Source organism: Ranitomeya variabilis, chromosome 6 (assembly GCF_051348905.1).
Source record: "Ranitomeya variabilis isolate aRanVar5 chromosome 6, aRanVar5.hap1, whole genome shotgun sequence".
Classification (NCBI taxonomy): domain Eukaryota; kingdom Metazoa; phylum Chordata; class Amphibia; order Anura; family Dendrobatidae; genus Ranitomeya; species Ranitomeya variabilis.
This window is the reverse complement of record NC_135237.1, coordinates 159,107,127-159,178,629: the sequence shown is the minus strand read 5'-3', so window position 1 is coordinate 159,178,629 and position 71,503 is coordinate 159,107,127. Positions and strand designations below refer to the sequence as shown.

The 71,503-nt window shown below is 46.1% G+C and overlaps 3 protein-coding genes across 6 annotated transcripts; 1 reads left to right on the top strand and 2 right to left on the bottom strand.

Moving 5' to 3' along the window:
- Positions 1-13,787: 13,787 nt before the first annotated feature.
- C6H7orf25 (chromosome 6 C7orf25 homolog) lies at positions 13,788-22,286 on the bottom strand. 4 transcript variants are annotated; one of them, XM_077269173.1, is made up of 2 exons: positions 22,091-22,286; positions 13,788-15,231 (listed from the first exon to the last, which is right to left on the bottom strand). In XM_077269173.1, exon 2 carries the CDS (start codon positions 15,213-15,215, stop codon positions 13,944-13,946), a length of 1,272 nt encoding a protein of 423 aa, XP_077125288.1. In that variant the 5' UTR covers positions 15,216-15,231; positions 22,091-22,286; the 3' UTR covers positions 13,788-13,943. The 4 variants fall into 4 exon arrangements, with proteins under 4 accessions (XP_077125288.1, XP_077125290.1, XP_077125289.1 ...); XM_077269175.1 differs by having other exon boundaries at positions 22,079-22,256; XM_077269174.1 differs by having other exon boundaries at positions 21,710-22,096.
- A 25,664-nt stretch (positions 22,287-47,950) lies between these two features.
- PSMA2 (proteasome 20S subunit alpha 2) lies at positions 47,951-66,283 on the bottom strand. Its single transcript, XM_077269171.1, has 8 exons — positions 66,120-66,283; positions 60,288-60,364; positions 59,037-59,169; positions 58,825-58,947; positions 55,571-55,652; positions 50,538-50,611; positions 48,333-48,390; positions 47,951-48,249 (listed from the first exon to the last, which is right to left on the bottom strand). Exons 1-8 carry the CDS (start codon positions 66,158-66,160, stop codon positions 48,133-48,135), a joined length of 705 nt encoding a protein of 234 aa, XP_077125286.1. The 5' UTR covers positions 66,161-66,283; the 3' UTR covers positions 47,951-48,132.
- On the top strand, positions 66,240-69,815 carry MRPL32 (mitochondrial ribosomal protein L32). Its single transcript, XM_077269172.1, has 3 exons — positions 66,240-66,628; positions 66,950-67,119; positions 69,384-69,815. Exons 1-3 carry the CDS (start codon positions 66,517-66,519, stop codon positions 69,633-69,635), a joined length of 534 nt encoding a protein of 177 aa, XP_077125287.1. The 5' UTR covers positions 66,240-66,516; the 3' UTR covers positions 69,636-69,815.
- Positions 69,816-71,503: the final 1,688 nt, after the last annotated feature.

Genomic DNA, 71,503 nt, shown 5'->3' with positions numbered 1-71,503 from the left:
CATCCCTGGGATGGCTAATAAACTAACAAAAATCCAATCTGATTCCTTTCACCAAGAGAATCTTGAATTCGCAAGACCAGATGTCCCGGCTGGCGAATAAGAAATATATCCGGATTTGGTACAAGATGATAACTTGGCGATGTCAGCACTAGGTTCTATGACTTCCTGCATCCCAGTGGTAGCTTGGGCTCAGGGCCACACAAGAAGTTTGCAGTCCCACATTCTATCTTGCTGGGACTATGCTCTGGGATTCTTAGGAAAAACTACTTACCAGGCCAAGTAAGAACCTTCTTCATCTGATGGATCAACCTGAAAAACCTGAGCAGAGGAGTAGCCTGGGATCAGAATCCCCGATCAACAGTCACTACAGACCCTAGTGGAAGGGGATGGGGAGCCACAATCTCCCATGCCATATTCCAGGGAATATGGTCCCAATACATCAGTCTTCGCTCTTCTAACTTCAGGGAGTTGAAGGCAGTAGAGGAAGCGTTGAAAGCTGTGGTGGACTTAATAAATATACTCAGTTAACATGACCACAGTTGCTCAATTACGACGCCAAGGAAGCACAAGACACGAAAGCCTAAAAGCGATTTCAGGAAGGATTTTTGCTTGCGATGAACACATGCTCTCTCCGTTTTAATGGGTCTACCAAAGTCCGACTTCCTCAGCAGAAAGATGATACACCATATTTCAAGTGTTAACTAGAGATGAGCTAATTTGATCAGGGCAGGGCTTATTCAGCAAGCTATAAAGCTTACCAAATAAGCTGCAGAGGGAATCCGGCTTCCTGGATTGCTCCTGCTGATCAGCTGTTTGGCTCCGCAGCTGCATGTGTCGCGGCTGTGTGACAGTCACGACACATGCATGGAGAGCCTGTTTGTTGGGCTCTCCATGCATGTGTCGTGACTGTCAAACAGCTTCGCTCATCTCTAGCGTTAACAAAGAATTGGGGTTTCCCGAAAGTAGACGGTTTGCTACTCGTCAGAACCCAAAAGCAGACAATTACCTGTAGACCGACCTGAACAACACTTGGCTAGCAGTGGGTGCCTTCTCTCACAGCTGGGATTTCAAATTGGCATACACCTTCCCTCTGATTTCTTTCCCACCAAAAACATTGCAGAAAATCAAGAGTGACAAGACAAAAACAATTCTAGTAGAACCTCACTAGCCAAGAAGCTAGTTCAACGCCCCGAACAATCTAAAAATAGATGGTCCTCTGGTTCTTCCAGCAACCTTCTCCACTAAGGGCCAATTTATCACTCAGAGCCTCAAGCCTTACAGCTTGCAGCCTGGCTTCTGAGTTGATTATCCTAAAGGCTAGAGGTTTCTCAGATAATGTGATAAATACGCTTCAAGAAGCAGGAAGCCAGTAACCCATTCCATCTATAACAAGATACGGAAAACCTTCGTATCCTGGTGTGGCTCTAACCCACTCAATCTTTTACAACTGAACATGGCTCAGATCCCCAATTTTTAACAGAGCAGACTAGAGACTGGTCTAATGACTAGCACTTTGAAAGTCCAAGTTGCAGCCCTCAGCTCATACTTCGATCTCTTTTCTAGTGGCCATCACGATAACAAGAGAATTATTTTTCGCTTGATCGATCCTTTTTACCCAAGGTAACTTCTGAGTTCAATAGGTCCCAAATAATCATATTGTCTTCCTTTTGTCAAGACCCATCCAATAGTAAAGAAAGGGAATTCCATACACCGGACGTACGAAGAACTGCCCTTCACTATCTTCAAAGATCAAGGTCCTGGAGGAAGGACCAAAATCTCTTCCAACAACACTTAGGACACAATAAGGGGAAAAGGGCTTTGAAGGGCACGATTGAAAATTGGATTAAGAAAGCAAAATGTGGAGCTTATGAAAACCAAAAGTTGGTACCTTCAGAGAAGTTGACAGCACATTCCATCGGAGCTCTATCAGTCTCATGGGTGGTGAGGGTAAGAGCCTCCATCAAGCAGATCTGGAGCTGCCTGCTGGTCCTTGGTCCATACCTTTTCAAAACATTACAGACTAATACAGATTTGGCCTTTGGGAGTAAAGTTCTCCAGGCCATTGTCCCTCCCCAAGAATGATTCTTTGGCATTCCTCCTGTGGTTCTGTTGTGGAGGGTGACTAGAGAAAAAAGAATTACACTTACCGGTAATTAGATTTCTAGGAACCCTCCACGACAGAACATGTATTCCCACCCTAATATTTTGTTGCACCATTTGTTGATGTAAATATTAAAGCATTCATAACGGTGTGGGCCTTTATAAAAGCACTGGAGAGAGGAAGTAGGGGAGACTATTTGACCTCTTTGTTTCCTGTCCCTATTAAGGCGGGGAGTATCCTCCTGTGGTGCTGTGGTGGAGGGTTCCTAGAAATCGAAATACTGGTAAGTAGTGTTGAGCATTCCGATATTGCAAGTATCAGGTATCGGCCGATATTCTCGGTATCGGAATTCCGATACCGAGTTCCCATACTTTCAGTATATCGGATACCGGAATCGGAAGTTCCCATAATTCAAAGAGCCAGAATTCAGCCAATGAGGAATCATTAGAAGTGTTGGCACATCCTGTTCTGCATGTTAGGCATGTAACTACTGGCATGGCTGTGATTGGCTGCTTAAATGATGTCATGATGCACTATACAAGTCGCCGCCGCCATTTTGGGCTCACTCTGCTGTGAATTCAGTTAGGGACAGGACGCTGTGTTCTGACTGAGAGCCAGTTTTGAGATAGTGATTTGCTTCATTGTGCTTTACCCAGGCTAATTTAGCAACCGCTGTGTGAGAACCTTGTTTTTGCCTTGCAGCACTGTTCACAGCTGTCTGCAAGGTGTCTGTGTGAGTGCAGCTCACCCTGTAGTCTTGTCTGCAGCCACCGCTGGTTGTAGTCAGCTCAGGGTGCGTCACTGCCTCATACCGTTTCATTGTCCTTTTTCAATTAATGCAGCCTGTTGCACATTTTTTCAAATTTATCCTATTAATGGCTTTCCATCCGTATCCAGCTAGATTGTGGAAAAACACTATATAGGATTACATAGAGGAGCTTATTTTGGCCTTTCAGCGCTGTTCACGGCTGTCTGCACGGTCTCTGTGTGAGTGCAGCTCACTCTGTAGTCTGTTCTGCTGCCACAGCCGGTTGTAGTCAGCTCAGGGTGCGTCACTACCTCATACCGTTCCATTGTCCTTTTTCAATTAGTGCAGCCTGCTGCACATTTTTTTAAATTTATCCTATTAGTGGCTTTCCATCCGTATCCAGCTAGCTTGTGGAAAAACACTCTATAGGATTACATAGAGGAGCTTTTTTTGGCCTTGCAGCGCCGTACACGGCTGTCTGCACGGTCTCTGTGTGAGTGCAGCTCACTCTGTAGTCTGTTCTGCGAAACAAACAAAAAGTTTATAAAGTTCACCAAACACTCCACTTTACAGTTGTGTAGGCCACATTAGCTCATATTAAAGTCTAGTCCACACTTGATAAAATTAGTGTTTCTTATACCTGTTAGCAGCTGTTCAGAAATAAGCACACTAAGCCCTTAGTACTTTTCTGCCTATCTTTATCAGTCTACCAAGATGAAGAAGGCAAGGAGTAAGGCACGTGGGCATGGAGGTGGAGCAGGGAGAGGACGTGGTGATTCTGTGCCTGCTGTGGGCACTGGTGACTCATCATCCCCTAGTTTTAGCAGGGAACAGTCCTTCATGCGCAGCTTTGTTGGAGCTCGTCGTACCCCGCTGCTGCGGGACGAACAAATTGAAGCCGTTGTCAGATGGATGGCAGCTAACGCATCGACTTCAATTAGTGCCACATCCTCTCAGGCACAGAGCACTGAAGAGCACCCATCTGTCTCTTCACCACCTGCCAAATTGCCCAGGCAGTCAGAGCCCAATACAGGAGCCATCTCTACTTCTGTTCTCTGAATCTCTTGGCTTGGAAAGAGGGGGCCAGCAAAGCAGCATTCGAGAAATGGAAGAAACAGTATGCAGTGATGCCCAACAGCTTTGTCTCTCTGAATCTGAAGAGGAGGGTGAGCCAGTGCCTCCGGTCAGCACACCTCAGTACGCATCTGATGATGAGACTCAGGTGCCACTTTCTGGTGCGCACTGTGCTGCAGAGACTACCCAGGAGAAGCAGTTGGTGGAAGAGGGTAGTGTAGATGAGGTCCTTGACCCATCATGGCGTGAGGTAAAGGAAGGTGGTGGGAGCAGCTGAGGAAGAGATTCCTCAAACGGCCCAAAGAGGGAGAGGGAGGGGGAAGAATGCGTTTCCTGTAGCCTCCACTTCGGCACCCATTAGGAGCATGCCTCTTCCAAAAGCCAACGGGCGCTCCCAAGACTTGCAGTGCCTGGTCCTTTTTTGACACAGTTGCAGATGACATTTGCTTAGTCAAATGCAAGGTGTGTTATCAGAAAGTCAAAAGAGGGAAAAGTGTCAGCAACCTCAATACCACAAATATGTGGAAACATGTGCGGACCAAGCATGCGGTGGAGTTACAAAAACACACTGAAGACCTAGGCCAACCTACAGCGGCACCTACCACCCCTTCAGCTCGTCTTGTAGCCTCTTCCTCCAGCTCACACACAGCTGGTTCGGCTTCCTCACAGGATCGCCATGGAAGAACCTCTGGCACTGTTGTCCAGAGACCCAGTGTAATTCCACCCACATCACCACGTTCCTAGTCATCCTCACACTCCCAGCCCAGTCTACAGCCATCATTAGTACAGGCATGGGAGAAAAGGTGGCCATTCTCGGCAAACCACCCCCGAGCACAGGCTCTGAATGCTGGCATTTCAAAACTACTGTCCCTTGAAATTCTGTCATTCAGGCTGGTGGAGACTGATGGCATTGGCAGTCCCACAATATAACATGCCCAGCCGCTTTTATTTCAGCAGGCAAGCCGTCCCTGCCCTGCAAAAGCATGTATAGGGAAACATTAAACATGCGCTACTAAACGCCATCAGTAGCAAGGTCCACCTCACCACCGATGCGTGGACGAGTCACCATGGACAGGGACGATACTTTTCTCTCACTGCCCATTGGGTAAATGTTGTGGAGCAGGGTACAGATCGTGAGAGTGGCGCTGTACGTGTTCTGCCAACTCCAAGGATTGCAGGAATCCAGTCTGTACACATTGACTCCTCCTCATACTCAAGTTCCTTTGAATCAGCGCTGCAGGAGCCATCACAGTCCACCTCCACATGGACCCGTGAACGCTTACCTGTTACGACCGATATGAGCACAGCTGTGGCCAAACATCAACAGGCCATATTGAAATTAATTTCTTTGGGGAATCGAAGCCACAAAGCGCAGCTCTGGAATGCCATCAAGCAGGAGAGCAAGGTGTGGTTTGTGCCAGCGAATCTCCAGCCAGGCATGGTAGTGTGTGACAATGGCCAAAATCTGGTGGCAGCTCTGGCCCTAGGCAACCTCACTCACATCCCATGTCTGGCACATGTGCTCAACTTGGTCGTGCAGAGTTTTTTGAGGGACTATCCGGATCTTGATGCACTGCTGCACAAGGTCCGCCTAGAGTGTGCTCACTTGCGGCGTTCCAGCATGGTAAGATCGTGCATTGCAGCTCTGCAGCGCCGATTCCGCCTTCCGGAACTTCGCATCATATGTGACCTACCCACCAGGTGGAATTCTACATTACATATGTTGGAGCGGTTGTGTGAGCACCAGCCAGCAGTAATGGAGTACCAGCTGCATCAGGCGCAAAGAGGTCACACTGTGCGCCGTTCAGACTTCACAACCACTGAGTGGGCCACTATGAAGGACATCTGCCAGGTTTTGCGTGCCTTCGATGATTCCACGCGGATGGCGAGTGCAGATGATGCACTAGTCAGCATGACTATCCCCCTCATCTGCCTGCTTGAAAGAACACTGCAAGCGCTAAGGGATGAGGTTGTGGAAGAGGTGGAGGATGAGGAGTCACAAACGCCATCTGCTCCTGGACAGTCTGCGCAACGTGGTTCCTCACAAAGGCCTAGGCAGGGGACACTTTGTGAGGAGGAAGAAATCTGTCCAGAGGAGGGAGTTACACAAATCTCCAGTAGTCAGTATGTAGAACAAGGGTGGGGTGATGCAGAACAGGCAGAGATCACACCTCAAGCAGGGGACAGCGTTTCTTGGCCAGTTGGCAGTCTGAAGCACATGGTTGATTTCATGCTGCAGTGCTTGAGAAATGACCGCCACATCGCCCACATTCTGAACACGGCTGATTATTGGGTGTACACCCTCCTAGATCCTCGCTACCGGGACAACTGTCAAAGCCTCATAACACCGTTAAACCGGGAGCGTAAAGTGCGGGAGTACCAAGACACACTGGTGCAGTCCATCCTCTTCTCCAGTCCAATCGAGAGCAGTGCTGCTAGTGCATTACAAAGCAGCTCAGTGCGTCAAGGCAGTGGAGGAAGCTCTGCACAAAGGAGCAGAAGCAGTGCCTCAGCACAATGCAAGACCAATATGACCCAACAGTGGCAAAGTTTTGTGTGCCTGCCACAAATGTCTACACCATCACAGACGGCTCCAGTCAGCAGGAGGCAATGTTTCCGTCAGATGGTGACAGACTACATGTCTTGCCCTCTTACTGTACTCCCAGACGGCTCTTCCCCCTTCAAGTTTTGGGTCTCTAAGCTGGAAAGATGGCCAGAGCTTAGCCAGTATGCACTGGAGGTGCTGGCTTGCCCTGCTGCCAGTGTATTATCAGAACGCGTCTTTAGTGCCGCAGGTGGTGTACTAACAGACCGTCACATGCGACTATCCTCCGATAATGTTTACCGGCTTACTTTTCTGAAAATAAACAAGGCCTGGATCTCCCAGGAATTTGCCACTCCTCTTCCAGTTTAAATAATTGGTTGGCAACAGTATCCAGGTCTCCTGTTGTGTTCATGTTTCTACCACCTGAACTGCAATCCCTGGGCTCCAACACCACCAGTTGCTGCTTAGAAGTGCCGTCTGCACAGTCAACACAGTGTTATAGGGTTTCAGTAACGGCAGCTAATCCTCTGTGTATTCGGCAATTTCTCCTGCTCCCTCCACACTCACACTACTACAGAAATTAAAGGGAACTTGCCCCCCCCCCCAAGCGTTTGTAACTAAAAGAGCCACCTTGTGCAGCACTAATGCTGCATTTGGACAAGGTGGATCTTTTAATTTTTCTCCTTGCACACACTGAACTTAACAGTTTTAAAATGTGTCCCCTCATACCGTTAAACCGTCCCGGAGGCGGGACTTTCTTAATGAGACGCAGCACAGCCATCATTCATACCCCCTTGGTGCCGGGCGCCGCCTCAGCGATGTTTGAATCTGTCCCGGAGCCTGCGCTGTTATGTTACCCCTTAGCTATGCGCGGTTAGCGTTGCCAGTCTTCTGACATCATTTGGTGTCAGGCTGGCTGCGCCTGTGCTGCTGCCCTGCCCAAGATCCCACCCTGCAGTGTCTTCGGATTTATTCACACTGCGGGGCTGGGATTCCTGGGCATGCGCAGTGCAGTTCTTGGCCTCCCACTCATCTCCTTCCGCCTTCTTCAGACTGTGCCGCGTCACGGCCATGACATGCGATTAGGGATCAGCTGACGCCGAACAGTCTGAAGAAGGCGGAAAGAGATGAGTGAGACTAAGATATGCACTGCGCATGCCCAGGAATCCCAGCCCCGCAGTGTCTTCAGATTTATTCACACTGCGGTGCTGGGATTCCGGGGCATTTGCAGTGCATATCTTGGCCTCTCACTCATCTCTTTCCGCCTTCTTCAGACTGTGCCGTGTCACGGCCATGGCATGCAATTAGGGATCAGCTGACTCTGCAGTCTGAAGAAGGCGGAAGGAGATAAGTGAGAGGTGAAGATATGCACTGCGCATGCCCCGGAACCCCAGCCCCGCAGTGTGAATAAATCTGAAGACACTGCGGGGCGGGATCTCGGGCAGGATGGCCGCACAGGTGCAGCCATCCTGACAACAAATGATGTTTGAAGACAGGCAGCGCTAACCGCGCATGGCCAAGGAATAACATAACAGCGCAGGCTCCGGGACAGATTCAAACAATGCTGAGGAGGCGGCGCACGGCGCCAAGGGGGTATGAATGACGGTTGTGCTGCGTCTCATTAAGAAGGAAAGTCCCGCCTTCGGGACGGTTTAACGGTATGAGGGGACACATTTTATACGTGTTAACTTTAGCATGTGCAAGGAGCATAATTAAAAGAGCCACCTTTTCCTTGTGCAGCATTAGTGATGCACAAGGTGGCTCTTTTAGTTGCAAACGCCTGGGGGGGGTTAAAGGTTCCCTTTCAACTTGCTCCAATTAGGCCTCAGCCTACACTCTGTTTCTCATGTAATCCCTGGGCTCCAACACTGCCAGTTGCTGCTGTAGAAGTGTCTTTGGCACGGGTACTCCCTCCTGCCCAGCCCGGTTTCAGCACGCCAGCTGTTTCCAGGTAGTGTCAAGGTCACTTTGCCTCCAATATGTTGTCCTGTCGTGTTACGGTTGGGTTAGCCGACTCTATGGTGCCTGCAGTTTAGGTGCTTTCTATGTGGGCTGCGGGAACTAGCAATGAAGGCTGGTTCTGTAGTGCCAATAGGACCAGCTCCCCCTGTAGGACTGTGGGTTTTCGGTAACTACGGCCAGCTCGCTGCCTAGCAATTTGTTTTTTTTTCCTGTGGACCTTCTGCTGCCTGAGTTCCAGCACCATTACCTGGTTCGTAGAAAGACAAGCTTGAATAGGTCCCCCTAGTTCCAGTACCGTCAGCTGGTCCTGGGCAGAGCCTTTGGCTTAGGTGCCTCCTTCTTGGTATCCGAGTTTCACCAACGTCTGGTGGTCCTTGGTAGTGCTTTCTGGCACGGGTACCTCCTGCTTAGTAACCGGGTTCCAGTACCGTCAGCTGGTCCTCGGTAGTTCCATTGGCTCTTGTACCTTCGGCTAGCCATCCGGGATTCAGTACCATCAGCTGGTTCTCGGCAGTGTCTTTTGCTCTTGTACCTTCTGCTCCCCATCCTGGTTCCAGTACCGTCAGCTGGTTCCGGGCAGAGCTTTTGGCTTAGGTGCCTCCTTCTGGGTATCCGAGTTCTACCAACGTCTGGTGGTCCTTGGTAGTGCTTTCTGGCACGGGTACCTCCTGCTTAGTAACCGGGTTCCAGTACCGTCAGCTGGTCCTCGGTAGTTCCATTGGCTCTTGTACCTTCGGGTAGCCATCCAGGTTCCAGTACCGTCAGCTGGTTCTCAGCAGTTCCTCAGCCTTCTTGTACCTTCTGCTACATTTCCAAGTTCAAGACCCTAAAGACGACGACCCTGAAGACCACCCCGTAGATGACGACTCTGGAGACCACCCCGAAGACGACGACGATCCCGGAGACGACAACCCTGAAGACCGAGAAGCAGAAGAACAAGAAGCTGCAGAACAAAAAGCAGAAGAACATTAAGCATAAGACTAAAAAATCAGAGCAAAAGATATTATAAAAATTATAAGCAGCAGAAGACTAAGAAGTATGGGGGTGAGTCCGTTCCTCCTCGTGTTGCCCCTGGAAAAAACCTGCTGCTGCAGGCCAAACTGAACGCGGACAAATCCTGTTGTAAATCTTTTGGGACAGGCAGAACGGAAGGTGCAATCTTCAAACTTTTATAGATAACTACAGGAAGGCCTGTCGCAAACAAGAATATGATGAAGAAGAATATGAAGAAGATGAAGTAGAATATGAAGAATAATAGTTGAATAAAAAGAATATGAAGAATGTAAAAAAAAATTATAGGAAGAAGGTGAAGAAGATGAATAAGTTGAAGAAGTTGATGAAAAAGATGCTGCTGAGGATGATGAAGAAGAAAGTGTGGGAGAAGTAAAAAAGAAAGTGAAGAGCATGGAAGTAGTGAAACAAATCTGACAAAATATAAAAAAATCTTAACAGTCAATATCTTTGTAACTCCAAACGTCTTAAAAAAAATTAATTCCTGCTATTCCATTTGATTGGCCTAAACCTCTGTGCCTTTAATGTCTCCTCCACCTCCCCCAATACATCCTACATTATTCTTAGTTGTTTTCCTTCATGTAGAATTAACCTACAAGGAAAGAAAGGGTTTATTTTAATTCCAATATTTTTGTCCCATTGACTTGCCTTGGTATCGGGTATCGGCAATATCCGATATTTTTTAAATCAAATATCCAGAAGTATCGGATTGGAAGGTATCGCTCGACACTACTGGTAAGTTTAATTCTATTTTTTAGTCCCTAGAAGTGAAGCTGATTGGAATAAAATTTTACTGGCTAATATATGTACACAATATAAATATGTTCTGACGGTCAACATAACCCAGTTTAAGTTTGGCCTCTTGTCAGAGAGAGTAATTCAACTCAGTGTTTCCTGAATACATCATGAATGATAGAGCCTTTATTTTAAGGCCGTCATCTTTATGAAAACACTGCCACACAGTGGTCACATACTGCATTGCCACACAAGACAAGAAAGTAGAAAAAAAAAAGTCTTAACTTTCTTGACGGACTTCAGTTATTTCCAAAATCCACATCCTTACATTCACTGGTGTCCAGAGTGCTGAAATACAATGGTTGTGTGATAAAGTCCTCAAGCCTGCTTGTGATGTGAAAAAAATCTATAATTTGTGGAATTAGCCCCATAACTTGGTGCAATATTAGTCTAGTACAGGGATGTCCAACTTGAATTACCTGGGGTCCAGATAAAAGCAGCTCGATTGGGTGTATGGTCTTCCAAAACATTGTGCAGTCACATCCCAGAAGTAAAACCTAAAGCAGTTATAATTTTGGGCTTGTTTTTCCAGAAGATGTGAGATTTATTTGTACAATATATACAGCAGTGTGGCGCTGCACTCTGTATTCACATTAAATAACTTCATTTCACTTTTGTAGCTTAAGCTCATGTCTATATTTTACACACACACACTGCAGCTATAACACATGGACTCAATTTAGAAAAAACAGCAATGGGTAATTCTTAGGCTACGTTCACATTAGCGTTAAGCTAATTTGCGTCGGGTTTGCGTCGGCGACGCAGCGGCGACGCATGCGTCATGCGCCCCTATACTTAACATGGGGGACGCATGCGTTTTTTTGTGTTGCGTTGTGCGACACTTGCGTCTTTTTTGCCGCAAGCGTCGGACCAAGAAAACGCAGCAAGTTGCATTTTTCTTGCGTCCGATTTTCGGCAAAAACCGACGCATGCGTCGCAAAACGCAGCGTTTTTGCGTGCGTTTTGCCGCGTTTTTGCGTGCGTTGTGCGTTGCGTCGCCGACGCAGCGGCGCACAACGCTAGTGTGAACTTAGCCTTAGTAACTATACAGAATGCAGCGTATGTGCCACCTGCTGGCTATGTATTAAAATACACACAGGAGTCTAAAACCACACTGCATGTCACACTATAAAATAAACATAGCAAGGCTATGAGCAAAAGTGGCATTTTTTGCAGCGCGTCTTCTTGGAAAGAAGCTGTGTTTTACAGTAGCACCAATAGCTATGAGATTTCAGAAAGATCATGCCCACTCCGCTTTTTTTCCAACTGAATGAGAACTACAACATTTTTTAAAGTCTGCAGCCTTAATTCTTTCAGCCTTTTATGTAGCATTTTTTCACCCATCACAAATCTACAGCTTTATCGTGCCTTGTGAAGTTACCTTTTCACGAAGATTAATCATAAGCATTTTAGAGGAAATCTTAGTCTGATAAAAATTTGATTGAAGCAATAGGACCTTAGGTTAAACACACTTTGACATGGAAAATATTTTTACATATCATAGTACTTAAAGTGGTTGTCCACCAACTTAACATGGGTGGTCCATCCTTGGGATAGGTCATCAATGTCTGATAGGTGGGGGTGCAACATCCTGCACCCCCCGCTGATCAACCGTCATGTGTCAGCAGTGGCCAGAAGTGCTCACTCAAGGAGCTGCTCCATCTACTGATAGCGGCCACGACCAGGTACTGCTATCCTCCCCCTATTGATTTAAATTGAGCTACCCCATCGATTAGACATTGATGATCTATCTTAAAGATATGTAATCAATGTTATAGTGGATAACCTCTTTAATTTGAAGTTTCACACTCATCTTCAGTCTTTTTCAGACACTCCTTAGTTTACAAGCAGCTTAGTTTGTCCCATTCAGTAATACGTACCGGTACTTGATGCGAGGTATGAGTGTCCAGCTGTCTTCACCAGCCCTCATGCATCAGTACAGCTTCATTTCTGTTTTGCCATCACCTTCTACATCCCATGAAGGATCCCCTGATGCTGAGGAGTGTGTCATTTCCCACCTAGCCAGTATGTAATGCAGCAGTCTCCGATTTTCTATCCACAAAGCATGGGAGCTGTCCCCCCCGACTTGTACCACCTCCTGCACTTCTCTGCCAGCATTTCAAATTTGGCAGATTTGCAGCAGAAACACTTTTGCTGTTGAAAACTTTGAGGTGTAAGGGTAGGGCAGGGTGGTAGTGGTGGCTGAGGACTTCTGCTCCATCACACCCTGGCACCCCCTCACATACACCCCACGACTCCCAGTCAACATACCTGCTGCTCCTTTAGTAAGTGTACCTGTGTCTCCAGGTCCAACTACTTCAGAGTCTCCTCTCTTCAGTCGGTTTCACACAAACAGATACACAGTACATTGCAACTTTCAACTGAACAACTTTACTGACTTCAGGACACAGCACATCCATTTCTGTTACAGCATTAATACCATGTTCTAAGCGGTACAGGTCTTCCTCTTTCCCTGCACTATTCTTCCTGTCACACAGCACGTACCCGGGTCATACCGTACCGCACGGTTTCTCAGAGTCTTCCCTGTTCAGCTCTATCACGGTCAGGCGTCCTGTAATGTTTTGCCCGAGACACAAGACCTTGCGATGTCGCCCTCCTGCTTCTTCATCGCTCCCCGGCATCGGCGCTCCTGCGCAGGGCATGCTTCTCTGCCCTGTTGAGGGCAAAGTAAAGTACTGCAGTGCACAGGCGCTGAGAAAGGTCAGAGAGGACAAGCGCCATCACTTTTCAGCTTGTGCTCTATATATTAGAGCCTGTGTCAGCAGTCTTCCCTGATTATCAGAGAGCAACACAATAATGCACTGAAAATAGGTGATGGGAACAGCTCCTCTTCATCTTCCTGGAGGTGGCACGAAAACAACACAAACCCATACAAATCAATTTTTTTTGTTTAGGTTCCTGATGAAAAGTCAGCAATTTTTATACTGTGCGTCAATGTTTTAGTTTTCGATATCTCTGCATGCAGAAAAGGAATGGAATCCTACACCATTACCTTCCAGAGTAAGAAAATCTGTTCTGCTCCAGTGATGCCCATCTAATTACCCAGCCCATTACAGCAACAGTACTGCAATGAGAGCTCGGTTTTGATGGGCACTTGATAACACATCCTTTATTTTACTCACTTAAATTACATCATTAATTCCACAGCGCTTTACAGACATTATCAGCACTGTTCCCATTGGAGCTCAAACACTAATTTACCTATAAGTAGGTCTTTGGAGTATGGGAGGAAACCCACGCAGACACATGGAGAACATACCTAATCCTTGCAAATATCGTCCTTGCTTGGATTTGAACCCAGGACCCCAATGTTGCATTGCTGCAGTGCTAACCACTGAGCCACAGTGCTGCCCACTTGGGAATAATTCAGTGAAAGTTGGTTGAAAGCAGTGATCTTGAAAATCAGAAAAAAAGTAGTGAAATTTCTCACACAGTGTATAAACAAGCGCCCTTTGATTGTAAACAAGAACATTGACAAAACACAGCACTTCCCTTTAAGAAATGTAAACTACTCAGAGGCCAAGTGTGGCTAAAGTGAATAGCTTCAAGTCTTTATTGAACATGTTTCTGCATATTACATGCTTAGGAAGCTACATTATGGGATGCATTAAACAGAACATTAGGAATTTCCTCTGATGAAAAAGAAAAGGGGCTAATGAGATCCTGACATACAACTTTGCCTGAGGTCAGTGGAGGTCAGAAGCCACGTGATTCTTTGGTATAGGAGTGGCAGAAGACTCTTTGCTCTCAGTAAGTGCACGAGGTTGGTGAATGAACACACTAAATTTAACACCCTGGTTATTGGCTGCTCTTACAAAGCCACTATTAGCAGTCATTGTGATCGCACGTAAAGTGTCCCCAGTCCCAAATATGGAGACTGAACGGCTGTTAACTTTGGAGCTAGCAGCAAGTTTTAAGGCACGCTGAGAAGGTTGATCAGGGACTATGTTAATTCTCTGTATGAGTGATGCAGCTCGTTCTCTCTCATGTACTCCACCTAAAGTCTCCAATATGGACTGGAAGTCTTTCACAGCACATTCACAGGCAAAAAGCTCCTTGCCCTCCAGGAAGGGGTCCAGCAAAGGTAACACTTTTTCTTGTCTTTCCTGAGCTGCCTGCTCTGTCAATACCTTCTCTTTAAAGATAAAATGACAGCCCCCGTGGCTAAGAGCAGATACGTAGGTAATTAATGTTGTGATGTCTAAGTTCACCCGGTTGCAGACTTCAACCTTAATCTCTCTAGGGAAAGCCACACTGGCAACTATATTTGCTCTATCTACCTTGCCAATATGCAGAAGCTCAGAGTCATCATCATCCTCCCCATCTGATTCACTACAGCTTAGATCATTTTCTTCTTGCGCAATCCCGAGAGCGACAGCGACAATATCTCCACGTACAGATATTCCCATCTCTTTTAGCTTCTCAGCCATAGGTTTGGAGACACTGTTATAAAAGGCAAATATGATATGAGGACTGCTATATTGCACAGGTTGCTGGCAGCTCGCTTGTAGGTAATCCTCTGCCTGTTCAATGATGCTTTTATCGCCATATTGGCCACATCCAATCCATATATTATGAAGAGCCTCTGCCTTTCTCCCTATGGCTTTAACCCATGTGTGCCCACCGTTGGCAACCACATCAACAACTAGTGTTTGCTTCTCTCCAAACTGGTCACTGTAGCTGAAAACATGGAGAACACTGACCACATCTTCTAGACTCTCGGCTGACTCGATAATGGCTTGTAGATGAGTGAGATTAGTGCTCTTTAAGTGAGACTCCTTAATGGCTACTTTCCCAGTCTCCACTTTTTGCAAGAACCTCAGTTCAGCCCTTAGCTTGCTGCATAGTTTTGCTCCACCTTCTACACCTCCAGCGCGAGATTTAGAGAGGACTTCCGCTCTTGTTATTAGTTCTTTGGCAACTGCAATACGATCGCAGAGCATTGAATCCACGGACATGTTGGCAGCATTATTCCTTAAAAGAATAAAAAGAACAGATGTTAAAAAAAAAAATAATAATAATTACAAAACATAACACGAAAAACACAAAATATAAAGCCCAAAATGCTGTGCATGGAGACATTTCAGTATTTGCTATAGATTTTATAGTATCAGACTCTTTGTGTTTTTTACTGTCTTTTAATCAATGCTCATGAATGCGCCAAAATCAAAGCCAGAAGGTCGTCTCAGTGCTGGTGTTGCTTGGTCGATAGGGAAGATAAAAAGCTGTATACAACTCAACTTTGTCCCCTGCTCACTTTGATCACAGAAAAAGCAAGGGACAATGATGTGAGCTGTCTTAAGCACCCGGCACCTGAGGACAGCGCAAACTACGCCAGATTTTCTCAGGTGCCGGTACGTGGGATACTGATGCAGCACACGGTTGCCATACTTATGAAATACATGGAAATTGATATCTAAGGTACTGGTTTTCCCAGTACCGGAAATATCAGGACGTGTGAAAGGGCCCTAAAACTGTAAGCATTGATTGAAGGCAACTCCCGTATGTGACAGCCAGGCCATACTCCCCAGATCAACAAGATTACATCAGTTGTGATGAAGGAAGTAGCACCTGTTTATTTTTACATACCGTAATTAAAAAGCACGGTGGCTCCGTGGTTAGTACTGTTTACAGCACTGGCGTCTTGGTTTCAAATCCCCCCAAAGACAACATCTGCAAGGATTTTGTATGTTCTCCCCATGTTTGCGCGATTTTCCTCCGGGTTCACCGGTTTTCTCCCACACTGCAAAGACTGATAGGGGATGTAGATTGTGAGCCCCAATGGGGAGTGTTGATGATGTCTGTAAAGTGCGATGGAATTAATGGTGCTATGTAAGCAGAGCATGATAAGAACCAGACCCCTCAGTTGTAGGAATTTTATATGGAATTTCGTGACAATGCAGAAGTATTGTTTTTTTTAAAAGTGCAGACACAATGGCAGGATATATCCTATGGTGTGCAGGCTACGGCTTTGGCAATGACAGCTGAACCTATGTGCACCTTTTCTATAGCACATTATCTGCTAATCCAGACTTAGCTTATAAAATATGTGAATATAGTACGACATACATGCAAGTTTTTGAAAGAAAAGCAGATAGTATGGTGATGATTGTGCTAGTGACATTTGAGACAGTTAGGCTTCTTTCAGACTTCCGTCGGTACGCGGCCGTCGCCAAGCGTCGGCACGACGTACCGACGGATGTTGAAGTTTTTTAGCACAACGTGGGCAGCGGACGCAGTGTTTCAACGCGTCCGCTGCCCATTGTGAAGTCCCAGGGAGATGGGCGTGGAGTTCCGGCCGCGCCTGCGCAGTTTAAAATGCAGGACCCGACGTACGAAAAAACGTTCCCTTGAACGTTTTTTCGATACGACGGCCCGCCAAATACCGACGCATCCAGTGTACGATGTATGGAAAGTGTGTCCATACGTCACGATGCGTCGGTAATACAAGTCTATGTGCAAAAAACGCATCCTTCGGGCAACTTTGCAGGATGAATTTTTTGGTTTTTTTGTGTTTTACACAGAACGACGCATTGCGACGTCTTGTAAAAGATGAAAGTGTGAAAGTAGCCTAAGAGGAGATGTCTACACCTGGATGATGGCATCATGTCCTGTCTTATAATTGCAACTGTATTATAGAAGGCTTTTCCATGGTCATAAAAATTTGTTCAGTGAGAGACTACAAAATATCAAAAGGCAATCAGTATCTGTTACATGCACAGGCGCTAGCAGCAGGTAATCATTTATCTGCAGAGATGATGTCCTGTAGACCCACATAAGGGTACCGTCTCACATTGGCACTTTGGTCGCTACGACGGCACGATCCGTGACGTTCCAGCGATATAGTTACGATCTCGCTGTGTCTGACATGCTACTGCGATCAGGGACCCCGCTGAGAATCGTACGTCGTAGCAGATCGTTTGAAACTTTATTTCGTCGCTGGATCACATGTGTGTGATGCCGATGCAGCGATGTCTTCACTGGTAACCAGGGTAAATATCGGGTTACTAAGCGCAGGGCCGCGCTTAGTAACCCGATGTTTACCCTGGTTACCATTGTAAATGTAAAAAAAAAAAACCACATACTCACATTCCGGTGTCTGTCACGTCCCCGGGCGTCCGCTTCCCTGCACTCCTCCTGCATCCTGTGTCAGCGCCGGCCGGCCGTACATCAGAGCACAGCGGTGACGTCACCGCTCTGCTTTACGGCCGCGCTTACACAGGATGCAGGAGGAGTACAGGGAAGCGGACGCCCGGGGACGTGACAGGCACCGGAATGTGAGTATGTGGTTTTTTTTTTTTACATTTACAATGGTAACCAGGGTAAACATCGGGTTACTAAGCGCGGCCCTGCGCTTAGTAACCCGATGTTTACCCTGGTTACCAGGGGACTTCGGCATCGTTGGTCGCTGGAGAGCTGTCTGTGTGACAGCTCTCCAGCGACCACACAAGAACTTTCCAACGATCACGGCCAGGTCGTATCGCTGGTCGTGATCGTTGGAAAGTTGCTGAGTGTGACGGTACCCTAATTGTAACAACCAATCACTGGCCCCAGTGTGTACACACAAGGCTGGTTGCAGCAGTCAAATGAGTAGACAAGGATCTAGATCTGGGGATAGTGACAGTGAATGCAAGTGCAGAGCTTGGGTTTTCTCATTTTCTCTACACAATTTTAGGAATAAAAAAAAAAAAAAAACCCTTGAAAGGATTGTCAAGTACAAATTGGTATATCTGCAGTCGCATGAATCCCCCAAGCGCACACGCTTTGTGCTGTGGCGATTCGGCAGTTTCTGAGAAAAGACCGGAGGGTATGTATGGGGCACAGCCACTTGTATGGTGCACTTGTATACAAGAGTATGGAGCAAGGCAGTGCCAACTGGACAGGTTCTCGCCAGGAGTAAGTATGAGGCCAGCGTCACACTCAGCGTAGGGAAATACGGTCCGCATTTTACGGCAGTAATACGCAGTAATTTTCCCAAAACACTGTTCCGTATTCAATGCGAGGATGCGATTTTTATGGACAAATGTATCCGTATGGCGATTTTTTTGCGCAGGCTTGCAAAATGGACAAATCATGGATCCATCGGCTAAAATATTCCTAAAAACACTAATATATATCTATATCTCTCATATATACACACACACACACACATACATATATACTCGAGTATAAGCTGAGATTTTGGGGCTGAAATTGCCCCTCTCGGCTTATACTCGAGTCATGATCGGCGGTGGGGTCGGCGGATGAGGGGGAGAGAGGACTGTCGCATGCTCACCTAGTCCCGGCGCTCCCCCTTCCCGTCCCATGGTCTTCGGTGCCGCAGATCGTCTCCTGTTCAGCGGTCACGTGGGACCGCTCATTAAAGTTATGAATATGGACTCCACTCCCATAGGGGTGGAGCCGCATATTCATTCCTCTAATGACGGTAACGGTGACCGCTGACAGAGGAAGAGGCTGCGGCTTCCGGAGACCAGCTGTCCGGGATAAGGAGCCAGGGACGCCAGGAGCAGGTAAGTATCTCATAGTTACCTGTCCACGTTCCACACGCCGGGCGCCGCTCCGTCTTCCCGTCCTCTTGCTCTGACTGTTCAGGTCAGAGGGCGCGATGACATACTAGTGTGCGCGCTGCCCTCTGCCTGAAAAGTCAGTGCGGAGAGACGCCGAGACGGGACGCTGAGGAGCTGCGGGCAGCAAGAGAGGTGAGTATGTCATTTTTTTTTTTTTTATTGCAGCAGCAGCAGCATTATACTGAACGGTGCAGAGCATTATATATGGCACAGCTTTATGTGGAGCATCTATGGGACCATAATGAACGGTGCAGAGCATTATATATGGCACAGCTTTATGTGGAGCATCTATGGGACCATAATGAACGGTGCCGAGCATTATATATGGCACAGCTTTATGTGGAGCATCTATGGGACCATAATGAACGGTGCCGAGCATTATATATGGCACAGCTTTATGTGGAGCATCTAAGGGACCATAATGAACGGTGCAGAGCATTATATATGGCACAGCTTTATGTGGAGCATCTATGGGACCATCATGAACGGTGCAGAGCATTATATATGGCACAGCTTTATGTGGAGCATCTATGGGACCATAATGAAAGGTGCAGAGCATTATATATGGCACAGCTTTAAGTGGAGCATCTATGGGACCATAATGAACGGTGCAGAGCATTATATATGTGGCACAGCTTTATATGGAGCATCTATGGGGCCATAATGAATGGTATGGAGCATCTATTTTTATTTTTGAAATTCACCGGTAGCTGCTGCATTTTCCACCCTAGGCTTATACTCGAGTCAATAAGTTTTCCCAGTTTTTTGTGGCAAAATTAGGGGGGTCGGCTTATACTCGGGTCGGCTTATACTCGAGTATATACGGTATTTTTCTTTTTTTTTTTTCTTTTTCCAGCGCAAGATAGTGTAGAAGCCGGTAATTCAATTGCCAGCTTTTGCTATCTCCTTCCCAAACCCGACATGATATGAGACATGGTTTACATGCAGTAAACCATCTCATATCCTTTTATTATTACATATTCCTCTTTACTAATGTAACAAGTGTCTGTGTGTAAAATTTTGAAGCTCTAGCTATTAAAGGGTTAAATCCCGGAAAAAATTGGCGTGGGCTCCCGCGCAATTTTCTCCACCAGAGTGGGAAAGCCAGTGACTGAGGGCAGATATTAATAGCCTAGGGAGGTACCATGGTAAAAGGACCCCCATTATTAACCTGGCTTAATGTCACCCTACAATAGCAAGGTGACATTAACCCTTCATTACCCCATATCCCACCGCTACAAGGGAGTGGAAAGAGAGAGGCTAAGTGCCAGAATAGGCGCATCTTCCAGATGTGCCTTTTCTGGGGTGGCTGGGGGCAGATGTTTGTAGCCGGGGGGGTCCTATAACCATGGCAATTGAATTACCGGCTATTCTGATATAGATAGATATATATCTTACTGATATATATCTTACTGATATATATGGTACCGTATGCAATCCGTATTTTCTGCGCCTCTCATACGTCCGTAAAACACGCCAGTGTGACGCCGGCCTAACTCGTACATACCCTCTGGTCCCAGCTCAGAAACTGGCAAATCCCAGCAGCGCACAATGCTTATGCTGGGGGGGGGGGGGGGATTCATAAGTCTGTGACGATTTGGACTGGACAACTGCATTAAAGGCAACCTGTCATGTTCCCCATGTGTTCAACCTAGCACCATTTGTATATGTATTACTAAAACCCCTGCGTAACCAGCCCTTCATAATGTTAGTCACTTAAAAGGGAATCTGTCACCCCAAAAATCGTATCTGAGCTAAGCCCACCGGCATCAGGGGCTTATCTACAGAATTCTGTAATGCTGTAGATAAGCCCCCGATGTAACCTGAAAGAAATAAAGGTTATATTATACTCACCCAGGGGCGGTCCCCAATGCGGTCCGGGTCCAGCGTCTCCCATCTTCATATGATGTTGTCCTCTTCTTGTCTTCTTGCAGTGGCTCTGGCACAGGCGTACTTTGTCTGCCCTGTTGAGGGCAGAGCAAAGTACTGCAGTACGCAGGTGCTGGGCCTCTCTGACCTTTCCCTCATCAGGGCAGACAAAGTACGCCTGCGCCGGAGCCGCTGCAAGAAGACAAGAAGAGGACGTCATCGTAAGAAGATGGGAGGCGTTGGACCACGACGGGACCGCCCCTGGGTGAGTATAAGATAACCTTTATTTCTCATCTTTCAGGTTATATTTGGGGGCTTATCTACAGAATGCTGTAGATAAGCCTCTGATGCCGGTGGGCTTAGCTCAGATACGATTTTTGAGGTGACAGATTCCCTTTAAATCCAGGCTTAAAAATATATATTTATATGTTCCATTTTTCTTATGCTAAATAGGACTGACTAGTCGATGGGGTGTTATTTTCCCTACACTAGTTGACCATCTGTGCATGTAATAACGCCCCTGTGGGCATAATGTGACTTGCAAAAGCAATGTCATTTCCATGTCCCTGCACATCTCGCGCATGCATTTGGCTCTATTCATCAGCATCATTGTGACATGGAAGTGCAGAACATGAGTGGAAGTGCAGAACATGAGTGGAAGTGCAGAACATGAGTGGAAGTGCAGAACATGAGTGGAAGTGCAGAACATGAGTGGAAGTGCAGAACATGAGTGGAAGTGCAGAACATGAGTGGAAGTGCAGAACATGAGTGGAAGTGCAGAACATGAGTGGAAGTGCAGAACATGAGTGGAAGTGCAGAACATGGCTGATGTACATCTTGCGCAGTGCGCCTTTGAAGCCGAGAAATGTACACACCGCTTCTGAGGCACAATGACGCTGCCGAATAGATCCGAAAACATGAGCGAGATCTGCAAGGAGCTGGAAATAACGCATGCTCTTACAAATCATGTTATCACAATGTATAAAAAATAGAGGAAGGTAAGAATTGGCACTCACCATTCCTTAAAAATAGCCCTTTATTCCATGGCAAGGGACACAGCGTGGTGTACAGGGAGAGTGGAGGACGATGGCTTTTTTAGTGTCATACCAAAGCTTCTATGGGTCCAGGCGAGCGCCTCTTCTTTCATTTCTGATATATATATATATAGGAAGCACCGCACCACTATCTACCATATGGTGTTCACACAAGGTTTTGCATTAGTGATAATTGCTGTCTGGTGCGGTATCACTACTTATGGGAGAGGAAATAACTAGGAAGTCAGCACAGCCCCAACTCCGCCACACTGCACTTATACCGGCGGCGGCGCCTCTTCCTCACATACGGGCCCATACGGGCTCGGTACAGCCCGGGATAACTGCTCTCACCTCTGCACTTACCATTACACGTACAAACAGCAGCACTGCAACATCCGGGTCACACAGCCGGCCAATGAGACCTACTGCGCAAGCGCCTCCACCGCGCTGCCTGTCGGGAGAGGTATTACCAGGGCGGAGTTCACTACAGAGCAGAGTGTGCGGTGACTGCGTGCTCAGCAGTAGATGCGCCCCCTGCCGGTCTGATATGTATGAGCACGTCATAAAAAGGGCGGGAACTCGTGTCAAGCAGGCTTAAGTGCAGCGCCCCGTCAGCTGTGATAGTTCGGCGGCTCTCTTCCTGGCTTGTAAATACACAGTATATTACGTGGATGAATTCATCCACCAGGCTCTTCACACTGCTATTAAAGGGAACCTGTCACCCCCCCCCCCCCCCCCCAGGCGTTTGTAACTAAAAGAGCCACCTTGTGCAGCAGTAATACTACTGCATTCTGACAAGGTGGCTATTTTAGTTCGGGTCCCTGGCACTGCTGAAAGAACCGCTTTTGAAATTTGTCGCTCATACCGTGAGCTCATACCACACTGCCTCCTCTTCCTTCATTAGCGTCCCCAGTTACATGGCTAATGCTGGGCTCACATTACGTTTACAGCAGCCCGTTCAACACATACGGTAACGGGCTGCTGTAAACGTAAGTGCCGGTATGGAAGCACGCTAGCACAGATAGAGCTAGCAGATGCTCTATCTGCGCTGGCAGTGATGGACCCGGAAACACTGCAGCCCGCGTCTCAGGGTCCGTCACTCAATGACGGCACACCCATTGTGGGCATGCGCTAGCGATGCGTCCGACATTGGAGTCAATGGCGGCGTTAAACAGACTACGTTACACTGCGTTATGCCGCAGTGTAACGTAGTCCGTCTAATGGACGCCAGCAACACAGTGTGAACCCAGCCTTACCCTCTTTTGCGGTTTCAGCAAGGGTCATGCAATATCAGTATATTAACCCCTTCACCCCCGGAGCAGTTTTCGCTTTTCGCTCCCCTCCTTCCCAGAGCCATAACTTTTTTTATTTTTCCATCAATATGGCCATGTGAGGGCTTATTTTTTGCGGGCCGAGATGTACTTTTGAACGATACCATTGGTTTTACAATGCCGTGTAACAGAAAACGGGAAAAAAATTCCAAGTGCGATGAAATTGCAAAAAAAAAAGTGCAATCTCACACTTGTTTTTTTGGCTTTTTTTGCTAGGTTCACCAAATGCTCAAACTAACCAGCCATTATGATTTTCCAGGTCATTACGAGTTCATAGACACCAAACATGTCTAGCTTCTCTTTTATCTAAGTAGTAAAAAAAAATGTCAGTTTGCTAAAAAAAAAATTGGTCCATTTTCCGATGTCCGTAGCGTCTCCAATTTTCGTGATCTGGGGTCGGGTGAGGGCTTATTTTTTGCGTGCCGAGCTGGCGTTTTTAATAATACCATTTTGGTGCAGATACGTTCTTTTGATCGCCCATTATTGCTTTTTAATGCAATGTTGCTGCTACCAAAATAATTTTGGCATTTTGATTTTTTTTTCTCGCTACGCCATTTAGCGATCAGGTTAATCCTTTGTTTTTATTGATAGATCGGGCGATTCTGTACGTGGCGATACCAAATATGTTTAGGTTTGATTTTTTTTATTATTGTTTTATTTTGATTGAGGCGAATGGGGGGTGATTTGAACTTTTATATATTTTTTATTTTTTTATATTTTTAAACACTTTTTTTTTAATTTTGGCATGCTTCAATAGCCTCCATAGGAGGCTAGAAGCATGCACTATATGATCGCCTCTGATACATAGAGGTGAAGCACAGATCACCTCTATGTAGCAGAAATGCAGGGTTGCTTTGAACGCCGACCACAGGGTGGCACTCAAAGCAATCGGCCATCAACAACCATAGAGGTCTCAAGGAGACCTCTGGTTGTTATGGCAATGCACTGATTACCCCCGATCATGTGACGGGGGTCAGCGGTGCTAGCACTTCTGGCCTCGCGGCCGCGAGCGCAAGTTAAATGCCGCTGTCAGCGTTTGACAGCGGCGTTTAACTAGTTAATGGGTGCAGGCGGATCGCGATTCCGCTTGCGCTCATTGCACGCACATGTCAGCTGTACAAAACAGCTCACATGTCGCGGCTTTGAGGTGGGCTCACCGCCGGAGCCCACCTCAAAGCGGGGGTTCTGCCAGCTGACGTAGTATTCCGTCAGCTGGCAGAAAGGAATTATATTTTTTTTCTCTTTGTTCCACAGCACTGTCGGGAGCCTGCAGCTGAGTTGAACCCTTCTGAGGCGATCCCTCAGGAGTCCGCCACCGAGGGACACTTCAACAGTCCCGGCCCCTCAGCACCTTCCCACTCTGCACCTTCCCAGCCTTCCAACCCATCTGATCCCTCGGTCCCATCCACCAGCACTGGAGCATCCTCGCCAGTTCCATTGCATGAATCTGCTGGTGAGGATATAGCTCTTCCTGTACCCCACCCCTCTGCTGCTGCCACCTCTGGTACACCTGTGGCTTCGGGGCACCAGCGGCAGAGGGGTCAGGTACAGAGCTATGCGCCCGGGTTCTTGCACCTGAAGGCATCCTTCCAGAACTGTCTCAAAGTTTTGTCCGAGCAAATGGCTGCAGGTTTCAATTTAATAAATAAAAGCATACTAGAGTTGCATACACTTCTGCTAACGATGCATTCAGAGGCAAGTCAGTCACTGAACCACACTTTTTTCCCGGTCGGTACTCGAGCAAATGGAGAAGCTATCTACTGATCAGCAGATGCTAGTAATGGAAGCCTGCCAGTCTACTCTAGCACTCATTGTCTCCAAAGCCACCGCACTTGCCACCTTTCCTGCACCTGCTCCCCCTTCAGCCACTGTCCCTCACTACAGCCACTACCATCCTCCTGCCCCATACCAGCAATCTGCCCGTGCCCCGTCCCACCAACCTCACCATTACCCACATCGTGCCCGTACCCCGTCCCACCATCCAGACCACTACCAGCATCCTGCCCATGCCCCTTCCAACCATCCAGACCAGTATGAACATCCCTCCCCATACCAGTTCCCAACATCTTCTGCGCCTCCTCTCCCTGCCCACTACCACCAGCCTCCTTCACCCGTCATGTCCCAACCCCCTTCTCCACCCATCACCGCTTCTGCCTCCCTATCCTCCCAAACCATCAGCTACACCCCTCCATCATAACAAATTCCTAACCCAACTCCCAGTTTCCTGTCCACCCGTTCACTTGCTTTCTCCACCCCTTCACCACTGCCTATTGATCCTTCACCACCACCACCACATTCCTCTCTCCACACTCCCACTGTCGAAGAGTCCCTATCCGACAGCCCCACCAGCACTATCTACACCCCGACTTATTCAAACCTCGAAGTTTTTGGCGCAGCCAAATAAAGTTTATTTTTGTGTGGCCAAAGAGAAGTTTATTTTTGTTTTGTTAAAAAAATTGTAATGAAACTGTTTTTAAAGCAAATTTGTATTTTCTTTATAAGGTATAGTTAACACTTGGGTTAAACAAGGTTTATTGGTTAGAGGTAAAATACTTTGGGTAGAACCCAAACAGGTACACAACTTGGGTAAAAGAAGGTAGTATACTTTCCGTAGAACCCAAACAGGTACACAACTTGGGTACAATATGGTAAAATACGGTTACAAGGTGAAAGACAAATTGTTCAAACTCTCTCATCCTGCCAGTCTATTCTTCCTTCCGGTGACAAAGTATTCTGCGAATTGGTCCCTAATTTGGGAAACTCACAGAACTTCTACTATATAATTGTCTAAGGGTCACTTCCGCCTGTCTGTCACAGATATTCATTGGTCGCGGCCTCTGTCTGTCATGGAAATCCAAGTCGTTGATAGGTCGTGGCAAAACGCCCACGACCATTGCCACGACCAATTAGCGACGGGCACAGTCCTGCGGCAAAATGGCCACTCTTTCCTCCCCGCAGTCAGTGCCCGCTCCATACTCCCCTCCAGTCAGCCCTCACACAGGGTTAATGCCAGCGGTACCGGAGCACGGTGTAACGCACTCTGGTTATGCAGCTATTAACCCTGTGTGACCAACTTTTTACTATTGATGCTGCATATGCAGCATCAATAGTAAAAAGATCTAATGTTACAAATAAGAATAATAAAAAAAAAGGTTATTATTACCCTCCGACGTCGCCCGCTGTCCTCGGCAGTGCAAGCGGCAGGTTCCAGTGCCAAGGATGCTATGCGAGAAGGACCTTCCATGACGTCATGGTCATGTGACCGCGATGTCATCACAGGTCCTGCGCTCATACCAACCCTGGGACCGGAACCTGCCGCACACAGGCGCCAGGACTTCAAGGGGCCTTCGGAAGGTGAGTATATCTTTATTTTTTATTTTAAATCTTTTTTAACCACGCATATAGTGCCCACATTGCTATATACTACGTGGGCTGTGTTACATACTGTGTGGGCTCTGTTATATACTACATCTCTGTGCTATATACTAACGTGGCTGTTATATACTGCGTGGCTGCTGTATACTGCGTGGGCTGTTATATATTACGTGGCCAGTGTTATATACTGCGGAGGCTGTGGTATATACTGCGTGGCTGCTATGTACTGCGTGGGCTGTGCCTAGGCTGTTATATATTAGGTGGCCAGTGTTATATACTGCGGGGGCTGTGCTATATACTGCGTGGCTGCTATGTACTGCGTGGGCTGTGCTATATATTACGTGGACAGTGTTATATACTGTGGGGGCTGTGTTATATACTGTGGGGGCTGTGCTATATACTACGTGGCCAGTGTTATATACTGCGGTGGCTGTGCTATATACTGCGTGGCTGCTATATACTGCATGGGCTGTGCTATATATTACGTGGCCACTGTTATATACTGCGTGGCCTGTATTAACGCAGCGGGTATTCTACAATATGTATGTATGTATATAGCAGCCACATAGTATATAGCACAGGCCACGTAGTATTTGTCTGCTATATACTTCATGGCTCCTATATACTACGTGGCCTGTGCTATATACTATGTGGCTGCTATATCCATACATACATATTCTAAAATACCCGATGCATTAGAATCGGGCCTCCATCTAGTGTTGTTATAATCAGCCAAGGTGGTTTCTTCAGAGTGGTCCTCAATGGAAATCTGTTCCTTGGATATCACATAATTATGCAGGACAACACAAGCTTTCACCACCGTGTCTGTCTTCAAGTTTATAGATGTCAGTAGAACTCTCCATTTGGATTGGTGGCCCTGAGGTTTGAGGCAGTGGTCTTGGGGGCGGAATTGATAGGTGTTTCCATACAAATGACGCCCCATTGCAGACAGTTTGAAAACTTGGGAATCATTTGAGCGGCCATACGCCCCAATATCCACCGCTACAAATTTGTACTCGTTGGCGATGACCATCAGCACAATGGAAAAGTACTTTTTATAGTTCAAATATTCTGATCCCGAACCAGCCGGTTTAACGATACGGATATGTTTCCCGTCCACCACACCCAAACAATTGGGAAACTGACACACTTGCTGGAATTTCTCAGCTCAGGTGGTATGTGGTATAAATTCATCATGCAAAGAGTCCCACAGTGCACGGCAAGTGTGCTTTACAATTCCAGAGATAATGGAAATTCCCAGTCTGAACTGGAAATGTAGTGATGAAAGGGATTCTCAAGTAGCAAGGAATCTGTGAAGAAAAGCAAGGCAGAAATTACTACAAAATCAAATTACAATGTATTAAAGTGTACTACTGGAGTACATACAATAAAAATAGCATACCGAAGAGTGACCATCAGACGCTCGGCCGGTGAAATAGAGAATCAGCAATACGTATCACTCCTTCGGATGAGATGTTCAATTCGGTCCACCAATAGATCAAAGGTCTCCACTTTTATCCGCACATATGAGAAAAATTTCTCTGGGTCTCTTCGTAGCTCCATATGCAGTGTAGAAAACACTCGTGTCATTCTCTGTGCGGTGATGGGGTGGATCCACAAACGGCGTCGGCGCAGATGCATGATGCACTGTCTCTCTCGCTCCTTCTCCAGAACAATTGCTTTCAAGTGATTCGCCTCCACTATGAAATCCATGTTGTTCTGCAGAATCTTCGCAATAACGATATCCATATTTCTCTCCAAACACTTGCTCCTCTCCAACCTGTGACTAATGGGCTGTAGGAAGGCTATATATATAGTTTTGAGAGGGCCAATCACATTTTGGAGCCTCCCAGGGGCGTTCTAAAAAACCGGATCCATCAAAAACCGGATGGAAAAAGGATGAAACGGATGCCAACCGGATGGGACGGATCAGGTTTTCTGCCGGATCCAGACATCGGATCCGGCAGAAAAATGGATTCGTCCCATCCGGTTTTCATAAATTAAGTCGGATGCGGCACTGCGGCTCAACGCCGGATTCGGCATGGCGCGAAAAAACTGATGTGTGAAACTAGCCTTAGCCTGTGGTGTTTTTGCAGTGTTTTTTCTGAAGCAAAAGGAACAAACAGGAAAAACAAATTTAATTTGCTTTATTTCTATTAGAATGGGTGAAAAAAATTGCCATAAGCCTTGACATGCTGCAGATTTAGAAAACAACAAGGATTTAAAATAGAAAAAATAAAAAAAAGCGTGCAGGAGTTTTTCACATCTCATTTTATTGGTACTGTAAAATGAAGCGTTTTTGCAGAGAAACAAAGAAAAATCTGTGTGAATAATATACTACCAGTATACCGTGCTCTGAGGGGGCCCACCCGGAGCAAGGCTACAGTTACATTCTACACATAGCAGGGAGAATCAATCTCCCTACTCTGCCACACGGCTGCTTTGGGGCCCGGTGCTAGCAGTGGACTCCCCATCCGTCATCGCTTTCAAATGCATCAGCTAGATGCCAATACAGCTGACTGCATTGATGAGAGGAGCATCACATTCCCTCTCCCATCATCCCCCTCTCAGTGTCTGATGTCCCTGATGCAGACACTGACAGCGGGCACAATGAGGTCACTGCTCGGCGCCCGCTGTCCAGAGATGTGCGATAGCTCAGCAGTGGAGGAAGCAGGAGGAAGAGCGTTGAGTATTGTTTTAATTTTTTTATGGAGGTGCATTATACTATAGAGGCCTAAGGGGGTACATTATATTAGAGTCTGCCTATGGGGGGCTGCATTATATCACATTCTGCCTATGGAGGGCTGCATTAAATTATTGTCTGCCTATGGGGGGCTGCATTATATTAGTCTATATCTGTGTAGAGGTGACTTTTGAGTCACAAAAGCGAAACTTGACTCATGGTTAAGAAAGCCTACAACCTATATTTTGGCTGCAAAATAGGAGATCAGGACAAGAGTTAGGCTCCACAAACATGCTGTAATCGATGTCCATCACACCTCACACAGTGGTTGAAAGGGAAAAGACAATGCCTTTTGCAGCCAATGGTATGGAGAGAGCCAGCTCAGAAACTACCATTTGTTACTTCTGCATGATGCCTCAAATTGGGAAAGGAATTTCTAAGAAAAATAAGTGGACCATACAGTACTCAAATATTCCATCTGCAATACGCCCAGTAGCTCATTCAGAACAATTCACAAAGTACTGTTGTTTCCCATGTGAATTGGTCAGTCGAGCAAGACAAGAACACTGCAAGACAAAAACACTGCTACCCTTGGGAAAATAAAATTGGGGGCGAAAAGATAGTTTTTGTGGAAAACCTTTTTTTTTTTTTTTTTTTTTTACGGCTCTACGTTATAAACTTCTGTGAAGCATTTGGGGGTTCAAAATGCTCATCACACATCTAGATAAGTTCCTGGGAGGGTCTATTTTCCAAAAATGGGGTCACTTGTGGGGAGTTTCTACTGTTTAGGCACATCAGGGGCTCTCCAAATGCAACATGGCATCCTATCTCAATTCCAGCCAATTCTGTGTTGAAAAAGTCAAACCGGGCTCCTTCCCTTACGAGCTCTGCCATGCGCCCAAACAGTGGTTCCCCCTCCCCACGTATGGGGTATCAGCATACTCAGGACAAATTGCACAATAACTTTTGGGGTCTCCTGTTACCCTTGGGAAAATAAGAATTGGGATCTGACTTAATTTTTTTGTGAAAAGTTATGTTTATTTTTTTTTTTAAACATTCTAAAAATTCCTGTGAAGCACCAGAAGGGTTAATAAACTTCTTGAATGTGGTTTTGCGCACCTTGAGGGGTGCAGTTTTAAGAATGGTGTCATTTTGGGTATTTTCTATCATATAAACCCCTCAAAATGACTTCAAATGTGATGTGGTCCCAAAAACAAACAAAAAAAACCAAGTTACTTACCAATAACAGTATTTCTCTGAGCCCATGACGGCACCACGGAGAGAGGGGATCCGCCCCACAGGGACAGTAAACCGACAGATAAAAAGGAGGTACCTCTCTCCCGCATCAGTTGGTTTACGGAGAATTAACGGAACTTCAGACAGCAACATAGACTTCTACACAAAATATCATTAAAATAAGCTTAACAGAGGCACCGCTTGGCTATATTCCAAAAGAACTACTGTATTTTTCAGACTATAAGACGCACTTTTTTCCTCCCACAAGGTGGAGGAAAATGGAGGGTGCATCTTATAGTCTGGATGTATGGGCTCTGGCTGTAGTGGGGAGGTTGGGGAGTGGTTTCAGTGGAGTATCGGGTCACTGGTGGCTGGAGCCGGTGGCTCCGGCTAACTCTTGTGCCCGCTGCTAAAGAGAAATGAATATGCACTGCATTCCACGCCCATGGGCATGGAGGGCAATGCATATTCATTTTTTCTGGCATCCCTGGTATAAATGGTCCCATTCTGTTCCTGGAATGTTGGTCCCATTCTTTTTCTTTTCTAATTGGCCCCATCCCGTTCCTGGTATCCATGGTCCCATCAGGAAAGACAAAACAAAACAAAAAAAAAACACCCATTACACTCACCTACACGGCGCTCCCTCACAGCGTCCTGCTCCAGCAGCTGCTTAATGCTTGTAAGCAGCGCATGGCAGGGACGTCATGCGCTGCTCACAAGCAGTGCACAGCTGCCAGAATAGTCACCGGGACCATTCATCACATCGCAGAGTGAGGCGAGAATCCATTCCTCTTCAGTAGCCCGCAGTATCAGCCGGAGCTTTCCTGCTGCTGCTGGCGGTCACGTGTGCCGATACGTAAATGAATATCTGCCTAGGAAGTCACCCCTGCTCTGCTCTGGTTGAATGGGCTCTTATCTCCCCTGGAATGGCTGCCCCACATGAGAAATATGATAGGGTGATAGCATCTCTTATCCACCTGGCCAGTGTGGCTTTTGATGCATTTTGTCCTTTCTGTGGACCCTGGAAGCACACAAAAAGAGACCAATCATTCCTACGCTCCCTCGTAGCTACCAGATACAGGATTAGACATCTCTTTACATCTAAAGTGTGTAGGGCTTCCTCCCCCTTATTCCTGGGATTGACGCAGAAGGATATTTCTTGCTACCTGTGAAACCGCGATGCTACTTTCGGAAGATAGGCTGGATTGTTTTTTTTCAGCACAACTCTATCCTCCAGTATCTGAGTGAAAGGCGGGTATGCTGACAAAGCCTGGATATTGCTAATTCTACGTGTAGATGTCAAAGCTACTAGCAGGGAGGTTTTAAGAGATATAATTTTTAGCGGGGCTTCCAAGGGAGCCTTAGTTAACGCAGTAAGGACTAAATTCAGGTCCCAGGGTGGAGTAGTATGAAGGGAAATAGGTCCGCATCTCCTTGAAGCCTTAATAATCCTTGCTACCCAACTATTCCCGGCCAGGTCAAGGTTGTACAGGGCCCATAGTGCTGCAACTTAAACTTTTAAAAAGGTACTTGTGGACAGACCCTGCTCCAAACCCTTCTGTAAAAATTCTAAGCTTTTGTTTATTGGAACTTCCCCGACTAGATTGGCACCTGAGTCTGCAATAATTTTTTTTCAAATCCTTCCATACCCTTTGGTAGTTACGGGTTTCCTACTTTGTAGTTGAGTGGAGACTAAGTTTGGAGAGAACCCAATATTGCTTAGAAGAGTCCACTCAAGTTCCAAGCTGTCATATGCATGTTTTCTACCCGCGGATGAGCCACTGGCCCCTGGGACAACAGATCTGGGATGTCCGAGAGAACCTAAGGGTCTGAGATGCACATCATCCTCAGCCATGAAAACAATGTCCTCCTCGGCCAAACAGGCGCTATTATGATCACTCTCGCATTGTCCTCCCACATTTTCCTCAGCACTAAGGGAATCAGGGCTATTGGTGGGAAGGCGTAGGCTAGATGGTAATTCCATGGTATCGTAAAGGCGTCTAGAGCAACTGGGTTCCCCAAGGGGTCAATTGAGCAGAAAGGCTCTGTTTTCCGATTCCGGCGGTTTGCAAACAGGTCTATTTCTGGCCAGCCCCAATGTTCTGCAATCTGATTGAATACTGTCTGGTTTAGCTCCCACTCCCCTTCTCTCAGTCGTGTTCGACTTAGGAAATCTGCTAGCCGATTTTCTGTGCCCTTTATGTGGAGTGCTGCCAACAAGCCTAAGTTGGCCTCTGCTAGATGAAAGATGGACTTTGTTACGTCCATCGGAGACCGAGACCTGGTGCCCCCCTGGTGGTTCAGATATGCTACCACCACTCGTCCGAGAATACCCTTACATGGTGGGATTGAAAGGAGCCTAAAAAGTGAACGAGGGCGAGTTTTACCGCTAACAGTTCTTTCATGTTTGGCGAAGCTAACTTTTGTTCCTCTGATAAAAGGATCCTGGGTTATCTGATCTCCTAGGTGCGCTCCCCACCCCCGGGGCTTGCATCCGTGGTTAGGGTTTGGGATATTGGCCATACCCAGGGAACCCCTCTGGCTAAATTGTTCCAATCCGCCCACCATGCTAGAGAACGGGCCGTTCCTGATGAGATGTTTAACCGCCCTTCTAAATTTCCACCTAGAGATGTTCCTGCTAATATTTCCTATTGGAACCGCTGGAATACAAGCCGTCATTGATCCCAGCAGTGACATTGCCTTCCGCAAGGTGGTGACAGTGGAGTCTCTCATACGTAATGCCAGCTGTATCATGTTCTGAATTTTTCCCTGTGGGAGATGACATTCTTGTTTGTTTGAGTCTAGGATTATTCCCAAGTACTCTCGCACCTGACTCTGTATTATTCAGGACTTGGATAAATTTAATAGCCATCCCAGACTCGTCAGAGACCTCATAACTTTGTCTAGCTGTTATTTGGAGTGATCAGAGGAATCACCTATTACAAGGAGGTCGTCCAGATATGAAACCATCAGAATGTTTTGTTCTCTTATGTGGGCCATAACTTCCACCATTATTTTGGTAAATACCCTCAGGGTAATGGGCAGGCCGAATGGGAGTGCTCTGAACTGGTAATGTTTTAATTTCCCCTGAATTTTGACTGCCACTCTGAGATGGTCCTTGTGGATGGGTACATGGTAGTACGCGTCCCTCAAGTCTAACACAGTCATGAAACAGGACGGAAAAAACACAGATGATTTTATTGTTTCCATTTTGAAGTGTTGGGTTTCCAGAAACTTGTTCAATTTTTTTAAATTTACAATTGTCCTGTACGTCCCATCTGGTTTCTTCCCCAGGAAAAGAGGGGAATAAAACCCTTTGCCTCTTTCTTGGGAGAGGACTTCTTGCAGCACGTCCTTTTCCATGAGACCTAGAATTTATTTCTAAAAGGCTAATGGTTTGTCTTTTGCTGCCCTTTGTGGAGTTACTATGAAGGAAGGGGGTGGGGGAGAATGAAATTTTAGTTTTAGACTTATATTTTTATTATATCCAAGATCCATGTACTTCTGGATATTTTTTCCCAGGCTGGGAGAAAGTAAGCCCACCTTCCTCTGGCCTAGGGAACACCTTCATTGGGGTTGTTTTCTGTTATCGGAGGGCCTATTGAACATGAACCCCTTGCTTCTGTTTCTTTTATCCTCCCATCCATCCTTGTGGCCTTTTGGGGGTTTTCTCAGCATGAACCTTCTGTTCCGAAAGGGCCGTCTATAGGACTGGCTGGGGAACCCAGGAAAAGATTTCTTCTCATCTCAGGCTTTGTCCAAAATATCGTCTAGCGTAGGTCCAAACAGGAACTCGCCTCGCAGGGAATGAAGTATAATTTTTATTTGTCTGCAGGACCCCTGGCCAGCACTTGAGCCATAGGGCTTACCTTGCAGCATTAGAAAAGGAAGCGGACCTGGCCATTAAGGCTACTTTCACACTAGTCCGTCGGTACGGGCCATCGCAAACCGTCGTCCCGACGGACAGTGTGTTAATGTAGCACAACGTGGGCAGCAGATGCAGTTTTACAACGCATGCGCTGCCCCATTGTGAGCTCCGGGGAGGAGGGGGCGGAGTTTCGGCCGCACATGCGCGGTTGAAAATGGCGGACACGATGCACAAAATAAGTTACATGGAACTTTTTTTGTGCCGACAGTCCGCCAAAACACGACTGTCAAAAATGGCGGACACGACGCACAAAAAAAGTTACATCGAACATGCGGCATGTGGCAATCCGTCGCTAATGCAAGTGTATGGAGAAAAAACGCATCCTGCGGGCAACTTTGCAGGATGCGTTTTTTCTCCAAAACGACGCATTGCGACGTGCATCACACGACGCTAATGTGAAAGTAGCCTAAGGCAACTTTCACACTAGCATCGGTACGGGGCCGTCACACGTTGTGAAATAAATGGGCAGCACGGTGGCGCAGTGGTTAGCACAGCAGCCTGGCAGCGCTGGAGTCCTGGGTTCAAACCCCACTAAGAACAATTTAAATAACAACACACTTAACATTAATTTGACTTGGAAGTACAGTAGACAACATGTGGAGTTTTTAGACGTCTCGATTGAGGTGGGTAACAACAGATTTCTGGGGACTGACGTGTTCCGTAAAGATACGGCAACAAACGCACTCCTCCATGCAGGGTCGTCGCACCATCCGCAGACTATTAGGTCCGTCCCGGTGGGGCAATTCTTGCGGATGAAACGTATCTGTTCTGATGATACGAGATTTGAAAGTCAGACACAAATTCTGAGACATAACCTCAAACAACGAGGGTATAATCATAAAAATATTCGTGAGGGATATAGACGTGCTAAATTTACATCTCGTAATCAACTTCTGATGAAAAAGAAAAAAATCCCTCAAAAATCAGAAGAAAAAGTTAGATTACTAACTGATTTCAATTCGAGATGGACAGATATTTCACGGATTTGTAAAAAGCATTGGTCAGTCTTGAGGGTAGATAAAGATCTAGCTAAGTACCTCCCTGAAGCTCCATCAATTACATGGAGACGGTCAAAAAATCTTAAAGATATTCTAACTCGCAGCCACTATGTGGCACCCTATAAATCACCCTTTTCACAGAGAAAAGGTCCACAATGGGGCTGTTTTAAGTGTGGGGACTGCTCGGCTTGTAAGTATGTGGAACGTACATTTACGTTTCACAAGAGTGACCTCTCTCGAACATATACAATTACTCATCATATTACATGCAAGACTGAGATGGTAATTTATTTTGCATCGTGCCCTTGCAATCAAGTTTATATCGGCATGACCACACGCCAACTGAGAGTCAGGATTTTGGAACATGTGAATGATATAAAAAAGTCCATTCAAGTTGAGGATGCAACCACACTTAAAACAGTCCCTAGGCATTTTAAGGCCTTTCATAATAGTGATCCTAGTGGATTTAGAGTTAGAGGTATAGATAGGGTGCAGCTGGGCATCAGAGGAGGTAATTATCAAAAAGAACTGCTTAAAAGGGAGACAAAATGGATAGTGACCCTTGATACCCTAATACCTAGGGGTCTTAACGAAATGGTAAGCTTCAAACCCTTTATCTAAACTACGGCGTGAATTTTAGTTTTACATGTCTGTTTGTTTTTATGTCGAGTATTGTTTTAATTCTTGTTTAATAATTTATTTCTGTTTATATATATGTAGCATTACAGGTATCTGTTCTCTGGTCCGTATCTCGTGATGCAAGAGTTAATGAATAATGGCCCAATGTATGATCAACATAGTGGACTATAATATTTTGGTCGTCTACAGCAATATCTACATTGGAATTTGATCGACGTATATCTACTATTGTAATTTTATTATATGTCAACAGATGGTCATTTTGCTTTGTTCCCTTCCTTTTTAGGTCTAATAACTTTATATTTAGATATGCACGCTTGCACTTTAAGATAATTATATATTGTACATATGTTGTCACTATAATTAGATCAGTGAGGCTGGTCCCTATATTATGTATGTATATTATACATCGTACTTGCCATTGTTATGTGTATAATAAGAAATTTTTATATGCATTCTATGCTCATTGCACATGTTTTTGCACCTGTATAAATTGTTCATAGTATATATTTTTAACTGCACATTTAAGGATGAGGACACTTAGGGATAGGCAATATAGTCCACATTGTCTTTATTTTATTTTGGGCTACATTTGGTCATTGTGCTGTAAGCAGTGGCGATTTCTTACCAGAGGACAAGCCTGTTACAAGTGCAGATTGGTGCGCGTCCCGGGCATGCGCTGTGTTTCGGTGTGGGCGCTGTGCTCAACAAGGCATCGCGTAGTCTTGGTTACAGGTCCGGTCAGCTGACCGGAAGACGTGGTTCCTGAGCGCCGCACTCAGTACGGAGCGACAACATGCCGGGTACGCGCCGCTACAGCTGCAGACAGTTAGGTAATCACTAGTACTATATATATATATATATATATATATATATATATATATATATATATATATATATATATATATATATATATATATACACGCCATATACATTGCTAGCTACCTCCTGACGAAGCTGCGGTGCCAGCGAAACGCGGTTCGAGGTATCAGTGTGACCTTACCCCTTGTCAACATGACCGCAGGTAATAGATCTACTTTATCACAATATGTCCTTTAATGGTTCTCCATCTCTGTAGATATAGGATTGGTTACCTTGGAGGGCTCTGGTATTAGACATTATTTATTTACATCCACCCCTATCTATAGTGGCAAGACTGCAGATAATAGACTATTTCATTATAATATATCGATCTGTTGGATCTTTATCCTGGTAGATAGAGAAGGGGCCATATCACTCCACAAATTAGGGACAATTGTTGATAACATTATGTGTATTTTGGATGCAATAATGGCATTGGGATAGGTCACTCTCTATGCTTTGTTTCTGTTACCTTATTCTAATTTAGTCCATGTGCAGTAGTGGGTTACCACTGCTGTATATTATATTTACGGATATTTGTAATAATATGATATATGTATTGATATATACGGAATATTCCTGTTTGTATAAATAAAGAACCATATTTTATATAATTTGGATCGTGTTCGTGACTTCACTACCTCAGTTGGTTGTATGCTGTCTCATGTGAAGAGGATCATAGCTAGTTGTTATAGAGGAATTATTTTGGTGGCCCACTAAGAACAATATCTGCAAAGAGTTTGTATGTTCCCTCTATGTTTGCGTGGGTTTCCTCCGGTTTCCTCCCACATTCCAAAGACATATTGATAGGGAATTTAGATTGTGAGCCCCAATGGGGACAGCGACGATAATGTGTGCAACCTGTAAAGCGCTACGGAATATGTTAGCGCTATATAAAAATAAAGCTTATTATTTTTATTATTATAAATGCACAACAGGGGCAGCGGATGCAGTTTTTCAACGCATCCGCTGCAACATTGTAATGTCCGGGGAGGAGAGGGCGGAGTTTCGACCGCGCAATGCGCTGTCAAAAATGGCGGACACGACGCACAAAAAAAGTTACATCGAACATGCGGCATGTGGCAATCCGTCGCTAATGCAAGTGTATGGCAAAAATACGCATACTGCGGGCAACTTTGCAGGATGCGTTTTTTTTCCAAAACGACGCATTGCGACGTGCGTCACACAACGCTAATGTGAAAGTAGCCATCGGTCAGTCGATGCATCGGCTAGAACTACTACTGCTCCTCTCATTACAGGGACCGAATCTAAAATTGTCTAGGGACTCTCTCTTTCAATTGTGACTCCAAGTGGTCTAGCCATATAATTAAGGCCCTGGCTGTGCATGTGGCGGCTATAGCTGGTTTCAACCCCCCCCCCCCACCCCCCACCCAAGCGGCCTCCCAGGAGCCTTTTAGAAAAGCTTCTGCCTTTTCATCGATGGGGTCCTTCAATTATTTATATTGCACCGTTAATTCCAAGGTGCTGTGCATGTGAAAAGGGGTTACATTCAGGGTTATAGATATCGTTAACAGTAAATTTACAGTGACAGACTGGTACAGAGGGGAGAGGACCCTGTCCTTGCGGACTTATATTCTTCGGGATAATGGGGAAGAGACAAGAGATCGGTGTGCTGCAGCACCAGAATGGTTATTGCAGGCTGTAAGCTTTCCTGAAGAGATGGGTTTTCAGATTCCGTTTGAAGGATCCGAGGGTGGTGGATAATCGGACGTGTTGAGGCGTGAAATTCCAGAGGATGGGGGATATTCGGGAGAAATCTTGGAGGCGGTTGTGTGAGGAACGAATAAGTGTGGAGGAGGAGGTCTTGGGAGGATCGAAGATTACGTGAGGGAAGATAGTGGGAGATTAGTTCAGAGATAGAGAGGGGACAGGTTGTGGATGGCTTTGTAGATCAGTGTTAGTAGTTTGAACTGGATTCGTTGGGGAATTGGAAGCCAGTGGAGGGATTTGCAGAGGGGTGAAGCAGGGGAGTAGCGAGGAGAGAGGTGGATTAGCCGAGCAGCAGAGTTGAGGACAGACTGGAGTGGTGCAAGGGAGTTAGCGGGGAGGCCACAGAGGAGGGTGTTGCAGTAATCGAGGCGGGAGATGATCAGGGCATGCACAAGAGTTTTAGTAGATTGTGGGCTGAGGAAGGGACGGATTCTGGCAATATTTTTGAGTTGGAGACAGGAGGTGGCAAGAGTTTGGACATGCGGTTTGAAGGACAGGGTAGAATCGAGAGTTACCCCACCGCAGCAGATTTCAGGTGCGGGAGAGAGCGTGATGCCGTTTACCATAATAGATCAGGTAGGGGGGATACGCGAGATGGAAAAAGAAGAGGAGTTCGGTTTTGTCTATATTGAGTTTTAGGAAGCGAGAGTTGAAGAAGGAGGATATGTCTGACAGACACTCCGGGATTCTGGACAGAAGAGAGGAGACATCTGAGCCAGAGAGATAGATCTGAGTGTCGTCCGCATATAGGTGGTACTGGAAGCCATGGGACTTTATGAGTTGTCGTAGGCCAAGGGTATAGATGGAAAAAAGTAGAGGCTCTAGGACAGAGCCTTGAGGGACTCCAACAGAGAGGGGGCGGGGTGAGGTAGTGTGGGAGTGGGAAATGCTAAATGTGCGGTTGGAAAAGTATGAGGCAGTCCTGGACAGGGCAAGGCCTTTGATGCCGAGGGAAGAAAGAATCAGTAGCAGTAGGCAGTGGTCGACTGCGTCGAAAGCAGAGGACAGGACGAGGAGGAGGATGGAGAACTGTCTGTTAGCTTTGGCTGTAAGTCATTAGTAATTTTAGTCAGAGCAGTTTTAGTGGAGTGGTGGGGGCGAAGCCAGATTCGAGGTTGTCAAGGAGAGAGTTAGACGAGAGGTGGGAGGAAAGTTGACCATGGACATGCTGCTCAAGGAGTTTGGAAGCAAACGGGAGCAGTGATATGGGGCGATAGTTGGGCATAGCAGTTGGGTCAAGGTTAGCTATTTTGAGGATGGGTGTGATGGTGGCATGTTAGAAGGCAGAGGGGAAAGTACCAGAAGATAGCGATAGGTTAGGGCTGGAATGAGCGTGTTAGTGAGGTTGGAGAGCAGGTGGGAAGGGATGGGGTCAAGTGCACAGGTGGTGAGGTGTGATTTGGAAAGGAGGCGAGTAAGTTCTCCTTCAGTGATGTTGGAGAGGAAAGTTATTGGGGAAGGGCAGAGGTCTGGTATATGGAGTGGTTGGGGTGGTGGAACAGTAAAGGTTTGCCTTGTTTGGTCGATCTGGTTTTTGAAGTAGGTGGCAAAGTCCTCAGAAGAGATGAGGGGAGTTGGAGGTGGCAGTGGGGGGCGGAGGAGTTAAATGTGCTGATCAGTTGTTTTAGGTTGTAGGATAGTGAAGATACAAGGTTAGTGAAATAGGCCTGTTTAGCAGAAGTGAGGGCTAGTTTGAAGGCAAATGTAGCTTGTTTGAAAGCGGTGAAGTCGTCTGGCAGGAGTGTTTTTTTCCAACGCCGCTCCGCGACCCTGGATGCTTGTCGGAGTTTTTTGGTGAGGTTGTTATGCCAGGGTTGCCTATTGATTTGTCTCACTTTGCCATGCATGAGAGGGGCGACTGAGTCTATGGCTGATGTGAGGGTGGAGTTATAGAAAGCAGTGGCGCTATCTGTGTCGTGGAGAGCAGATATGGAGGACAGGGGTACAAGAGAGTCTGAGAATGTCTAGGTGTGCAAGGTTTCTGCGAGGATGTGGTACTGGCTGGACAAGGAAGAGAAGGTGAGTAGATGGTGGTCAGATAAGGGGAAGGGAGAGATTGTGAGATTAGATAAGAAACAGAGGCGGTTGAAGATGAGGTCTAGTGTATGTCCGACTGTGTGGGTTGCTGTGGAGGACTACTGAGTAAGTTCAAAGGATGAGGTAAGGGCCAGGAGCTTGGAGGCTGCTGGTTGGCGGTTGTCAGTAGGGATATTAAAGTCACCCATTAAGATGGTGGGGATGTCAGCAGAGAGAAAGTGAAGAAGCCAGGTGAAGAATTGGTCAATGAAGGCAGTGGCTGAGCCCGGTGGTCGGTATATGACAGCCATTTTGAGATTAGAGGGAGAGTAGATACGGACAGAGTGAACCTCGAAAGGAGGATAAGGGAGGGTGGGGGTTGGATAGGGTTGAAGTAGCAGTTTTTAGAAAAAAAAAAAACACTCCTCCACCATGTCTGTTGCCAGAGCAAGGAGTGTGGGTAAAGTGGAGGCCACCGTAACTCAGGGGAGGCCGTGTCGGGGGGCGTCAGCCAGGTCTCAGTGAGGGCCAGTAAGGAAAGGTTGCTGGAAGTAAAGAGATCGTGGATCACGTGGAGCTTGTTGCAGACAGAGCAGGAATTCCAAAGCGCCCCAGAGAGAGGAAGCAGGGGGGTGCGGGTCAGTTGCACAGGTTTTAAGTGTGAGGGATTACGGTAGTTTCTCATAGTGTGAGAAGGATAGGGGGTGAGGATTAGTGGAGTGAAAATAGTGAGGGCAAATGAGAATGGTTAAATAGCAGGGGAAGAAAGGAGAAGCAAGTAAAATTAGAATACAGTGAGTAGTCTTACCATCTGGCCGATTCCTGGACTATTTATGGCATATTTCTGATGATACACTTAAAAGATGTCACTTCAAATGATGTTCAATGTCCCCATGTCTTCAAAAAGGCAGGGTAAGTTTCTTTGAGGCTTTTGCCATCACCACATCCAGCTTTGGCACTTTTTCCCCAATAAGAGCATACTGGGTCATCGAAGGGGTACTTTCTCATTGGGGTTAGATCGTTTTTTTCCCGGTCTCTTCCACTCCCTTTGAATTAGGGACTGGATTTTTTCATTTACTGGGAATGCTCTCCACTTTTTTTGTTCTAGCCCATTAAACATTAAGTCTTGGGACTGTTTTCTTGGGTTGTGAGGCTACTAGTCCCATGGTTGTCCTGACAACTTTAACAAGGGCGTCTGTCTCCTCAATCAGTAAGTAGCTGCGACCCCCTTCTGAGGATGATGAGGAAGGGAAGATAAATTGCTTGAATCTGACAAGTCGCTCTCCGCCTCACTAGCACTTGATTCAGGGGACCTGTGCTTGGATCTATGTTTTTTCCTTGAGCCTTAAGGCCTTTGAGGGCGTCTTCTACCTGATTTTTGATTAGCGTTCTCATTTCTTCCCCTAAGAGAGACAGACTTTAGTTCAAGGGTGGACTTTCATGAAGTTTACTTACCCTACTGTAGAAAGAGATACCGGCTTTGGCCCAGGGACGATCTCCACAGACGGGTCTACTTTTTGCCTGGTGGTTCTGCTGGAGCCCCTGCTGCACTGAAACCCCAAATGGCTGCATTGCTGGGAAAAAGCCCCTCCCTGCCGCTGTGGGTGCTGGCGTTGCTGCTGTTGGCACTGCCGCTGCGGATGTTGCCCATGATGAGGGGACTGAACTTGCAGGACCTGCCCCTCTGGCTGCTCCTGATCACTCATGGTGCCTCAAAGTGCTGTTTCCCACGGATTTGCACATTTAAATTCTCTTCCAACCCCTCCCCTTGCTTCTGACGATGCAGTGTCAGAATCACTGGATTTCCCAGTGATGCACAGCGCTAATCGCGTCATTGTTCCCACGCATGCGCACTACTTATTTCCCCAGTAGTGCGTTACGATTGCTCGCATCATAGAGGGCGCCAAATCGCGCGTGCGCACAGCCCCCAGCGGCCTCCCAGGCATCACACCGCCAGCACATTCCTCATGGAGAGTCCGGCGGAGTTCCAATATAAGATGACCACCGTCACCTCCTTGGCCCTGCTATCTGCCGTGGACGGTCCAGTGGCATTCTAATGCGGTGACCGCTGTTTCCTAGCCTCCAGCACACTTTCCCGTGGTGAGTCCGGCGGTGCCCTCTGCTGTGGACAGTCCGGCGGCGTTCCCATGAGGTGACCGCTGTCACCTAGTCGCTCGGTGATTTTTTTTCTGTAATAAACCCGGGAGAGGCAGGCTCTGATCTTTTCTTCACTGCCTCTCCCTGCATACCCTCAAGGTCCACTGACCCCAGTGGTGGCGCTTCGGGAAATACCGAGGCAGGGAACCTCACTGGCTGGATCAGACTGGTTGGTCCCCAGCATCCCACGACGATCTACAGATATATCCCATGTCGTCTGTAGGTTCCCCTTTCTATCTGTAGGTTTCTTGTCCCTGTGGGGCAGATCCCTTCTCTCCATGGTGCCGTCATGTGGGAGATAAAAGGTGTTGTAAAAATGAGAAATCGCTGGTCAACTTTCAACCCTTATAACTCCCTAACAAAAAAAAAAAAATTGGTTCCAAAATTGTGCGGATGTAAAGAAGGCATGTGGGAAACTTTACTTCTTCTTAAAGTATTTTGTGTGACATATCTGTGCGATTTAAGGCCATGAAAATTCAAAGTTGGAAAATTGCTAATTTTTTGCCAAATTTCTTTTTCACAAATAAACAAGTTATATTAAAGAAGTTTTACCACTATTATGAAGTACAATATGTCATGAGAAAATATCAGAATCATCGGGATCCATGGAAGCATTCCAGAGTTATAACCTCATAAAGGGACAGTGGTCGGAATTGTAAAAATTGGCCTGGCCATTAACGTGCAAACCACCCTTGAGGGTAAAGGCGTTAAGACTCTAGAGTAATCCAGATAAACTCAGGATACACCTCCACCTTGATTAGTACATCTCAATTGTCAGATTAGCTCCACCTGAAAGAATTAATGAGGCATAGCTGAAGGGCAGTCTTCATGGAGACAATGTGCTGTATTAACACCATGTGTCCTCCTATGGATGGAGTAGTTAAGCTGCAGACAACAGTAAAGCACTTTGCATAAAAGTAAAACTCTGAAGCTAAATCATTAGGTCCTGTGCAGCCATGACAAGTGACTAACAACTCAAATCACACGACACAGCTATATAGCCTAGAGGTCCTAGGCCTAACTGCGTATCCGAAATTAAGACTCTAGGCCCAATTTCAGCACAAAGACAGAAGGCTAGCATCAGCCCAAGGGCCTAGCCCTTCAACACTATATTACACTGTGCACTTACCTGTGCTGGCTCCACTCCCATTAGAAGAACAGATGAAGCTGGTAATACCGAGAGCCCACCATGGAGGGAATTTTGCATTATTGCAGAAGCAGCACAGGATATCTGTTGGCTGAGGGACCACTCAAGAGGTGCCAGCTATGGACCACTTGACAGGGGGAAGGGAAGGCCGAGACCCCCCCAGCCCCCCGTTCCCTCTGAGTCCATGTAGAAAAAGAAGGGTTGTTTGCACGTTAATGACCGGGCCAATTTTTACAATTCTGACCACTGTCCCTTTATGAGGTTATAACTCTGGAACGCTTCAACGGATCCCGGTGATTCTGACATTGTTTTCTCGTGACATATTGTACTTCATTATAGTGGTAACATTTCTTCGATATTACCTGCGTTTATTTGTGAAAAAACGGAAATTTGGCGAAAATTTAGCAATTTTCCAACTTTGAATTTTTATACAATTAAATCACAGAGATATGTCACACAAAATACTTAATAAGTAACATTTCCCACATATCTACTTTACATCAGCACAATTTTGGAACCAACATTTTATTTTATGGCGTTATAAGGGTTAAAAGTTGACCAGCAATTTCTCATTCTTACAACACCATTTTTTTTTTAGGGACCACATCCCATTTTAAGTCATTTTGAGGGGTCTATATGATGGAAAATACCCAAGTGTGACACCATTCTAAAAACTGCACCACTCGCGGTGCTCAAAACCACATTCAAGAAGTTTATTAATCCTTCGAGTGTTTCACAGGAATTTTTGGAACGTTTAAATAAAAATGAACATTTAACTTTACACAAAAAATTTACTTCAGCTCCAATTTGGTCTATTTTACAAAGGGCAACAGGAGAAAATGGACCCCAAAAGTTGTTGTACAATTTGTCCTGAGTACGCCGATACCCCATACGTGGGGGTATACCACTGTTTGGGCGCATGGCAAAGCTCGGAAGCGAAGGAGCGCCATTTGACTTTTCAATGCAAAACTGACTGGAATTCAGATGGGACGCCACGTAGCGTTTGGAGAGCCCCGGATGTGACTAAACATTGAAAACCCCCCCCCCCCCCCCACAAGTGACACCATTTTGGAAAGTAGACCCCCTAAGGAACTTATCTAGATGTGTGGTGAGCACTTTGACCCACCAAGTGCTTCACAGAAGTTTATAATGCAGCCGTAAAAATAAAAAATCATTTTTTCACAAAAATGATCTTTTCGCCCCAATTTTTTATTTTCCCAAGGGTAAGAGAAGAAATTGGACTCCAAAAGTTGTTGTACAATTTGTCCTGAGTACGCTGATACCCCATATGTGGGGGTAAACCACTGCTTGGGCGCATGGCAGAGCTCGGAAGGGAAGGAGCGCCGTTTGACTTTTCAATGCAAAATTGACTGGAATTGAGATGGGACGCCATGTTGTGTTTGGAGAGCCCCTGATATGCCTAAACATTGAAACCCCCCACAAGTGACACCATTTTGGAAAGTAGACCCCCTATGGAACTCATCTAGACGTGTTGTGAGAGCTTTGAACCCCCAAGTGTTTCACTACAGTTTATAACGCAGAGCCGTGAAAATAAAAAATCCTTTTTTTTTTTTTTTTTTTTTTTTTTTTTTTACACACAAAAATTATTTTTTAGCCCTCAGTTTTGTATTTTCCCAAGAGTAACAGGAGAAATTGGACCCCAAAAGTTGTTGTCCAATGTGTCCAGAGTACGTTGATACCCCATATGTTGGGGCAAACCCCTGTTTGTGCGCACGGGAGAGCTCAGAAGGGAAGGAGCACTGTTTTACTTTTTCAACGCAGAATTAGCTGGAATTGAGATCGGACGCAATGTCGCATTTGGAGAGCCCCTGATGTGCCTAAACAGTGGAAACCCCCCAATTATAACTGAAACCCTAATCCAAACACACCCCTAACCCTAATGTCAACTATAACCCTAACCACACCCCTAACCCTGACACACCCCTAACCCAAATCCCAACCCTATTCCCAACTGTAAATGTAATCCAAACCCCAACTTTAGCCCCAACCCTAACCCTAACTGTTGCCCTAACCCTAGCCCCAACCCTAACCCTAGCCCTAATGGGAAAATGGAAATAAATACATTTTTTAATTTTTCGTAACTAGGGGGGTGATATGGGGGGGGTTTGATTTACTATTTATAGCGGGTTTTCTAGCGGATTTTTATGATTGGCAGCCGTCACACACTAAAAGACGCTTTTTATTGCAAAAAATGATTTTTGCGTTACCACATTTTGAGTGCTATAATTTTTCCATATTTTGGTCCACAGAGTCAAGTGAGGTCTTGTTTTTTGCGGGACGAGTTGATGTTTTTATTGGTAACATTTTCGGGCACGTGACATTTTTTGATCGCTTTTTATTCCGATTTTTGTGAGGCAGAATGACCAAAAACCAGCTATTCATTAATTTCTATTGGGGGGGGGGTTGGGGTGCTTATACCATTCCGCGTTTGGTAAAATGGATAAAGCAGTTTTAGTCTTCAGGTCAGCACAATTACAGCGATACCTCATTTATATCATTTTTTTATGTTTTGGCGCTTTTATACGATAAAAACTATTTTATAGAAAAAATAATTATTTTTGCATCGCTTTATTCTGAGGACTATAACTTTTTTATTTTTTCGCTGATGATGCTGTATGGCAGCTTGTTTTTTGTGGGACAAGATGACGTTTTCAGCGGTACCATGGTTATTTATTTCCATCTTTTTGATCACGTTATTCCACTTTTTGTTTGGCGGCATGATAATAAAGTGTTGTTTTTTGCCTCGTTTTTTTTTTTTTTTTTTTTTTTTTAAACGGTGTTCACTGAAGGGGTTAACTAGTGGGACAGTTTTATAGGTCGGGTCGTTACGGACGCGGCGATGCTAAATATGTGTACTATTGTTTTTTTATTTTTATTTAGCTAAAGGAATGTATTTATTGGAACAATATTTTTTATTTTTTTTTTACACATCTAATTTTTTTTTTTTTTTTTTTTACATTTTTACTTTGCCCCAGGGTAGGGCATCACAGTAAAGTGACAGATCACCGATCTGACACACTGCTGTGCACGGTGATCGGCGATCACACAGCACAGCAGGGAGGCTTCCCGGCGCCTGCTCTGAGCAGGCGCTGTGAAGCCACCTCCCTGCAGGACCCGGATGCAGCCCCGTGGCCATTTTGGATCCGGGGACTGCAGGGAGGAGACGCTCGGTACAAGGTGAGCACATCGCCTTGTACCGATCATCTCAGGGAAGCCCGCATGGAGCCCCCTCCCTGCGCGATGCTTCCCTATACCGCCGGCACACTGCAATCATGTTTGATCGCAGTGTGCTGAGGGTTAATGTGCCGGGGGTGGTCCGTGACCGTTCCTGGCACATAGTGCCGGATGTCAGCTGCGATAGTCAGCTGACACCCGGCCGCGCTCCCCACCGAGAGCGTGGCCGATCGCGCTGGACGTACTATTCCATCCTTGGGAAGTAGGGCCCACCCCACATGGACGGAATAGTACGTCCGATGACAGAAAGGGGTTAACCTCTATGATTATGTCACACTATAGGTCAAGGAAGGACTACTTTCAATGGTGCTGTCCGGAGGGACGTACTGGAGAAGTGCAATTTCACAATTGTTTTGTGGATTTTTATTTATCTTTATTACCATATTCACTATATGGTAAAACTGACCTTGCGATACGATTCTACACGCAGATACATGTACAGTTACTTTTTTTTTCTTAACTCGCCATAAAATTAAAAGTTAATTTGTAATTTTCTAAGACCGGTAACATTTTCCCTTTTGCTTTGTTCCCTTCTTATTGAAATTTCACCATTTACAGATCAGGGAAATGTATTTCTATATTTTGATAGATCAGACTTTTACAAACATAGCAATAGCAAATATGTGTATTTGTTGAATTGTTTGGCGGTGTCAAATGCCACTGTCAAAGATTGACACTGGGATTTAAAATCGGTTAACAGCAGAGCTCCACTCCGGCTGCTAAAAGGCGCATGTACGGGGAAAGATCCACATCAGCGGCACAACTTTTGACGTACATGTACTTCACAGTTCATGGAGGGGTCTAAAAAAACAAAAAACAAAAAAACAACACCCTCACATGACAACAAGAAAAGACAGTAGTCGATATTCTGTTTGATACCGTTTATTGTGGTTAGATCCATATCAGTTTTAAAAAGATCTGTCGAACAGGTAGAAATAAGAATGTATGCAAAAAAAAAAAAAAAAAATCTGCAAAGAAAATCATTTTGTATCCTTTAGTGGCAAAAAAAAAAAAACTACATCAATCGACCTTCCCAAGTGGAAGCCATTTATGCTATAGCTGCCAAGTAATCCTTGACTTCTGCAGGAGTGAGTCGCTTAAATCCAGCCTCATTACAGATACCCACTTCAATGTTGTCTTCTGTCATCTGGCCCTCAAAGCTTTCCTGTTAAAATACAGACAGTAGTATCACAATATGATGCTATGTTCACTGTATCCAATCCCATTTCACTCACTGTATGACAATACCTTTAGTGTTAAGATAGCTGTGTGAATGGCATCTTCCAGTTCCAGGTCTTCATTATATCTGAAAGGAAAATATAAATGCTATGCTGATAGTTTACTTTCGCCATGTGTGTGCAGTCTAGCGTGTTAAATATCCTTTGGATTAAGTAATTAGAAGAACTCTTCTTTATTTAATGAACACACAATTTATTTTTAAAAAAAAAGTTGTTCACTAATGGAAACGCCCTGCTTATTCATTTCAGGGCCCCAATTAAAATAAAAACTGATATTCTCCAAAAGCTAAGCCAATCCAGCAATGTTGGTGCCGCGGTTCTCAAAGAGTGATGTGACACTGGCCATGCACCCGACGTAGCAATTGATCAGTTACTCTTTGGCTGCAGCTCATCTATATTCAGTCAGTGCAGACGTCCTCGCTAACAAAGTAGTAAAGGCCACAACCAAACAGCTACTGCTTATTGCAAAACATCCAGAATATGGAAACCATGTCACGTCACCCACTGAGAACAGCGCCACTTATACAGGGTCCTGGATTAATTAAGCAGGACCAGTATTGGCACTGTGGAGATGCTGTAATCTCAGCACCATTTACCTTAACCACTTAGGGCAGGGTAATATTTTTTCTGCCAAGGGCCATTTGGATATACCATCCTTCGGGGGCCGTACAAACTCCGCTCACAAAGTACATCCTGACTCTGGCACTGGTTTCAGGATGTAATCTTTCATTGCATGCCTTCAGTGTTCAGTAGTGAACACTGCGTGTGTGCTAACAGAACAAGAAGAAATTAATGAGCTGGTTGTGATCAAAATACACCTCCCTGCACAAGAATGCGGTCCCTGAGAATCTGCTCGGGGGCCTGATTAAAGTTCATCGAGGGCCACCCCTGCCTTAGGGTATGCGCACACGTTGAGTAATTGATTGCAGAAATTTCTGTATCTCTTGGCAGGAAAATGCAGCCTTAAAAAGTTTGCATTTTTGCCTGCATTTTTTTTTTCCAGTGCATTCCATACGTGAAAAAAAAAAAAAAAAAGGGAAAAAAAAACGCGGAGAATTGACAAGCTGCAGATTATTTTCTGCACTAAATCTGCAAGTCAAAAATAGTCAACGTGTGTATGACACTTCAGGTTTCTCATTCACTTTGCTGGCATCAGGTTTATGACAAATCCACACAGGGGGAAAAAAAAATACAACAAAAAAAAAAAATCACCAAATCTGCAACATGTGCACACAGCCTTAGTTTTTCAGCAAATGATGGCTGTGATAAGATTTCTGAACACCACTGTAAACCTACCTTTGTGAGACAAGCAGCAATTCACCGAGTACCTAGTAACAATCCATTCATTCTAATAAAACCAAGCTCTTATCTTTCCTCTCCCCCACCAATCCTCTCAACTTTAAGGCCATGTTCACACTTTGCGGGTTTTACCGCGGATCCGCGGCGATTTTGATGCTGCGGGTCCGCAGCAGTTTCCATAGCGTTTACATTTACATGTAAACCCTATGGAAACCGCAATCCGATGTGCACATGCTGCGGGAAAAACCGCGCAGAAACGCAGCGGTTTACATTCCGCAGCATGTCACTTCTTTGTGCAGAATCGCTGCGATTCTGCACCCATAGGAATGCATTGATCCGCTAACTTCCCGCATAGGGCTGTGCCCACGATGCGGGAAGTAAGCGGATAATGTGCAGATGGTACCCGGGGTGGAGGAGAGGAGACTCTCCTCCAGGCCCTGGGAACCATATTAGTGTAAAAAAAAAAGAATTAAAATAAAAAATAATGATATACTCACCTCTCAGCGCTGCACGCGGCCGTCCCGTATCAGGGTTGGTGTGCGAGCAGGACCTGCGGTGACGTCGCGGTCACCTGACCGTGACGTCGCGGTCACCTGACCGTGACGTCAGGAAGGTCCTTCTCGCACAGCATCTTTGGATCCATGCAGCGCCGAGGAGATCGGGACGTCAGAGGGAGAGTATATAACCATTTTTTATTATTTTTAACATTACTATTGATGCTGCATATTGCTGCATATGCAGCATCAATAGTATAGGAGTAAACCCGCAGCGGAAACTGCAAAACAAACCGCGATAAATCTGCAGGGATAACCGCAGCGGTTTTGCCCTGCAGATTTATCAAATCTGTGCACAAAGTGTGCACATAGCCTAACACTTTACTGTGAAAAGATGTACTACAAGTAAGAATCATTTGTACCTTTTTTCAAGGAAAGTCTTTCCATTTACATAATTCTTTCCCATAGCTGTAGCCTTCCATGCAAAATAAGCCCCCTGAAAAGGAGAAATTTTTTTTTAAAAAAAAGCAGTCAATGAAAATTAAGCACTATTAGGCTGCCGTCACACCAGCAGTATTTGGTCAGTATTTTACCTCAGTATTTGTAAGCCAAAACCAGGAGTGGGTGATAAATACAGAATAGGTACATATGTTTCGGTTATACTTTTCCTCTAATTGTTCCACTCCTGGTTTTGGCTTACAAATACTGAGGCAAAATAATAACCAAATACTGCTAGTGTGACGGCAGCGTTAGAGGATTTTCTGCTACAAGATTTTTGATGTTGAACAACCACATTCCATGTCATCTTAAAGGAAGCTGATACATGCTGCCTATTGATTAGGCAGCATGCATCAGTCACTAGCTGTATGTCAAAGATACCTGGTTGAGTGCAAACACTTTCAGAAGAAAAAAAAAAACACACATTAAAAAGCAGCCATGGACAGAGCCACACTGGAGACTAGTTGGACAGTCGTGTCCCCGGCAACTTCTCCGCAGCTGATGCCCTCGCAGCATACATCCGCTGTCAGGCTCACTTTAAAAGAGTTTATCTAGGACCAAGCAAGTGAAGAGCTATCCCAGGATAGGTCAGCATAATGAGATCGGTGGGAGAAGACACCCAGCATCCCCACAGATCTGTAGAAATCTGCTCTGGCAGTGGTGGGGTGTAAGCAATGTAAACAAAGTACCTGAATACACGGTTTTAGGCTGAGTGCCCGGAATAGCAGCGTTTTGGACATTACGTTCTACATTACAAGCACATTTGATGGGATTTATAGAAATCCCATGTCCTCCGTGCTTCTATTTAACTCTGCGTAAACTGACCTGTGGTGTGGGTTTACGAGCCACAGCATGGGAATTTCTGTAGTGGAGAGGTTACTCTCCACTGTGTATTTTCGTCACTAGAATGTCATTACACGCGGCAAATCTGCATACACCTAAACACAAGTGCAGTAATTAGAACTGCATTAGTCCAAAAACGCTACTATTCCTGATCGTGGGCATGTAGCCCTAGTGGCCGCTGCCAAGTATTCACTTGAATAGAAAATCCGATGCAGTACAGGGAGGCAAACCCTAAACGTACAGGGCTCTGTACATCGCTTACAACCGGCTGCTGCAGGAGCAGATTTATACTGATCAGAAGGTGCAGCATGTAGGACGCCCACCAATCTATTATCACTTTAAAAGGGCTTGTCCCAAACTAAGTGAATTGCATGCTTAGACAAACTGCTTATCTAATGTACTTCAGTTAGAACACTCCATACCATTCCCGCTCTACTCTAATGTGTCCAGCCCCACTTATTGCTTCCAATGACCATTTGTTTGTTTCTCCCAGCATGCACTGGCAATTCTCAAACTAATAATCATCATGGTGCTGCTCTCACTCCCACTACTTCCTTCCCAGCCTAAAAGAAAGGATCATGGAGTGGCACTGCGGAAAATTACCACAGCTTCCTTTACCTTCATCCTTCAGTAGTGATGCAGAGGAGATCGCAGCTTCCCTCACACCGCCTAGTATCTTCAGTCCACACAGTTTCTGTACGTGCCGCCTCGTTCAAAGCATCGTCAGAGGGCACTGACAGAAGCAGTGCTAGCGACAGCAGATTCTGACGCTGCCCCTCTCACCAATTGCATCACTACCTCTTCATGACGTCTTGTTCAGTAAACGGAGCAGTGGGGACAGAAGCAGCATTGACTGCACATCCTGAGCAACATGAGAAACTACGGTCCCTTACCCATCACAGCTGCTGAAACAGGATATCAATCAGGGGACGGTGGTGACAGAAGCTGTGATAAGTGACTGCAGTGCTGCCCCCTTCTGATGCTTCATTTCAAGGCGGAAAAGAAAGTGGGAGTAACAGCAGTCTCAGCCCCCTGATGATCAATTTCACCATACCCAGTGCATGCTGGGAGGCAGATTTTTACAACAAAATTTACAAAACTTCTTTTTTTTTTTTTTTAGGGATCACCTCATATTTGAAGCCACTTTGAGGGGTGTACATGACAGAAAATAACCAAAAGTGACACCATTCTAAAAACTGCACCCCTCAATGTGCTCAAAACCACATTCAAGAAGTTTATTAACCCTTTACGTGCTTCACTGGAACTGAGGCAATGTGGAAGGAAAAATAACGAACATTTAACTTTTTTTCCGAATTTTTTTTTAATTCAGAACCTTTTTTTTTTTTTTTTTTTTAATTTTCACAAGTGTAATAAGAAAATGTACCACAAAAGTTGAGCAATTTTTCCTTAATACACCGATACCCAATATGTGGGGGTAAACCACTGTTTGGGCGCACAGCAGAGCTCGGGATGAGCACCATTTGACTTTTTCAATGCAGAATTGGCTGAAATTGAGATCGGATGCCATGTCGCGTTTGGAGAGCCCCTGATGTGCCTAAACAGTGGAAACCCCCCACAAGTGACACCATTTGGAAACTAGACCCCCCCCCCGTTCCCCATGGAACTTATCTAGATGTGTGATGAGCACTTTGAACCCTCAAGTGCTTCACAGTAGTTTATAACGTAGAGCCGTGAAAATAAAAAAAAAAATCAATCATTTTTTCCACAAAAATGATCTTTTCGTCCTCAAATTTTTATTTTCCCAAGAGTAACAGGAGAAATTAGACCCTAAAGTTGTTATGCAATTTGTCCTGAGTATGCTGATACCCCATATGTGGGGGTAAACCACCTTTTGGGTGCATGGCAGGGCTCAGAAGCTAGGGAGAACTGTTTGACTTTTTGAACGCAAAATTGGCTGGAATCAATAGTGGCGCCATGTCACGTTTGGAGACCCCCTGATGTACCTAAACAGTGGAACCACCCCCAATTCTTAGTCCAACCCTAACGGAAAAATGGAAATAAAAAAAATTATTTTATTACTTTTCCTTAACACAGGGGCTGATAAAGGGGGGTTTTATTTACTTTTTTTTTTTTTGATCACTGCAAGACCCTATCACAGTGATCAAAATTAACCAATAGGAAAAATTTCCTATTGCTGCCGGCTGGCAGATCTCAGCCGGTGCACGTTCTCCCGGAAGAGGACACCAGCGGCCCGGGGGGGGGGGGGGGGGACAGACTTCATGGGGAGGGGGGGAATACCTGGACACCAGAGGAACCGGTTTCTCTCTCCCCTGATGTGCAATCACATCAGAGGAGAGAGAACTTAATTGGAAAAATCAGACTCTTTTGTGGTCGCAACAGAATGGGGGGAGGGGGTTTCGGTAAAAACCGACCCAAATCATGTTCTCAGGGGTCTCAGCTACCCCGACACTGGGGAGCGCTATACATTTAAACCTCAGCACTGTTAAAAAGCGGCACTGTTGTTTTAAGTACCCTTAACTGCAGCCCTTTCACAACCTTTGGATTACCAGGTTTTGTTTTTGCTCCCTTTCTTCCCAGTCATTACTTTTAGTTTTCTCTCAATATGGCTGTTGAACGAGTTGTACTTTTGTACCATATAGTATACCGGAAAACTGGAGGAGGGGTTAGGGTTATCCAAGTGCAGTGCAATTGTAGTTCCAGAATAGTGTTTTGTTTTTATTACTACATTCACTAAATGCTAAAACTGACCTGCCATTAGGATTCCCCAAGTTTGCAGTGCTGTGTATAGGGAATGTTTTATTCACACAAATGCTTCAAGGACATACAGAGTCTGCCATACAGTACAGGCATCAACGCGTTTCAGGGGTCTGTGTACCCTCGAACATTAATTGATGAGTGTGCTGTAAGCTGTATTGCTGACTATGAAATTGAAGCATTATTTGTGAATAAACACTTCCAGGATGCAAGTCATGGTGAGCTGGACTGTATTTAGGATTGCATTTTATTGCAATGCTGTGTTGAGATTTTTCTCACTACACTGTTTATTGATTGGATTAATCTTTTATATTCTGTCAGAAACGCCGGATCTGAACACAGCGATACCAAAATGTGTATTTTTATGGTTTTATTTTGAATGGGTCAAAAGGTTTGGAGGATTTGAACTTACACGAGACTTAAAGCTCGATCTTCTGACCGCAGAGCTTCAGCATGCCATGTGTAGCAGAAATGATCAGTTGGTATGAACACCGGCCACAGGGCAGCACTCTGCAACGATGAGCACATCAACCCATCAGCGTCCCACTATGTGACAGGGACACCGACGGGCGAGGTTTGCGATGGGCGAGGTTTGTGATGGGCGAGGTTTGTGATGGGCTTCCGGCGCGCATGTTAAATGCCACAGTTAGGGGCACATGACAGCTGATGAATAGAGCCGTCATGTGTCAAACACGGTGGGCTCAGGCCAAGAGCCCACATCAAAGACAGTCAGGCGACTAATGATGTTGCTATAAAACATACCGTGTATTTTTCGGACTATAAGACGCACCGGACCACAAGACGCACCCCAAATTTCCAGAAGGAAAATAGGGGAAAAAAAAAAAGTGTCAAACGGAGGTCCATCTTACAGTCCAAATTCAGCTCATGGAGCGTGGTCACAGTGGGTATTCAGAGGTCTGGTGATATGACTCCTGACTCCCATCCCAGACTGGTGTAGCAGGTTCGGCGGTGCTCGTGGCACGGGGGCTTCACCAGCATTTTGTGAAAGCCGGTAAATCCCATGTTGGTGCGGAAAGTTTGGCGGTGCTCTTTGGTGTGTGAGGATCCGCCAGCATTTTATGAAAGCCCCGAGCGCCCCCCCCCCTGCACATCAACTACTGCAATGCCGAGCTCTCAATTTGAGCATGTGCCGCCCCCTGGGGGGGCCATTTTCCTGGAGGCCACTGCATTGCACAAGGGGAGCTCCGGGTTTTCACAAAATGCCAGCGGAGCCCCCCCGCAAATTTTAGGGGAAAAAGTGCATCATAGTCTGAAAAATACGGTAGGTCGTCAAGGGGTTAAAGTAGTTAGATATAGTGAATTTCATACTAAGTAAATACAGTCCTGTATGCTACACAAGAAAATATATATTACTTACAGAAGGATCGGACTGAAATAAATATGGACATTCTTCATCCCAACCGGCAATTAATAATGAGACTCCAAACGGACGTACACCTCTAAAGATTGGGAGGGGAAAAAACAAAACAAAAACAGTTTACTAATATTGCATCCAATAAGAACCTTTGCATTTGGTGTGTGGCAGGTAGGAGGTTATACAAAGTACCATCTACTATATAATTGTCTAAGGGTCACTTCTGTCTTTCTGCCTGTGTCACGGAAATCCCAAGTCGCTGATTGGTCGTGGTCAATAGGCCACGACCAATCAGCGACGGGCACAGTACGACCGCGAAATGGCCGCTTACTCCCCTGCCGTCAGTGCCCCCTCCATACTCCCCTCCAGTCAGCGCTCACACAGGGTTAATGGCAACGTTAACGGACCGAGTTTGCCGCGGTGTAACGCACTCCATTAACGGTGCTATTAACCCTGTGTGACCAACTTTTTACTATTGATGCTGCCTATGCAGCATCAATAGTAAAAAGACAGAATGTAAAAAATAAAAAAAATATATACTCACCTTCCGTCGCCTTTCCCGCTCTTCGCGATGGTCCGGTCCATGAATTGCAGTCTCGCGAGACCGCTACGTCATCTCGCGAGACCGCAATGCACTCTTGGGACCGGAGCGTCGCGAGGAGCATCGGTAAACGCCTGGGCTGGATCCGGGGGCCGACAGAAGGTGAGTACATAACTATTTTTTATTTTAATTCTTTTTTTAGCAGGGATATGGTGCCCACATTCATATACGCTGTGCTATATTTCTCTGCTGTATCTGTGCATCATGAATCGTGCTGTGTGTTAAAGAGGGGGCCTACTGAGACTCTTTCACCCGCAGCCCTCAAAAACCTGGAGCCGACCCTGGCTTCACTGATTTGTTCGCGGCCGGGAGTGACCAATCAGCGACAGTCACAGTCCGCCCGCGAATCAGCGTGGAATTTGAACCACGCTTCGCTAATTGGTCACCACTACACTGTATAGTGTTCCCAACAATTTACACCTTTTAAATAAGTATTTTTGTAAATACATACTGCTGCCATATGACGCCGGTTGGGGTGACCCAGTTGCACGCACTCCCACCCCCCGGGCAGTGGGTGGCGCTTCACTGCAATTCACAAGCCCAGTATCCAGCACTCGCTTTCCCTCTCTCCTCTGCTTTCATTGGCCACAAGTGCACGCTGAATACTGGGCTGTGACGTGCGGTAAAATACTGACTGGGCTATAGACAATCAGGGTAAGGGGTGCGTGCGCCTTGGTCATGCCTCAGTGAAAGTCTGGACATTGACATGATATCAGTGGATGTCAGCGGCAGCTGTAGCTGAGGTCACGTGATGTGGACTGAACAAGCAGCGATAGCGCCACCCACAGGCAAATATAGCAGCAGTATGCATTTACAAAAACACTTACCGTATATACTCGAGTATAAGCCGAGATTTTCAGCCCAAATTTTTGGGCTGAAAGTGCCCCTCTCGGCTTATACTCGAGTTATGATCGGTGGTGGGGTCGGCGGGTGAGCACTGTCATATACTCACCTAGTCCCGGCGTTCCTGTCGCTCCCCCTGCCTGTCACACTGTCTTTGGTGCCGCAGCCTCTTCCCCTGAGCGGTCACGTGGGACCGCTCATTAGAGAAATGAATAGGCTGCTCCACCTCCCATAGGGGCGGAGCCGCATAATTCATTTCTCTAATCAGCGGTGCCGGTGACCGCTGACAGAGGAAGAGGCTGCGGCACCGAAGAACAGCTGTCCGGGGGAAGGAGCGGGACGCCGGGAGCAGGTAAGTATCGCATATTCACCTGTCCTCGTTCCACACGCCGGGCGTCGCGCCATCTTCCCGGCGTCTCTCCGCTCTGACTGTTCAGGCAGAGGGCGCGATGACGCATATAGTGTGCGCGTCGCCCTCTGCCAGTCAGTGCAGAGAGATGCCGGGAAGATGGCGCCGAGGAGCTGCAAGCAAGACAGGTGAGTATGTTTTTTTTTTTTTTATTGTAGCAGCAGCAGCAGCTATGGGGCAATAATGGACGGTGCAGAGCACTATATGGCACAGCTATGGGGCAACGGTGGAGAGCACTATATGGCACAGCTATGGGGCAACGGTGCAGAGCACTATATGGCACAGCTATGGGGCAACGGTGCAGAGCACTATATGGCACAGCTATGGGGCAACGGTGCAGAGCACTATATGGCACAGCTATGGGACAATGGTGCAGAGCATTATATATATGGCACAGCTATGGGGCAACGGTGCAGAGCACTATATGGCACAGCTATGGGGCAACGGTGCAGAGCACTATATGGCACAGCTATGGGGCAATGGTGCAGAGCACTATATGGCACAGCTATGGGGCAACGGTGCAGAGCATTATATATATGGCACAGCTATGGGGCAACGGTGCAGAGCATTATATATATGGCACAGCTATCTATGGGGCAACGGTGCAGAGCACTATATGGCACAGCTATGGGGCAACGGTGCAGAGCATTATATATATGGCACAGCTATCTATGGGGCAACGGTGCAGAGCATTATATATGGCACAGCTATCTATGGGGCAACGGTGCAGAGCATTATATATATGGCACAGCTATGGGGCAACGGTGCAGAGCATTGTATATATGGCACAGCTTTATGTGGAGTATCTATGGGGCAATGGTGCAGAGCATTGTATATATGGCACAGCTTTATGTGGAGCATCTATGGGGCCATAATGAACGGTGCAGAGCATTATATGTGGCACAGCTTTATGTGGAGCATCTATGGGGCCATAATGACTGGTATGGAGTATCTATTTTTAATTTTGAAATTCACCGGTACCTGCTGCATTTTCCACCCTAGGCTTATACTCGAGTCAATAAGTTTTCCCAGTTTTTTGTGGCAAAATTAGGGGGGTCGGCTTATACTCGAGTATATACGGTATTTAAAAGTTGTAAATTGATGGGCTATTTATACAATGTAGTGGACCACCTCTTTAAAATTTGTGGTATGTGTAAAAGTAAAAATTGCCTGACCGAAGCTGACCAACTCAATGGCAATGCAATTCAAACGTTATTCTCCCCCCTATTTTTGCCAACACCCAAAAGGGTAGAGAAAGAGTTAAGTCACGGCAGTGGGTGCAGTGCCAGCCCCCTTTGCTGCAGTCAATGCTACATAGCATTTCAATTGCTTTTCATGGCAGAGATAGCAGATGATCCCTGCTCATTCCCTTTAATAAACGTCCTCCAAGATGAATGCTCTTACCCAGACTGTGTATACTCCTGCATGACAGAGGCCACTCTCTGCACTAACTGTGCTGTTGGAATAGGTTCCTGATACACAAGGTAATACTGCTGGGCGAGCTTTCGGGCTCTCTGAACAAGGACTCTAACAAGAAAATGAAAATAAAAGACCTTAGAACAGGACAATGGGGGCTACTGTACACAGCAAGATGTAGTATATTAATATAATGTTACCTGTAATCCGGGCCCATGCCGCTATATACCATGCCTATGTGTTTGGTGATTGGTTCCACTTTATGTACACTCTGCTCATCATACAATATGGATTTCTGTTTTTTCTCAGTTGCCAAAACAACTCCATTTGCAGCTAGGAACAAATGAATTAGAAATGTGACCATTTCAGCATAGTACAAAGCTCATATTCACATAAAAAGGGGCAATACCATCTCAATGAGATACTACATCCTGGTAATACAACATTTCTTGCTTCTCTTCTCGGCTGCCATGGCAGGGCATACATTGGCATTAGGAGAAATAGCTTTTGACCAAACTAACTACCATTTGGCCAGTAGTTATAGCATATGTATGGCTTCTTCGGATTCAATACAAGAATTGAAAGGATAGTAAAACAGCATTTACATTACATGAGGAGTTTCACGAATCCCCCTATCACTGTGCAGATTTTATTTAAACTACAGTATCTGTATTTTTCCAGTGAAATGGCTACATGGGTCTTTGGTTTATATGGGATGTACACACGTAGGAGTGAAGGCCTCCATCACAGCAGATATATTAGTGCTATAGTCTGGTTTTCAGGGCTTTTTGGAGGGGTTCATAATTTTTTTTCTGTAATTGCATCATACAAAAAATAAGTCCACTTTTCCTAGGCTCCATGACTGACAGCTGGAACTGATCTGCTCCTCCTGTAGGAGCATTAATGCAGCAATGTAAAAGTAACTTTAAACTTAAGAGCTCAGACACCTGCTGTTAAAAGACAGTAGGCAGTCTGGAATAGGTTAAGAGACCTATGAGAAATGAATGTTGCCCTGTGATCGGCCACTGCGACAAAAACGTATTTATTCATGAAAACTCAATGACAGTCTACGTTATTAAACGATTTGATATGACTACTAGAGTTGGCTATTTTTCATGACCACATACGTCAGTGTTAAAGGGGACCTTATGTGGCTCTGCCTGGCTCATCCGTGTGCTGACAGGTGATTGACCTAGCATAGCAAGCGACTTGTCAATCACCTGCAGCGGTGCTGGGAGATGCTGACTGGGGTCAGCAGTAGACTACTCTAGTCTTTGGCTATGGTTCCCAGGCAGATTATTTTATCTGAAACGCAGCATAACAGGACTTTTCTTTAAATCTCTTTTCAATCAGTCAATCTCAGAATGCCATATTTAGGCAGACGAGATTCCTTCCACAAGGTTGTATGCATTGTAAGCTACAGGACAGATGACCAGCATTATACCACATACCTTTGATCCCAACAGAAGGCGCTCCTGCAGCTACCGCAGCCAATGCATACTCAATCTGTACAAGTTTACCTGAAGGACTAAGGAAACAAATGGCCGTTAGTGGAGAAGACTGTATACCTCAAGAAGAGAAGATGTACAGTGCAATGCATAGTCATTCCATGGCCAACTGATTAGTTTACATCTCTCCAATTAGCTTCTAGTAAATGCATGGGCATTTTTATAAACATGTTATAAAAATGAGCACAAGATTTAATTTAGATTTATGCACATAAAGTCACATATGCCAATGCCACAGGGCAGTGGGAAGAGAGTGGCTAAGTGCCGGAATAGACATCTTACAGATGTGCCTTTTCTGGGGTGGCTGGGGGCAGATGTTTTTAGCCGGGGGGGGGGGGGGGGGGGGGGGGGGTCAATAACGATGGTCCCTCTCTAGGCTCTTAATATCTGCCCTCGCTCACTGGCTTTCCCAATCTGGCGGAGAAAATTGCGTAGGAGTCCACGCCAGTTTTTTCCGTGAATTAACCCTTTAACAGCTCCCAAATTTTACACACAAACTCTTCTAACATTAGTGAGGGATATATAAAAATCTACTGGATATGCAATGGTTTACTGTATGTAAACCATGTCTCATATCCTGTTGAGTCTGATGATTTAGCAAAAGCAGACAATTATAGAATAGATCTATCTATCTAGACATTTATTTTATCTATTCTATTTTAACCTGTCAGTGTGATTTTACTGTACACCGCACTGAATTGCCGGCTTTTCCATAGGACACCGCTGCGTATTTCTTGCTAGTCACATTGATGGTCCGTGTGGTGTGTGAGTTTTTCTAGCACCCATAGACTTTCATTTGTGATTCTCGGCCGATATATAGTGAAAATCACAGCATGCTGCAATTTCTCTCGCACGTATAATACGGCCAAGAAAACAACAGATGATGGGAGCTTCACAATAGATTAACATTGGTCCAAGTGCTAGGCGATTTTTTTATTGCATAGCACTCGTCCGTATTACAGTCTAGTGTGACTCTGGCCTCATCTGAAAAAGAATAGAAAACAGCTTTATGAGTATTGTGACATGATGTATGCAATGCAAAAGAGTGAAAAATTGTGCAAAAGTAGATCTACTAGAAACTGGAAAAAAAAAAAAAAGAAAAGTGAATTACTGGAGGTTAGGTTATGTGCAACAGAGAATGCAGCACATTTGGAAACATTTGCGACTGTCGCAGTTACAGTGCCACACCACGGGAAGTCATTAGATGAATGTCACACCACTATAATTTCACTGCCATCAGATGTCTCTATGTAGCTCCAGCAGTTTTATTTTACAGCACAGCTCTGGGCCGACTGCTCACCCATCCTCCCCCTTCCTCCTGCATAGAGTGAAAGTGAAAGCTGAAACGCTGTGTCATGCCTGTCTAAGTAATTCCCTTCCACTTATGAATGGCAGAAGGTGTTGGATTAAAGAAGAAAAAAGAAAAAAAAAAAAAAAAAAACACAATCAGTGCATACATTTTTGTTAGAAAAATATTTGGAATTGAGAATCCTCAGTGGTTGATACCTTTTAATGGCTAACTGAAAGATGGTAACAAATTGCAAGCTTTCGAGACTACTCAGGTCCCTTCATCAGGAATAGACCAAGGCTACTTTCACACTAGCGTCGTGCACTGCACGTCGCTATGCGTCGTTTTGCAGAAAAAACGCATCCTGCAAAAGTGCTTGCAGGATGCGTTTTTTCTCCATTGACTAGCATTAGCGACGCAGTGCCACACGTCGTAACCGTTGTGCGACAGTTGCGTCGGACCGTTGGCACAAAAAACGTTACATGTAACGTTTTTTGTGCGTTGTGTGCAGCAATTCCGACCGCGCACCCCCGCGCCTCACAATGGGGCAGCGGATGCGTGGAAAAACAGCATCCGCTGCCCCGTTGTGCGGCGCTTCCACCCCTAGCGTCGGTGCGCTGCAACGTTGCATAGCGACGTGCAGTGCACGACGCTAGTGTGAAAGTAGCCTAATACAACATCTGATGAATCACATGTTTTTTGTTACAGATTTGATGGTGGAATGCTGCACATTGGTGTACTCAGGACTGAGTTAATCCCTGTGCAGATCAAGGCAGAAAGTTATGAATGCAAGTGTTCTTTTAAAACCCACAAAAGATTAACCAAATATAAATCCATTTATAGCAGATGCTCTCACTTAGCTTCAGGAGTGGACCTCTCACCTGCCTCCCGACCTTCTGTTTGCCATGCGTGGTGAACTCCTGAAGACTGACCGCTCGGATCAGCAGTATAGTTGTACCTCTGGCTGCACCGTGCACTCTAGAAACCCCGCCAGCTTTAGATCAGTGCTTACAGGGCTCTATTTAATATCTCCTGTATGCAGTGCACATGCTCAACCACAGTGCTAGGCTGTAGTGGTGCCTGGTAACAGACAATGAGCAAACAAAATTCAAATTCCCTTTGTTCTTGTAAATGGAGAGGCTTTTGAATAAGATGAAAATTGTCTGATTTTTTACAAACAACATTTCAATTTTAATAGAAGATAAGGGATAGCAGGCAGAATGTGCAAGGTTTCCAGCCACGCTCTTGATGTCACAGGGACAATGTGGGAGTCAGAAGATAGTATAATGAAGGAGGCAGAGTTATCTTCCCGCCAGCTTACGCCCCAGACCCTGGAAGAACTCATGTACATAGTTATAAAAGATTTGACATGAGACAGACATCACTTTTCAGTCTATAACCTGTGTGCCCATATTAACAGGACATGATCACTCAAATGTGGAGAGATTTCCTTTAAGAGCCCAACAAATTAAATCAAAATTTCACTGACCTCCTTGACCAGCCCCGCAATTCCTGGTGGTCATGTGACACTACCTAACAGTGTTCGGCTGCAGCTGTCACATGGCAATATCACACTGACAATGCAGGGGCAGCCTTGAGGAAAGTATGTGTTTTTTTAGTGGTGGGTAAGTGTTATGCCTCCAAACAGCTGTAAGGAACTACAACTCCCAGTATTCCCCATCTGTCTGCTTTAGGCTACTTTCACACTTCTGTCTTTTGTGTCATGTCGCAATCCATCGATTTTTGAAAATGCAGGATCCTGCAAAAAAATTAGCATTTTCCCATAGACTTGTATTAGCGACAGATGGCCATCCGTTTCATCCGTCGTGCATTGGATCCGTCGGAAAATAGCGGTCCGTCGGAAAATAGCGGTCCGTCGGAAAATAGCGGTCCGTCATGGAGAGAACATTCAGAGGAACGTTTTTTCTGCATGTCGGAAAATCGCTCAGCGACGGGTCCTGCGCTGTCCGTCATGGACTATAATGGAAGCTTATGGGCGCAGGATCCGACGTCAAAACACTGGAATCCAGCGACGTATCACGTTTTTCCCTCTGAGCATGCCCGGGAGGATTTTCAAATCCGGGAAAAAGTCTCTCTCTCGTGGCAACAACACAAACGACGCATCATCATTACACTGGATGCGTCACACACGTTTTTCACTATTTTTGTGACGTCCGTCGATACGTCATTATACTGCACAAAGATGCACAGCAGAAGACGGAAGTGTGAAAGAGGCCTTAGTAATAGAGCAAGGCTGCATGGCAGGGTGGATATAGGACAGAAGTCAGTCATTTCTTTACACCATGTTCACACACTGCAGGCACAGTATGAACAAACACTTTTTTCAGCAGTTAAAAACTCCCACATGAGTAGATCCAGCCACTAGAAAACCAGTGTAAATGACAAGGGCAGAAGTGATGGAAAACGGATGTACAGTGCAGAGAGCCTCCACTGGTCACCTGCGGCCCCAAAGGAGGGCACAACACAGCCCTGGCCTGCAGGGCACCGGCCGGCTCACATAGGGGAGGCTGACTGCACGGTCAGTGGGGACTGCAGGCAGCAATACCCTGGCACCAGCCCCACAGGCATCACCAGGGTCGGACTGGCCCACCGAAGAACCGGAGGATTCTCCGGTGGGCCCAGGCCCTGACACCTGCTGGCAAACAGTGCCTAGGGCCCCCGCTGCTCCAGGGGCCCCCAGCAAGTGGGGTGTCGCTAATAGCGCACACCACGCAGCTGCTATGGGGCCCCCAGTACCAGCGGAGAAGCAGCTGGTGACAGGAAGCCTAAGCCTGTCCCCGCTGCTAAAGTGAAATGAATATTCACGCTTCCCCACGCCCCCATGGGCGTAGAGAGGAGTGAATTCATTTCACTATAATAGCGAGCAGCGTTTGCCGCAAATTGCGGCTAAACACTGCCCGCTATCAGAGCCCGCAGACCAGGCCCCCCCCCCCCTCAGGGGCCCGGCGCCAACGCCACCCACCCAGCGCTCGTTAATGGGGAGAGGGCGTCAGATGATGCTCCCTCTCCCATGATTCCCCTCGCCGCTGACACACAGCAGGGGCGCGATGACGTCACTTCAACGCGCACCTGCTGTGTGAGGCCGACAGCAGCGCAGCTCCTGACATCAGAGCAGAGCCGCTGCTGGAGTCAGTGTGGGAGCGAGGAGGAGAGGTGAGCTGCACGATGCCCTATGGGGCAAGAGGGGGGTGATCTGCATGATGCCCTATGGGGGGGGGGTGATCTGCATGATGCCCTATGGGGGGGGGGTGATCTGCATGATGCCCTATGGGGGGGGGTGAGCTGCATGATGCCCTATGGGGGGAGGGGTGAGCTGCATGATGCCCTATGGGGGGGGGGTGAGCTGCATGATGCCCTATGGGGGGGTGAGCTGCATGTTAACCTATGGGGGGGAGTGAGATGCATGTTACCCTATGGGGGGAGTGAGATGCATGTTACCCTATGGGGGGAGTGAGATGCATGTTACCCTATGGGGGGAGTGAGATGCATGTTACCCTATGGGGGGGGAGTGAGATGCATGTTACCCTATGGGGGGGGAGTGAGATGCATGTTACCCTATGGGGGGGAGTGAGATGCATGTTACCCTATGGGGGGGGGGAGTGAGATGCATGTTACCCTATGGGGGGGGAGTGAGATGCATGTTACCCTATGGGGGGGGAGTGAGCTGCATGTTACCCTATGGGGGGGGAGTGAGCTGCATGATGCCCTATGGGGGGGGGGAGTGAGCTGCATGATGCCCTATGGGGGGGGGAGTGAGCTGCATGATGCCCTATGGGGGGGGGAGTGAGCTGCATGTTACCGTATGGGGGGGGGGAGTGAGCTGCATGATGCCCTATGGGGGGAGGGGGAGCTGCATGATACCCTATGAGAGGGGGGCAGTGTGATACCCTATGAGAGGGCTGCATTATACCTTATGAGGGGGGTTGAACTATACCCTATGGGGGGCTGCATTATACTTCGAGGCTGGTTGCATTATATTCTATGGGGGGGGGCTACATTATATGCTATAGGGGGCTGCATTATATTCTGTGAGCGCGATACATTGTACCCTATGAGGGGGCTACCCCAACCCCTGCTACATAATTAAGACGTGTACTAGCTTATATTATACCCTGATATTAGCGTGTTTTACCGCACAATTGGTGGTCTTGTATCTATTTCTATGTAGCTACATAGTGGGCCCCAAGAGTGATTTTCTCTGGTGGGCCCAAGGTGCTCCAGTCTGACGCTGAGCATCACCTCCATCCTCCCCCGACACCAGCCACACACCGCGGACAGAAGCCGCACAGCCCACGCTGGGACTCAGGCCGGGCAGACGGCAGTGACTGTGCAAAGTGTGTCCGAGCGAGCACACAAAGAGCCGCGGGGCTCAGCCACACGGGTACCGGGGAGGAGGCTGCCGGGACCGGCTCTGACCCCGCGGGGTCAGCCGCAGAGCAGCGCCGCCATACACAGCAGCCACTAACCTGAAAGTGGTCAGAGAGAAACTGTAAGTGCGCTCCGCCATCTTCTCTCTGCTCCTCCTCTATGTGATCAGCACGGCGAGCGTCATACGTCACCACGTCACATCCCGCCCGAGGCGCGCTGCATGCTGGGGACTGTAGTCCTCACAGAGCTGTAACTAGTATGCCCTGTAGCCTAGTCCATGCTGCGTCACATAATGCTGTCATTCCGCTACTATTCATATCTTATCTATACATTGTAGACGCTAGACGGATGTCAATGACATTTGTGTAATAACTGGAAAGTGCACGGTACACATAGTGTGCTGCACCCCATTGTGGTTGGCGGCGTCACTCACGGGGCTGAAGCGCACATGCGCATAACAGAATACTGGGTGACAGACAGGAGGTCACCAGAAACATGGCGCTGTCCGGGGCACCGGCTGCAGGAGTTGTCAGGTTGTTGCTGACATGGAGCCTGCGAGCAGAACAAAGTCTTCTGCGGGTTTTAGGAGTGCAGCCTTTCCATCCAGGTAAAAAAAGCCATACTACAGGAGTGAATGAGCTGAAAAACTAGTACTGCATGTGGGGGCTACAGGGGGCGCTTTGCTACATACGGAAGCTACATGGGGCGCACGGCTGCATACAAGGGGCATGTGCATCTCTACCAGTAAGGAAAGCTTCTCTTGTCTGTTCGTCCTCTTTATCCTCCACCTTCTATCTACAGGATGCATCTTGGGCTGCCCCCAAATATTCCCCTGTGCTTCCAGACTGGGTCTTGCTTTGTAGCAGGAGCTCAGAACCTGCCTTTCATCTGCCCTTTTCACCATCAGTGTGTTTTATGTCTGCTGCAGCTCTAGCGGTCCAAGCGCCAGTATCCTGTCCCTCTGAGAAATCCGATGAAGATGCCAATGTGCCCAGTTTTCTTGATAGTATCTTTTGGATGGCTGCCCCTAAATCCAGAAGAACAATAGAAGTAAATCGCTGCCGAAGAAGAAATCCAAATAAACTTCTCAAAGAGAAGGTATTGTAAAACCTGCACCTTTCGTTTTACCAGTATGTTTTGGGGTTGTTTGTTTTTTTGCATGTAGATATTGTAGAGGTGTTTATGGGTGCAGTGTGTTACTGGTAGAAAGTGATCGTGCCCATAAACCAGGATATGCCTATTAGCAATAGATTCTGTGTGGTGGAGTTGTTGGGCAGCCACCTGCACTAAGGACAGCTGTTTCTTTTCCTCTGCAAATTGCATGATGCGACTTTCATTTATAGAGGAAATGAGATGAGGATTATCTAACAGACGTGTATCTCAGCATAGTATCCTCCTGTTCCTCATATGGAAGAGTGGAACGCCAGTCATGAGTCTGGCACTAAGGGTTCTAGCAAAGTGGTGTTACTCAGTGCCATCATGGCACCAAGAGAATGCATTGGCTTTAAGATGTTGGTCATCTTCTGTACCTTGCAACAAACAGATATTTATGGCATATCCAGTGGATGTTCTGTAAATCTATGAGATGGAAATAACCCTTTTGAGTAAGCCAAAAGAAACCCCTCTAAGCTAAGGCCTTGCAGGAACAGTACCTTTGTATGCTTGGATCAGGACACAACAGTTGGTTTTCTCTGTAAGCTCCCCCATGATGCTGCTGCTGCATCCACAGCTACAAAGATGGTGGTGGTCATGTGGTTACCTATGTGACTGGTTCTCTTGCTCCACTCCTCTCTGCACATGCATTGAAATGGGTTGCCCACCACTACCGTGCCCCACATAAGCTAAAAACATGTGTTATCTCCTAGAGCAGGGCCATAAAGTGTATTGAAGGTTTAATCGTTGGGGTAATCTAGGATTGCTTCGGTAGCGGCACACCTTTTTAGGCAATTTGATACTATGAAGTGACCGTTTCTGGACTCCACCTGGAGTTATCATGACTTGAGATAATCAAATTACTATGAACCTTAGGGTGTGTTTACACTTGGTCTTTACTGAGTTTTTCAAGCAGACGCTAAATGGAAACTCAAAGGTTTTGAAGAATATTTGAGAGAGTTTCCTCTCAGTTTTTTCTCCAAAAACTCTTCCAAAATTTAAATGTGAGCATACCCTTAGGAGTATACCGTATATACTCGAGTATAAGCCGGCCTGAGTATAAGCCGAGACCCCTAATTTTGCCACAAAAAACTGGGAAAACTTAATGACTTGAGTATAAGCCTAGGGTGGAAAATGCAGCAGCTACTGGTAAATGTCAAAAATAAAAATAGATGGCAATAAAAGTAAAATTAATTCAGACATCAGTAGGATAAGTGTTTTTGAATATCCATATTGAATCAGGAGCCCTATATAATGCTCCATACAGGTCATGATGGGTCCCATAAGATGCTCCATATTAAAATATGCCCCATATAATGCTGCACAAATGCTGATTATGGCCCCATAAGATGCTCCATAGACACATTTGCCCCATATGCTGTTGCTGCAATTAAAAAGAAAAGTCACATACTCACCTCTTGTTGCGCAGGCCCTGAAGTTCAGGCAGAGGGCGGCGCGCACACTAATCGCGTCATCGCGCCCTCTGACCTGAGCATCACTGCAGAGAATGCGGAAGACGGAGCCCGGTAGTGGAACGCAGACAGGTGAATATCGCGCAATGCCCCCGTTATACTCACCTGCTCCTGGCGCGGTTCCTTGTTCTCCGGGCGCCGGCAGCTTCTTCCTGTGTTAAGCGGTCACATGGTACCACTCATTACAGTAATGAATATGCGGTTCCATCCCCATGGGAGTGGAGACGGGTCCATATTCATTACTGTAATGAGCGGTACCATGTGACCGCTCAACACCTGGAGAACCAGGGACGTGCAAGGACCGCACCAGGAGCAGGTGAGTATCATCCCCTGCCGACTCCTGGGAATGACTCGAGTATAAGCCGAGAGGGGCAATTTCAGCCTAAAAAAATGGGCTGAAATTCTCGGCTTATACTCAAGTATATACAGTAACTATTTTTCTGGGCCCATGTTTGCTTCTTTCATTCATCACTGAGAACTTTCTCAGGCATCAATGAGAAACAAGTCAAATGTAATGTACCGTCCACCGTATCCCAAGTGCTTCCCTGGTTGGCTGGGATTTGTGCAGCCCTACTACATTGAATAAAAGCCACTTCTAGGTCTCGTAATTGTCATTTATCAGTACAGCATTCAGCACATCATCATATAGACGCCAGTATTTGTAGTGTAATATTCACATGACAATTAAAGGCATCTTCGCTTGGATGCAAAGAATTAATTTTTTCCCTTAATTTTTAGAATAACATTGACACATGTCTAAAATGCGGGCACTTGAAACTGAAACACGTACTATGTGGATTCTGCTATGAGAAAGTTCGCCAGGAAACACATCTCATCAGGAAGGAGATAAAAGTCGTGGAAGGAGGGCCTTTTAAAGCTCCCACTGTGGAAACTGTAGTTCTCTATGAAGGTGAAAAGCCTCATCCTGAAGATGCGGGGAAGAGGATTATTGAGCGGAAATGTAAACGCCCGTCATGGTTTTCATATTGATATCCGTTTTATTTTTTTTCTACTATACAGTGTCTTAAAGGCCTCCAACATGAACTTCTCAGTAGACTCTTAGATTGTGCTCTCATTCCCCAAACTGTCATATTTTTAGTTTGCTGTTGTATGTAACATTGGGTCTTTAGTGCTACATGTATTAAAATTGCACCAGTGACTGTTTTGTCAGACTGTAGTTGGGTTGCATTATTTAGTTGTATGAGTATAGTACATTTTTGTTTTCTCCAAAAAATGATAAATATCAAGAAACACCTTTTAGCCAAAAGGTAAAGGACAGCACCCCAACCTCCTTCTGTCCAGTAACAAGAAGTTGGGAAAGGGTCTTGAGATTATACCAAAAATTACAATTGTCTAAAAAGTCATATAAAAACATTTTGCCAACTAAAAGTGATATGTCTCCTTTTCAAGTTTGCAAACTCATTTTGCAAATTGTCTCTTCAGAGAGGAGGAGGACTAGAAATCTAGTGCCACCTATTGGAAGTAGCAATCTAATAGGTGGCACTAGAGTTCTAGTCCTCCTCCTCTCACAAAAGACAATTTGCATATTTCCCAGAGGAGCATTGCAGCTTTAGAGAATTTAGAATAAATTGGGTCTCCTGCCTCAGGGTCCTCATTTCTCAGTCATGGTAGAGAACAGTTATTAGGAGTGTATCTCGCTCTGGACCTGACCTGTCCTGCATTACATCTGCGCATTGGGGGTGCCAACTGATGGAAATATTGTGATGAGCTTATTGTCACGGGACACTTCTAACACAAAGGATTTCCCAAAGCTGAGCACACTTTTAACCCCTTGGCAAGCTGTGATTATACATTTTTGTCACAGAGTACTGTATTGAGCGGGCTTATGAGCTGAGCAGGTTCCATACATAGTAGATGCCGGCTGTTACATAGCCAACATCTCCCTCTAAGAGCAGTCGAAGTCACATTTGATTGCTGCTATCAATATTTGATTGCGGAGCGCCTATGAGTAGCCATGGCAGCCGGAGCCCTGCTGAAGGCCCCCATGGCTGTTATGTTAGTCCTCCTGTGAAGCTCAACCAGGAACTTGGCTTCATAGGAGAAACCTAATTACACTATATGCTACATATACACCATGTTCCAAATTATTATGCAAAATGGATTTAAGTGTCATAAAGATTTAATTGTTTTGTTTTTCAAATAAACTCGTGGATGGTATTGTGTCTCAGGGCTCAATGGATCACTGAAATCAATCTTCAACACGTGACAGTTAGTTTTCCAGGTGATTCTAATAAAATGAAAACTACTTAAATGATGTTCCACATTATTAAGCAGGCCACAGGTTTCAAGCAATATGGGAAATAAAAAGGATCTCTCTGCTGCTGAAAAGCGTTAAAGGGAACCTGTCACCTGAATTTGGCGGGACCGGTTTTGGGTCATATGGGCGGGGTTTTCGGGTGTTTGACCCTTTCCTTACCCGCTGGCTGCATGCTGGCCGCAATATTGGATTGAAGTTCATTCTCTGTCCTCCGGAGTACACGCCAGCGCAAGGCAAGATTGGACAAGGTATGAAAATATTAGATATTTCACGAAAACTTAAGAGTGATCATTATACTGTGAAGAGATTTGTGACTGAAACAGAGCACAGACAGAGTTCGTGCAGATAAAGGCATAATGAGGAAGGTTTCTGCCAGACAAATTCTGGCAGCTGCCAAAATACCATTACAAAGCAGCAAACAGATATTTGAAGCTGCTGGTGCCTCTGGAGTTCCTCGAACCTCAAGGTGTAGGATCCTTCAAAGGCTTGCTGTGGTGCATAAACCTATTCAGCCACCCCTAAACAGTGATCACAAGCAGAAACGGTTGCAGTGGGCCCAGACATGCATGAAGACTAACTT

What these genes read in the sequence shown, in the direction of transcription:
- C6H7orf25 (XM_077269173.1), bottom strand. Translation starts at nt 15,215, where the DNA reads ATGTCCGTGGATTCAATGCTCTGCGATCGTATTGCAGTTGCCAAAGAA.
- MRPL32 (XM_077269172.1), top strand. Translation starts at nt 66,517, where the DNA reads ATGGCGCTGTCCGGGGCACCGGCTGCAGGAGTTGTCAGGTTGTTGCTG. An exon ending in AGTGCAGCCTTTCCATCCAG is followed by an intron (nt 66,629 to 66,949) that starts GTAAAAAAAGCC and finishes TGTCTGCTGCAG; the next exon opens with CTCTAGCGGTCCAAGCGCCA. An exon ending in ATAAACTTCTCAAAGAGAAG is followed by an intron (nt 67,120 to 69,383) that starts GTATTGTAAAAC and finishes CTTAATTTTTAG; the next exon opens with AATAACATTGACACATGTCT.
- PSMA2 (XM_077269171.1), bottom strand. Translation starts at nt 66,160, where the DNA reads ATGGCGGAGCGCACTTACAGTTTCTCTCTGACCACTTTCAG. An exon ending in TTCTCTCTGACCACTTTCAG is followed by an intron (nt 60,365 to 66,119) that starts GTTAGTGGCTGC and finishes TTGTTTCCTTAG; the next exon opens with TCCTTCAGGTAAACTTGTAC. An exon ending in CAGGAGTATACACAGTCTGG is followed by an intron (nt 55,653 to 58,824) that starts GTAAGAGCATTC and finishes CCCAATCTTTAG; the next exon opens with AGGTGTACGTCCGTTTGGAG.